The 72089-nt window shown below is 44.5% G+C and overlaps 1 pseudogene; it reads right to left on the bottom strand.

Annotated features, from left to right (window-relative positions):
• Positions 1-22790: 22790 nt before the first annotated feature.
• Positions 22791-46053, bottom strand: LOC133044336 (histone-lysine N-methyltransferase PRDM9-like; annotated as a pseudogene).
• Between the last annotated feature and the right edge of the window lie 26036 nt (positions 46054-72089).

Raw genomic sequence — 72089 nt, forward strand, 5'->3', positions numbered from 1 at the left:
GGCTCTTGGTTCATACTTCACGTACCCATGTAGTGTTGTATTTAAATCCAGTTTGAAACAGAGCTTTGTTTGAAGAACGTTTTGCCCACCAGCAGTGTTCTATTCTCACCAGCACCTCTTACCTTGGTGTGACATCTCAAAACTCAGAAACTCTTACATGTTGATATGAATATCAATTTCATCTTAGCAGAGTTTAAACAGAGAAGTGACAAAATCAGGGTGCCTATTTTATCAGGTTTCTCCAGGCAGAAAGTTGAAGCTTGATGTGGTTCAGTTGCTCAGCGTGTCCAACTGTTTGCAACCTCATAGACTGCAGCATGCTGGGCTTCCCTGTCCTTCACTGTCTACCAGAGTTTGCTCAAACTCATGTTCATTATGTTGGTGATGCTATCCAACCATCTCGTCCTCTGTCATCCCCTTCTCCTCCTGCCCTCAGTCTTTGAAATTGAAATTAGAAGGCAGAGTTCATACAGCTTATGGGCTCCTTGACTCAATTTTTTTTTTAACAAGAATTTTCTTATGTATTTTTTCAAGTGTGACCTTTCATTCATATAATAGCAAATAACAGAATTAGAAGAAACCAATTTGAAACAACGGATTGTTTCTACCCTGACAATCTGAACACAAAGGAACCAGTGGGAACCGCAAAGATCTGGGGGCGAAGCTTTTAAGAATATTTTAGGTTGGCAAATACTAACTAGTATGCTTTCCATTTCAACAATTTTAATTCTGATACAGAATATCCTTTTCTAGAAGGCTTCCAGTGTGGCTGCCTCCTGCTGGAAGCATGGGAGAGGGAATCAGGGCACTTTTTGTCTGTCTTTACAAAACACTGGACTCAACTCTAAGAAATCCCTGGATCTTCCCTGGATCCTGACCAACACATGGCCAAAGATACTGGTAACAGTTTTGTTTTGCCTGTTAAAGTGTTTAATGACAAAGATTCTTTCGGTTTCCTGATGTGGGTGACAGGCGGGGCCCAGTGATGATTTTTTCTTTAAGAAACTTACTTGCTAGTTCCCACCTGAGGGTGAGGCCCCTGTCCAATGATGAGAGACCTGTGCCTCCAGGTAGAGCAACTTTACGCTAGTTTAAACCTGACCAAGTTCTGTCTGCATAGTAGATTTAGACCTCTCTGTCTTGTCTGGGATTTTCCCTGGTGGCTTAGATGGTAAAGAATCTGCATGCAGTGCAGGAGAATTGGGTTCATCTCTGGATCGGGAAGATCCCCTGGAGAAGGGAATGACGACTTAATCCAGTATTCTTGCCTCCAGAATCCCATGGACAGAGGAGGCAGGAGGTCTACAATCCATGTGGTCAGAAACAGTCAGACATGTCTGAACGAAGAACACTTTGACTTTTCAATCCTGTCTGCACTGATTATGTTTAGACAGGACATCTTGCTTTCTGCAATGAGAATATTGACACCTGACCATGTTCTGTGTGCACGAGGACGTGGAGACCTGGGTGCGGACTGGGCCTGGCCTCCGTCCTGGAAAACTCCATGCCTGTGTCTGAATGTCAGTGCTCAGAGGTCTGGGGCCTGGAGCTGAGGTGGGCTTCTCTGGGTAATGTGCCCTCCTCTGAGTGGGGTTCCATGGCCCTCCCAGGGGTCAGTGCTGCAGTAGGGCTCTTAGTCTATCCTCCTGCCAGGGTCACCTGCACTGAGGCTCATGGAGACTCCTCAGGTGGGCTCCTTGGTAATTATTCCAGTTTTTCAGCGCATTCAGTTTGAGTAGGGAGGCAGGTTCACCTGGCTAATTGATTCCAGGGTACAAGGATCAGGCAAAAACCAACGGGCAGCAGGTGAGGTTGCTATGTGATCGCCTTCCCATCGGCCGTCCCTGCTCAGCCGACACCAGACCTGCCCCTCGTCTTCTAGCCCCGTGCATGGTGTATTTTCTCAACACCTCAGTGGGAAAACAAACAACAGAGCCTGCTGGAACCAATGCAGTGTGTTCAACATTATCGTGACAGCTGTCAAAACAGTATCAGACAGAACGAAAGGGCAGGAGAGGAGGACTTCTCTGGGACGAGAGGAGGTTCCAGGAACCCACTCGTTTCCACCTTTGGGGCCCAGCCATCAGGGACCTGGTGTCCTAACCAAGAGTCATGCGGCCCCAGATGCAGGGTTTGGAGACTGTGTGGGTCTCACCCCATCCACAGGGGCCGGATCCTGTGCCCAGAGACCCCGTGTCTGCTCTTCACCTCTGTGCGTCTTGCCCCTTGGCGATTCCCAATATCTGAATTGAGGGTGTTGCCCTGATTAACCTGTGGTCTCTCTCTTCTCTTCATCTTGAGACATTCACATGAGGTCAGGCACCTTTGAATGGGTTGCTGCTCTGTGTTCTGATGGGTGAAAACCTTTGGTGGTGTCATATTAACATCATAGTGTATCACAGACCTAATCTGTAGGGTCGCCACTGTCTGGGGTCCCCTAGATGGATTTTCTGTAATTTAATTTTTATTTTCTATTGGAGTCAGGTCGATTACCACTGTCTTATTAGTTTTAGCTGTACAGTAACTTAATTTGATTTTATATAGAGTGAATCTATTCTTTTTCCATTTTTTCCTCATATAGATTATTACAGTCTCTTTATTAGAGTTCCCTGTTCTTTTCACTAGGTCCTATTTGCTTATCAATTTGCTAGATCTTAGTGTGTATATTAATCCTAAACTCTTTATCCCTTCTTACTCTCTTTTGATACTCATAATTTGATTTTCGCAGGCTGTGAAGTCTGTTTTGTACATTAGTCATTGGTATGAATTTATAGATTGTGCCCGTAAGTGATATCTCATGATATTTTTCTTTCTGTGTCTGAGTTCCCTCACTTGGGGTGATGATTTCTTAGCACACCCATGCTGCTGACAGCATCCCTGTTTCACTCTGTTTTACGGTTGAGTGGTGTTCCAGTGTAGATGTACCGCCTTGTCTTCACTTTTCTTCCACAGGACCTTTTGGTGGATTCCGTGTCTTGCCTATTGAAATAGTCCTGCCCTGAAAATCAAGGTGCACGTGTCATTTTGAATGGTGATTTTCTGTGGACCGCGCTTCCCTTTATAGCTCAGTTCGTAAAGAATCCACCTGTAATGCAGCAGACCCCAGTTCGATTCCTGGGACAGGAAGATCCGCTGGAGAAGCGATGGGCTACCCACTCCAGTATTCTTGGGCTTCCTTTGTGGCTCAGCTGGTAAAGAATCTGCCTGCAATGTGGGAGACCTGGGCTTGATCCCTGGGTTGGGAAGATCCCCTGGAGAAGGGAAAGGCTACCCACTCCAGTGTTCTGGCCTAGAGAATTCCATGGACTGTATAGTCCATAGTGTTGCAAAGTGTTGAACATGACTGAGTGACTTTCACTTCCTATTCTCTGAACCTAGGCCCATGAGTTCGATTGCAGGGTCTATGTCTTGTATTTCTTGGAAGCTCCATGCTGTTTTCCATAGCGCGTTCACCATTTACATTCCCAAAAAGATTGTAGGAGGATTTCATTTTCTGTGTATTCTTTGCAGATGTTTTATTTTATTTATTTATTTAATCTTTATTCTTTGTAGATCATTTTGATGATGGCCACTGTGACCAGCGTGAGGTGATACCTTAGTGTAGATTTGATTGGCATTGATTTAATAATTATTGGTGTGGACTATCTATCCATGTGCTTTATTATTTTATACTTTGTGAGTACAATTTATCTCTTGAAACTGGCCTCTTGCAACTTGGCCCTGTTTGGAATTCTTTTCTGATGAAATACCCCGGGACATTTCTTGATAGCAGATGTCATTTAAAGCTCTGTCAAACTTGTGACTGTTTAGAGCCCTTCAACACCTGTTTTATGGCTTCCCTGCTCACTCAGTGGTAAAAGAATCCACCTGCAATGCAGGAGACTTTGAGGAGACCTGAGCTCCATCCCTGGGTTGGGAAGATTCGCTGAAGAAGGAAATGGCAAACCACTCCAGTATTCTTGCCTGGAGAATCCCATGGGCATCCTTTGTCCTGACAGGCTACAGTCCATGGGGTTGCAAAGAGTCGGACATTACTGAGCGACTAAGCCCAGCACACAGTACACTATTAAATTAATTGATGGTGAAGTTTGGTATAGCACAGACATGGGTGCAAGTTTTTGTCATGCTCATAGGATGAAGCCAGATGTTAGTAAAATGTCTTGTATACCTTCTGGTACTCCAATGTGAGATGCAGATATTGCCAGTTTTATTCATAAGGCTATTGTTATTAATATGGATGCTGTTGGATTAAATAATTTTGAGGCAGTGCATTGGCCTGAGAATAATAAATAATGACAGTTATCATGAGTCATATTGATGTGGTGGATTGTGTCAAGTATTTAGTTGATGCTTCTGTTGCTCCTGGGTTGAATTTATTTATTATGATGGGGATCATGCCTAATATATTTATTTCAAAGCCAAATCAGATAAGTAATCAATGGAGATAATTATAATGACAATAAATCCTGAGAAAATAGTTGATAGGATAATGATAAAGATGATGGGATTTATTAGTACAGAAAGGGTATAAATGAACATTTTTGGGGTACAGTCCCAATAGTTTAAATAGCTGACCTTACTTATAGAATGTGGTGTAATTTGGTAGCACAGTGAACTTTGGATTCTTAAGGGTATGTTCAACTCCTACAATTCTAGATAAGAGGATTTAAATCTCTATTATTTACTCTCTCAAAGTAACTCTAGTCTGACACATTTCTTATGCTTGTGGAAGAGTACTTGATAATAGGATGGATAAGGATATGTGTCATATGCATAGGGCTTAGTGTTAGGGATAGAAAATATTGGAGAGTAAATGTATTCATTGGTCATATTGAAATCAGGGGTCTAATGCTCAAATTGATAGGAAGGAGACTGTTAATAATAGTGATTTGGTTCAGTTCAGTTGCTCAGTCCCGTCCGACCCTTTGTGACCCCATGGACTGCAACATTCCAGGCCTCACTGTCCATCACCAACTCCTGGAGTCGACCCAAACCCATGTCCATTGAGTCGGTGATGCCATCTCACCATCTCATCCTCTGTCGTCCCCTTCTCCTCCCGCCTTCAATCTGACCCAGCATCAGGGTCTTTTCAAATAAGTCAAGTCTTCACATCAGGTGGTCAAAGTATTGGAGTTTCAGCTTTAGCATCAGTCCTTCCAATGAACATCCAGGGCTGATCTCCTTTAGGATGGACTGGTTGGATCTCCTTGCAGTCCAAGGGACTGTCAAGAGTCTTCTCCAATACCACGGTTCAAAACCATCCAAAACCATTCTTCGGCACTGAGCTTTCCTTATAGTCCAACTCTCACATGCATACATGACTACTGGAAAAACCATAGCTTTGACTAGACCAACCTTTGTTGACAAAGTAATGTCACTGCTTTTTAATACGCTGTCTAGGTGTGTCATAGTTTTTTTTTTTTCCCAAATAGTAAGCATCTTTTAATTTCATGGCTGCAGTCACCATCTGTAGTGATTTTGGAGCCCCCCCCCAAAAGTCTGTCACTGTTTCCATTGTTTCCCCATCTATTTACCATGAAGTGATGGGACCAGATGCCATGATTTTAGTTTTCTGAATGTTGAGTTTTAAGCCAACTTTTTCACTCTCCTCTTTCACTTTCATCAAGAGGCTCTTTAGTTCTACTTCACTTTCTGCCATGTGGGTGGTGTCATCTGCATGTCTGAGGTTATTGTTATTGCTCCTGGCAATCTCGATTCCAGCTTGTGCTTCCTCCAGCACAGGGTTTCTCATGAGGTACTGTGCATATAAGTTAAATAAGCAGGGTGATAATATACAGCCTTTACGTACTCCATTTCGTGTTTTGAACCAATCTGTTGTTCTATGTCCAGTTCTAACTGTTGCTTCCTGACCTGCATACAGGTTTCTCAGGAGGCTTGTCAAGTGGTCTGGTATTCCCATGTCTTTCAGAATTTTCCATAGTTTATTGTGATCCACACAGTCAAAGTCTTTGGCATAGTCAATAAAACAGAAATAGATGCTTTTCTGGAACTCTCTTGCTTTTTCGATGATCCAGTGGATGTTGGCAATTTGATCTCTGGTTCCTCTGTCTTTTCTAAAACCAGCTTGAACATCTCGATGTTCACAGTTCACATATTGCTGAAGCCTGGCGGACACCCCCCCCCCCCACCCCACAAATAAATTCTGTCACTGTTTCCATTATTTTCCCATCTATTTGCCATGAAGTGATGAAGCTAGTTGCCACGACCTTAGTTTTCTGATTGTTGAGTTTTAAGTACACTTTTTTCCAAAGAGGGTGTTTGCTTTTACCAGTACATTCACTTGGCAGAACTCTATTAGCCTTTGCCTTGCTTCATTCTGTACTCCAAAGCCAAATTTGCCTGTTACTCCAGGAGTTTCTTGACCTCCTTCTTTTGCATCCCAGTCTTGCAGGTCTTCATAGAACTGTTCAACTTCAGCTTCTTCAGCAATACTGGTCAGGGCACAGCTTTGGATTACTGTGATATTGAATGGTTTGCCTTGGAAATGAACAGAAATCCTTCTGTCATTTTTGAGACTGCATGCAAGTACTGCATTTCAGACTCTCTTTTTGACTATGATGGCTACTCCATTTCCTCTAAGGGATTCTTGCCCACAGTAGTAGATATAATGGCTTCAATAATATGTGAATTGTGAACATTGAGATGTTCAAGCTGGTTTTAGAAAAGGCAGAGGAACCAAAGATCAGATTTCCAACATCCATTGGATCATTGAAAAAGCAAAAGAGTTCCAATAAATATCTATTTCTGCTTTATTGACTATGCCAAAGCCTTTGACTGTGGATCACAATAAATTGTGGAAATTTCTGAAAGTGATGGGAATATCAGACCACCTGACCTGCCTCTTGAGAAACCTGCATGCAGGTAAGGAAGCAACTGTTAGAACTGGACATGGAACAAGAGACTGGTTCCAAATTCAAAAGGAGCATGTCAAGGCTGTGTATTGTCAGCCTGCTTGTTTAACTTATATGCAGAGTACATCTTGAGAAAAGCTGGGCTGAAGGAAGCACAAGCTGGAATCGAGATTGCTGGAAGCATTATCAATAACCTCAGAAATGCAGATGAAACCACCCTTATGGCAGAAAGTAAAGAAGAACTAAAGAGCCTCTTGAGAAAACTGAAAGAGGAGAGTGAAAAAGTTTGCTTTAAGCTCAATATTTAGAGAAGAAGTTAATGGCACCCCACTCCAGTAGTCTTACCTGGAAAACCCCTTGGTCGGAGGAGCCTGGTAGGCTGCAGTCCATGGGGTTGGGAAGAGTCGGACATGACTGAGTGACTTCACTTTCAGTTTTCACTTTCATTCATTGGAGAAGGAAATGGCAACCCTCTCCAGTGTTCTTGCCTGGAAAATCCCAGGGATGTTGGAGCCTGGTGGGCTTCCATCTATGGGGTTGCACAGAGTTGGACACGACTGAAGCAACTTAGCAGCAGCAGCAGCATCAGAAGCATTCAGAAAACTAGATCATGGCATCTGGTCCCATTACTTGCAGGCAAATAGATGGAGAAACAGTGGAAACAGTGGCTGACTTTATTTTCTTGTGCTCCAAAATCACTGCAAATGGTGATTGCAGCCATGAAATAAAATGACGCTTACTGCTTTTAAGAAAAGTTATGACCACCCTAGACAGCATGTTAAAAAGCAGAGACGTTACTTTGCCAACAAAGATGTGTCTCGTCAAGGGTACTGTTTTACCGGTAATCCTGCATGGATGTGAGAGTTGGACTATAATGAAAGCTGAGTACCGAAGAATTGACGCTTTTGAACTGTGGTGTTGGAGAAGACTCTTGAGAGTCACTTGGACTGCAAGGAGATCCAACCAGTCCATCCTAAACATAATCAGTCCTGAATGTTCATTGGATGGACTGATGTTGAAGCTGAAACTCCAATATTTTGGCCACCTGATGTGAAGAACTGACTCACTGGAAAAGACCCTGATGCTGGGAAAGATTGAAGGCAGGAGCAGAAGGGGACGACAGAGGATGAGATGGTTGGATGTCATCACCGACTCAGTGGACATGAATTTGAGTAAACTCCGGGAGTTGGTGATGGACAGGGAGGCCTATTGTGCTGGAGTCCATGTGGTTGCAAAGAGTTGGACATGACTGAGTGACTGAACTGACTGACTGATGTTTCTATCATACGCTGGAGCAGCAATTGCATCACACTCGAGTGACTCTGAGGAGATACCCCACGTCCAGGGGCAAAGGAGAAGCCCCAGAAAGATGGTACCAGGGGCATAGTCACATTCAGAATCAAACCCCACACCTGCCAGAGACACTCAGAGGCTCAAACGCACCCTGTGCACACTAGGACCTCAGCCACACAGAGACTGAGACAGAACTGTGTCTGGGTGTGTCCTGAGGAGATACGGGTCAGCAGTGGACTGCTGTAGGAACAGGGACTCTGGGTGCAGTAGACCTCGGTATGGCATAAGCCCTCTGGGAGAAGTTCACCGTCAACCCACCACAGAGCCGCCAGGACGTCCACAGGACTGGGGAAGCAGACTCTTGGAGGGCACAACAGAACCTAGTGCACACCAGGGCCCAGGAGAAAGGAGCAGTGACCCACAGGAGGCTGACCAAGACTTGCCTGTGGGTGTACAGGAGTCTCTACTGGAGGCGTGGGTTGGTGGTGGCCTGCTGCAGGGTGGGGACACTGACTGTAGCAGGGCCCGCATGGCATCTTTTGAAGGAGGTCGCCGTTATCTTCATCACCTCCACCATAGTTTGGCCTCAGGTCAAAAAACAGAGAGGGAACAGAGCCTCGCCCTTCAACAGGAAATTGGATTTCCATCAGAGGGCAGACAGATTGAAAACCACAGTCACAGAAAACTAACCAATCTGATCACATGGACCACAGCCTTGTCTAACTCAATGAAACTATGAACCATGCTGTGTAGAGCCAGCCAAGACGAACGGGTCATGGTGGAGATTTCTGACAAAACATGGGCCACTGGAGAAGGGAATGGCAAACCACTTCAGTATTCTTGCTTTGAGAACCCCATGAGCAGTATGAAAAGGCAAAAAGATAGGACACTGAAAGATAAGCTCCCCAGGTCGGTAGGTGCCCAATATGCTTCTAGAGATCAGTGGAGAACCTGGAATGTTAGTTCCATGAATCAAGGCAGATTAGAAGTGGTCAAACAGGAGATGGCAAGAGTGAACATTGATATTTCAGGAATCAGCGAAATAAAATGGACTAGAATGGGTGAATATAATTCAGATGACCATTATGTCTTTTGCGCAAGAATTCCTTAGAAGAAATGGAGTGGCCCTGATAGTCAACAAAAGAATCTGATGCAGTACTTAGATGCAATCTCAAAAACAACAGAATGATCTCTGTTCATTTCCAAGGTGAAACATTCAATATCACAGTAATCCAAGTCTATGCCCAGACCAATAAGGCTGAAGAAGCTGAAATTGAATGGTTCTATAAAGACCTACAAGACCTTCAAGAACTAACACCCAAAAAAGGTGTTTTTTTTTTTTTTTTTTTTTTATAATGGAGTGCAGTTTATTACACTGGTGGGCCCAAGGCAGAGTCTCCTCTTAGCCAACGGCCCCGACCAGCATTTGTGAAAATCTTTTATACCCCATGTGTACGTGTCCAAACCCACCACCCCAAATCCCTTGAGGCTTACAAAGGAAGGGTAAATACAATCATAATAACCCCAACATTCACGTGTTATGTGTTCAAACAGTTAATAATCAATAAGCCCACGGTTACATTCCAACCAGTTAAGAACCGATAAGCCTGTGATTACATTTCGATAGATACTTTCTGGAGGCAGGGGTGGTTAGGTCTGTTTTCTCTTCAAGATTCCCCTGCCCAGAGGAGGGTCTTATCCTTCCATTGTCGTTCCCACAGGCGCTAAGCACAGAGTTCAGAGTCCACTGGAGAGGTGGCCGCGCTCGATCAGCAGGGACAGGCCTGAGATGGAGTCCAGGCCCTATGAATTCCTTCTTCATTCCCCCCTCTTGATGCTCTTAGTTTCCATAATGAGCATCATTTATTGAGATGTATTGTACCTTAGCCCTCCTGCCACCCACATGAGAGAATGCTATCAACCTCTGGGTTACAAAATTCACAAGGCATTGTAGGAAGCAGGGCCCACAAAGCAGTATGATCAAGATTACTATAACAACCGTTCATTAGACATGGCTTTCACTTGATTTTGCATATCCTCCAAGGCAGTAGATACATCTTCAGACAGGTCAGGGATGTACACACCATTCGCCAAAGTCCCTCCTTGGGCTGCTGTGAGTAAGTCTAATGCCATCCTATTTTGAATTACTGCCTCCCTCATCTGAATCTGTTCTTCGTTCAAAGCTTGAATGGCTTTAGTACTGTCTAAGAGGGCCTGTTTAATGAAATTAGTCAAGGCCTCTACCTTAACCATGATATCCGTTGTCCCTACAGAGGGTATAAACAAGGCAGCAAGATAGTCATACCATTGGAACAGGGATCGTGTCCATCTTGCATGCAGATAAGGCAGGTTTACTGGAGGCTGGTGTAGGCTACGCTTAATTCTGCCATGGGCGAAAGCAAATCCTAATGTGCAACGCCCCACCCAGCTGACTGGTAACCATGGCCATAAGTTAAGCCCACAGAGCCACTGGGTCCCATTGGGGGCTACCCAGCGGACTCCAGGATTATATTTCCAGTCGGAACCGGGCCACTGAGCAGACTGATTGGGGTGATAAGTAACTTCCAAGATTTGTTTACTTTGTTCAGGGGACAAATAACAGTTCTTTTGGGTCTAGAGGATGGTCTCCAAATCCAACTTTCTGTTCTTTTTGTTCCCAGCAAATAGTAGCACGGGCAATCAACTGTCCTTTCTCAGGAGTCATCCAGAAATATTCATCCCAGACCTGGTAGTATTGCTCAAGGCACCGGGAGGCCTGTCCCCCTTTTGTAAGGGAGCCCTTTTCCTCTTTAATTCTCATATATGAGGTATAAGTATTTGTTATCTCCATAAGGCTGGTGTTCATGTTAAATGTAACCCTATGTCCCTGGCCATTGATGGCTTCTTCTAACACCAGAGGACAAAGAAAGGTTATGGTTGGTGAGAGAGAGGAAAGTTCCTTTCTGTTGTTAAAGTCCCCATAACGGAGTGACGATACCCACCAGGGGAGTCTGTCTATTACTGACAGGGGCATAGCCCCACATACCCAAGTTCAGAATTGCATTGGTGAGGAAGAGCAGCAGGAGTCATTTACCCAGCTCCATCCTGTAGAGGGCTCGTCTGGGACCTCGTTTTCTTCTTCCTCCTCAGAATGATCTTGGTTTCCCATGGGTCGGTGGGGTCCTTCTGGGTGGTGCACTCGGCGTCCTCCAGGTCAGCGTGGTATGCCTTCTTCACTCTGGTGTGATGGATCAAGGGACAATACCTGCAACTTTAACTGAGGCAAATTTGTTGACACCTGTTTTATTATGGGAGGAGGCGTCCCATACACAATTTCGTGTGGAGAATAGCCTTGGAACTGTGGGGTCATCCTGAGTCTGAGCAGAGCCATTGGAAGCAAGTCCACTCAGGAGCAGTCAGTCTCTCTGATCCACTTGGAGAGTCTCTTTAAGTGTCCGATTGGTTCATTCCACCATCTCAGAACTCTGGGCCTCCTCTTTGTAGATCTGTGCCTTCTTCTTCGACACCCGGTAACCTGCTTCCATCAACAGCTGGAGCAGTGCATTTGTCCCTTTCCAGCATTTTTCCTTGGTCTCAGGCAGCCAGCAGCAGATCATCCCCCTGTTGTAGGAGCTGACATCCATACTCTTCTGGATGGAATGAGTCCAGATCAGAAGCCAAGGCTTCCCCAAAGATGGCTGGGAAGTTTTTAAACCCTTGTAGGGGGGTCCAGATGAGCTGTTGTTTGGTGCTCCCCACTGGATCTTCCCATTCAAAGGCAAAGATGGGCTGTGACGCTGGGGCGAGGTGTATGCAGAAGAAGGCATCCTTGAGATCTAGGCAAGTGTAAACTTTAGTCCTCGGTGGGAGGAGGTTAAGTAAGGTATAGGGGTTTGGAACAGTGGGATGTAAAGTCACAGTAGCCTGGTTGACTAGCCTGAGATCTTGTACAGACCTATAGTCCTATCCTCCTTCCCTTTTGACTGGCAGGATTGGCGTATTCCAAGCCGACTGGCACTCTACTAGAATGCCTGCTTGTTTCAATCTATTGATGTGGGGCAATATGCCGGTTCAGGCCTCCATCCATAGCGGATATTGGCACCCTCTAATCGGGATGGTGCCTGGTTTGAGTTCCATTATCACTGGGGCATGATGTTTAGCCAGCCTGGTGGGGGGGGTGGGTTGTCTTCCACCCAGACCTCAGGGAATAATTGAGTTAGCTATCTCATGCTCTTCTGGCCCACCCGGTTCTGCCTCCAGAGGCTCATGCAACCCCCACTCATCTTGGGTTGGTATTGAGAGAGAGGGCAAATAAGTCATAGAGTCCGTCCAGAAGGTGGGCCTCTCCTCAGGCGAGAAAGTCACTTGTGCTCCTAGTTTGGAGAGCAAGTCTCTTCCCAACAGGGGTACTGGGCACTCAGGAATGTAGAGGAATTCATGAATCACTTGGTGCCCCCCCCATCTCACATTTTCTGGGCTAACAAAACGATTTAATCATCTCTTCTCCCGATACCCCAGTTACAGCGGTAGTCTTTGTGGACAGAGGTGCCACAGGTTTTGTTACTACCGACAGTTCTGCTCCTGTATCCACCACTAAGTCAATGTTTTGGTTCCCCACTTTTACGGTTACCATGGGCTCTGAGGGCCCTGATATCTCTGAGCCCTGGCAGCCCTAGTTAATTTCCAAGTGAGCAAGCCCCACAACTGAGGGAGCTTCCTCTTCCTTCCTTGCCTTAGGGCATTCATTCTTCCAGTGGCCAAAACCTTGGCGCCGGGCACACTGGTTTGGCTGTAACGGGCCCAGGGCCTCCCTTGAGACCGGCTGAAGGACTGTCGTGTCCTGGGGCAGATGAGGTTTTCTGGAGGGCCCGAGTTAGACTTTCCCAGAGCAGCAGCTTGCACTGTAAGTCTCTTGTCTGTTCTCTTTTGTTCCCTCCAGCTCTCTGGCAAAGCGCGGTCTCTGCTTAATTCCAACGTCTCCCTCCCCTTCTTGTCAGTACTCACCAGGAGAGGCAGGTATAGCTTGGGCAGATCGGTTGGAGCCGGATCCTGGAAGTGTTGGCCAGAGGCTTCTGTCACCGGGATCGGAGCCTGCCCAAACGGCGGCTCTACGAACTCCGGGAAAGCTGGGGGAAGAGCAGTGGCTGCTGCAGGAACTCAAAAGTTGTCCTTTTCATTAAAGGGGACTGGAATGCAAAAGTAGGAAATCAAGAAATACCTGGAGTAACGGGCAAATTTGGCCTTGGAGTACAGAATGAAGCAGGGCAAACCCTAATAGAGTTTTGCCAAAAGAATGCATTCATCATAGCAAACACCCTCTTCCAACAACACAAGAGAAGACTCTACACATGGACATCACCAGATGGTCAATACCGAAATCAGGTTGAATATATTCTATGTAGCCAAAGACGGAGAAGCTCTATACAGTCAGCAAAAAAAAAAAAAAAAGACTGGGAGCTGACTGTGGCTCAGACCATGAACACCGTATTGCCAAATTCAGACTTAAATAGAAGAAAATCGGAAAAACCACTAGACCATTCAGGTATGACCTAAATCAAAACACTTATGGCTATATAGTGGAAGTGACAAATAGATTCAAGGGATGATATCTGCTAGACAGACTGCCTGAAGAACTAAGGATGGAACTTTGTGACATTGTAGAGGAGGCAGTGATCAAGACCATCCCCAAGAAAAAGAAATACCAAAAAGGCAAAATGGATGTCTGAGGAGGCCTTACAAATAGCTCTGAAAAGAAGAGAAGTGAAAGGCAAAGAGAAAAAGAGAGATATATCCATTTGAATGCAGAGTTCCAAAGAAGAGCAAGGAGAGATAAGAAAGCCTTTCTCAGTGATCAGTGCAAAGAAATAGAGGAAAACAATAGAATGGGAAAGAGTAGAGAGCTCTTCAAGAAAATTAGAGATACCAAGGGAACATTTCATGCAAAGATGGGCACAATAAAGGACAGGAATGGTAGGGACTTAACAGAAGCAGAAGATATTAAGAAGAGATGGCAAGAATACACAGAAGAACTGTACAAAAAAGTTCTTCCCGACCCAGATAATCACGATGGTGTGATCACTCACCTAGAGCCAGACATCCTGGAATGTGAAATCAAGTGGGCCTTAGGAAGCATCACTATGAACAAAGCTAGTGAAGGTGATGAAATTCCAGTTGAGCTATTTCTAATCTTAAAAGATGATGCTGTGAACGTGCTGCGCTCAATGTTCCAGCCAATTTATAAAACTTATTAGTGGGCACAAGACTGGAAAGGTCAGTTTTCATCCCAATCCCAAAGAAAGACAATGCCAAAGAATGCTCAAACTACGGTACAACTGCACTCACCTCACATGCTGGCAAAGTAATGCCCAAAATTCTCCAAGTCAGGCTTCAACAGAGCATGAACCATGAACTTCCAGATGTTCAAGCTGGATTTAGAGAAGGCAGAGGAACCAGAGGTCAAATTGCCAACAACCACTCGATCATCGAAAAAGCAAGATAATTTCAGGAAAATATTTACTTCTGCTTTATTGACTATGCCAAAACTTTTGACTGTGTGGATTACAACAAAGTGTGGAAAATTCTTCAAGAGATGGGAATACCAGACCACCTGACCTGCCTCCTGAGAAATCTGTATGCAGGTCAGGAAGAAACAGTTATAACCAGACATGGAATAACAGACTGGTTCCAAATAGGAAAAGGAGTACGTCAAGGCTGTATATTGTCACCATGGTTATTTAACTTATATGCAGAGTACATCATGAGAAATGCTGGACTGGATGAAGCACAAGCTGGAATCGAGATTGCTGGGAGAAATATCAATAACCTCAGATATGCAGATGACACCACTCTTATGGCAGAAAGTGAAGAGGAACTAAAGAACCTGTTGATGAAAGTGAAAGAGGAGAGTGAAAAAGTTGGCTTAAAACTCAACATTCAGAAAACTAAAATCATGGCATCTGGTCCCATCACCTCATGCAAGTAGATGGGGAAACAATGGAAACAGTGGTTGACTTTATATTTTTGAGCTCCTAAATCACTGTAGATGGTGAGTGCAACTGTGAAATTCAAAGACTCCTGCTCCTTGGAAGAAAAGAAAGAAATGAAAAGAAGAAAAGAATACGTAGATGGCATATTAAAAAGCAGAGACATTACTTTGCTAACAAAGGTCCTTCTGGTCAAAACTATGGTTTTTCATGTATGTATGGGTGTGTGAGGTGGACTATAGAGTAGTCATGTATGGATGTAAGAATTGGACTATAAAGATAACTGAGAGCTGAAGAATTGATGCTTTTGAACTGTGGTGTTGGAGAAGACTCTTGAGAGTCCCTTGGACAGCACTGAGATCCAGCCAGTCCATCCTAAAGGAAATCAGTCCTGAATATCCCTTGGAAGGACTGATGCTAAAGCTGAACCTCCAATACTTTGGCCACCTGATGTGAGGAAGTGACTCATTGGAAAATACCCTGATGCTGGGAATGATTGAAGGCGGGAGGAGAAAGGGGCGACAGAGGATGAGAGGGTTAGACGGCATCATGGACTCCATGGACATGAGTTTGAGCAAACTCCAGGAGTTGGTGGTGGACACAGAGGCCTGGCCTGCTGCAGTCCATGGGGTCACAAAGAGTCAGACATGACTGAATGACTTAACTGATGGTTTGGGTAGAGGAATTCATATGGTTAAAGCTAGGCTGACAACAAAGATAGGTTCAAGGATAAGTACAGAAACTGAGGATGTGGCTGGTCATAGGGCTTCTTTAATAAGTAGTTTGACTGCATCGTATGGCTCTACAACATTTGGGCCTTTTCAGAATTGTGTATAGCCTAGAACTTTTCATTCTACTAGTGTCAAGAATGCTATAGCTAGGAGGATGGGCATAATAACTATTAGAATATTATGAACAGCTTGTTAAGGATAGGATTTAAATCTCTGATCATACAGGTTCAAGTTTTATGCAATTATCAGGTTCTGCCACCTTAAATAAGGCCCGTTTTGGGGTGGAAATTTTTACTTATCAATTAAGATAAAATTATTCATTATTTTAAGGCACTTATTTAAAGTTGGCCTTATTTTTCTTGTCCTTTCCTACTGGGAAAATTGTATAATAGATGGAAACCAACCTGAATGACTCTGTTCTGAACTCAGATCATGTAGAACTTTAATTGTTGAACAAAACAAACCTTTAATACTGGTCACACCATTCGGGTGTCCTGATCCAACGTCACGGTGGTAAACACTGTGTTAATATGATCTCTAAAATGGGACCGTGCTATTATTCCTAGGGTTACTTGCTCCATTGATCAATTTCTTGTATCAATAAGTGATAATTTGATTTGACTGGGAGGTGTTGGCTTTTAAAAGTCACTTGTAGGATATTTTGTTCTCTAAAGTCACCCCAATCAAAAATATTAGCTCATTAAAAGTTCTGTTATCCCTTAATGGTTTAATTTTATTTGAGGGGCTAATTAATTTAAGTTCCATAGGGTCTTTTCGTCTCATTGGTTTTTTCACCTGACTTCATGGGAAGGTCAGTTTCACTGATGAGAAGTAAGAGTAAAACCCTTGTGCGGCCATTTATACAAGTCCTTATGTAGAGAACCAATGATTAGGCTACATTTGCACAGTCAGGGCACCACAGCTGTTTAACGATTGTCACTGGGCATGCAGTGCCTCTAATACTAGTGATGCTAGAGAGGATGTTTTTGGTAAACAGGCAGGGTTTATGTTTGCTGAGTTCTTTTTTCTCTTTTCATCTTTGCTTGAGGGAATGCCTCTGTTGGGTTAACAGTGCAATTAATAATCTAATATTAGATTATTTTTATTTACTGTTCACCATCAAGGAGTAATACTGGTTACTGACACAAACTTGTGCAAGGAGTCTTAGGGAGTTTTATTGTTTCCCTCTTCAGGTTTACAAGACCAGAAGCATGGATATACTATGAAGACTTCTCTTCATTTTAGATTATTTTAGGTATGCTAGATACTGGCATTGATAATATGATAAGGAAAAACATGTAATAGATACTAGTTGTCGAGTGATGATAAAGGCATGTTCTACTGGTTGTCCTCCAATTCAAGCAAGTGTTAAGAGGTTCACTACCAGAATTCAGAACAGGCACTGGCTGAATGGTCAGAATGTCATGCTTTGTCATTTGCATGTATGAAGTAATGGCATTAATACTAAGATTAGGATAGAAAACATTCAGGCTAAAATTCTGCCTAGTTTGTTAGGGCTTGATCACAGGACTGCATATGTGAATACGAAGTATCATTCTGGCTTGATGTGTGAAGGTGTGTTGAGAGGTTTGCCAGGGTGTAGATATCTGGGTCTCCTAGTAGGTCAGGTGAAAATAGAACTAGTATTTTTAATGCCAGAACTAGTAGCAAGTCACCCAAGATGTCTTTAAATGTATAATATAGATGAAATGGGATCTTGTCTATATCAGATGAAATTCCTACTGAGTTATTTGATCCTGTTTCATGGAGAGATAGTAAGTGGACTATAGTAAGTGCTGCAATAAATGAGCTTGTTAAGAAGGGGGACCAACCATGTTACCAGTTGGTCATAATTAATTGTTATTACAGAAATTACTTGTGCAAATTTAAATTATGCTGATGAATAAGGTGATAAAGAAAGAAGAAATACAGTGTGATTAGCCCCTTTTGATCTGATACTAATATAGACATTGTTATTTGATTGAGGGAGGTGGTTTTTGGCAAAATATCCTCTCCTCAGATTCAGTGTAGAAGGGGGATGCTGACTTTTGGCTGGTTAAGTTTAAATAAGGGGTCACGCGGTGTATGATATCCTTGAATACATTTGAATAGTTGAACTTGAGGTTTTGTGTTACTGCTGGTTTTGAGTGCCAAGATGAAGCCTAGAATATTCAGGGCCAGGGCAGTTCTTTTGAGGTAGTAAGGTATGGTTATTTGTGGAACTGCTGTTGGGGGAATATTGTTGGAGATAATAAAGCCAGCAAAAATACTTCCAACTAGTAGGCATTTAGTTGATTAGGAGGGGGTTGTTCTTGTTAATGATATTCAGAGTAGAAAACTAAGGCCGTCCTAATAGCATGAAGAAGATAGTGAGGATGATGGAGACGGCTGTGAGTGAGGTGGCAGTTTGTGGAGGGGACCAGGCATTGGTATAAGGCATATTTGCAGTTTCAATATTTAGGTCGTTAGAGTAGAATCCAGTGAGGAAAGGCATTCCTGTTAATGCTAAGCTGCCAATGATAAAGGCAGTTGTAGTAAAAGGTGTAGCTTTAAATAGACCTCCTATTTTTTGAATATCTTATTCATCATCTAGGTTGTGAATCATCTGGATTACATAAATAGAATGGCTTTGAGAAAGACAAGAGCATTTTTTTTTTGCAGAAAGAGGAATGCTGGGTAGAGTTGGTTGATGCCAATTGTTACTATCATGAGGCCTAATTGACTGGAGGTGTAGAAGGCAATGATTTTTATTTTTTTTTTTTATATCCTTCTGGGTAATGGCACATATTGCTATAAATGTTGTGATAGCCCCTAGGCATAATGTAACTGATGGGGTACATTTATAGCTTTCTGTCAGAGGCTAGAGGTGGATGAGTAGGAACTTATCAGCTACTACTATTGTGCTTGAGTGGAGTAGGGCTGAGACTGATGTGGGCCCTCTATTGCTGAGGGTAATTATGGGTGTAGCCCAAGTTGGCAAATTTTCCCGTTGCAGCTAATACTAAAACTAATATAGGTAAATTGGAATTAAGCTGAGCAAGAGAGTTACAGAAAAACATTTATTTCTGCTTTATTGACTATACCAAAGCCTTTGACTGTGTGGATCACAATAAACTGTGAAAAATTCTGAAAGAGATGGGAATACCAAACGACCTGACCTGCCTGTTGAGAAACCTGTATGCAGGTCAGGAAGCAACTGTTAGAACTGGACTTGGAAGAGCAGACTGGTTCCAAATAGGAAAAGAAGTATGTCAAGGCTGTATATTGTCATCCTGCTTATTTAACTTATATGCAGAGTACATCATGAGAAATGCTGGGCTGGAGGAAGTAGAAACTGGATTCAAGATTACCGGGAGAAATATCAATAACCTCAGATATGCAGATGACACCACCCTTATGGCAGAAAGTGAAGTAGAACTAAAGAGCCTCTTGATGAAAGTGAAAGAGGAGAGTGAAAAAGTTGGCTTAAAACTCAACATTCAGAAAACGAAGATCATAGCATCTGGTCCCATCACTTCATGGCAAATAGATGGGGAAACAGTGTAAAAAGGGCTCCAAAATCACTGCAGATGGTGATTGTAGCCATGAAATTAAGAGATGCTTGCTCCTTGGAAGGAAAGTTATGAGCAACCAAGACAGCATTTTAAAAAGCAGTGACATTACTTTGCCAACAGAGGTCCGTCTCGACACGGCTATGGTTTTCTCAGTAGTCATGTATGGATGTGAGAGTTGGACTATAAAGAAAGCTGAGAGCTGAAGGACTGATGCTTTTGAACTGTGGTGTTGGAGGAGACTCTTGAGAGTTCCTTGGACTGCAAGTAGATCCAACCAGTCCATACTAAAGGAGATCAGTGCTGGATGTTCATTTGACGGACTGAAGTTGAAGCTGAAACTCCAATACTTTGGCCACATGATGCTAAGAGCTGACTCATTGGTAAAGACCCTGATGCTTGGAAGGATTGGGGGCAGAAGGAGAAGGGGACCACAAAGGATGAGATGGTTGAATGGCATCACCAACTCAATGGACATGGGTTTGGGTAAGCTCCGGGGGTTGGTGATGGACGAGGCGGCCTGGCGTGCTGAGGTTCATGGGGTCACAAAAAGTTGGACACGACTGAGCAACTGAACTGAGCTGAGGATAAAAATTTGTTGTAAGTGAGGATGTAAGACTATGGGCAATTATTAGGGCTGTGGCTCCTATACAACTTCAAGGTGTTCGGGTAAGGTAGCAAAGTGCTATGTAGCTGACAGAAGAGTAAGCAGTGAGTGATTTTAGGTCTGTCTGGCATAAGCAAATGGAGCTGGCTATAATCATGCCTCATAAGGACAATAGAATGAGTGGATACCCTATGAAGTCTGTTAGTGGGTTTCAAATTATTGTAATTCGTAATTTGTAGTATACCATGGCATCCAAAGTTTAGTAGTGCTGGCAGCATAGCCAGAACTCTGAAGCCTGCAATAGGGGCCTCTTCATGTGCTTTAGGTAGTCAACGGTGGAGGCCATAAAATGGTGTTTTTACTATAAAGGCAATTATGCATACTAACCATATGAAACCATTGGATCAAGAGTTGGATACCGATCGGGCTCAGCATTATAATAATTAAAGGTACTACTGTATTTTGAATGTAGACAAGTATTCCTAAGAGGGGGAGAGAACTTACTAGGGTATAAAATGAATAGAGACCTGCATTAAGGTGTTCTGCTTGATTTCCTCTTTGGGTAATGATAATGAGTGTTGAAACTAGTGTTGCTCCAAATAGAATATATAAAAGAATTAATATTATGGCAGTAAATGTTATAATTAAAGTAATTATAGTATGACTAGCAGTGATAATATATATTTATATATTTTTTCTGGTAGAGACTCTTTTAATACATGGTGTTGACGGTTAGTATAAGGGGTCATAACCATGTAGTTAAAATCAGTGGTGGTGTCCATAGGGAGTGGGAGAAAACTAATGAGAAATTGAGGCTGTTGTCATTGATTAAGGAGGAGTAGGCTTGTGAGTCTAATCAGTAGGCTATGCGTCGTTGTGTTAATTCAGATTAACCTGATGATCAGGTTAGTGGTATTGTTGCTGACCACAATCTTGGCCTTCTCTGCCCGCTGAAGCTGAATAAAAGAACATGGAGACAGAGTCTGGAGGAAATAGAAAGCTGGCTTCAATTCTCAGCCGGCAGAGAGGGGAACCCAGCAGGCTCATGCCTCAAGACCTGTGCCTGCCCCCCTTGAGGAGTCTAGGGGCTCATAGAAGGAAGGGCTCACAGTCAGGAGGAAGTGTGATAAATAAAGGGGACAGGACTTTGATTTCTTCCTCTTGCATTTATTCACAGTCGCATCAGTTCAGTTCAGTTGCTCAGTCATGTCTGACTGATGATGGGAAAGACTGAAGGCGGGAGGAGAAGGGGACGACAGAGGATGAGATGGTTGGATGGCCTCACCGACTCAATGGACATGGGTTTGAGTAAACTCCGGGAGTTGGTGATGGACAGGAAGGCCTGGTGTCCTGCAGTCCATGGGGTCGCGAAGAGTCGGACACGACAGAGCGACTGAACTGAACTGAAATCACTTCAGTAGATTCTTCCAAGTGTGTAGCCCAGAGTGTTCTGCCTGAGGGAGCTGAGATCACACAGGTAAAACGTGTAACAGCCCACAGGGTGTTCAGGACTGTGGAACTGACAGCCCTTCCTGGGCAGCCACGACCCTGAGCAGCGATGAGAGCCTCGCCCCTCGTGGTCCCAGGGAGAAGGAAGCTGATCGGCCTGCCGGCCGGTCCGAGCCACTACTGGGAGGTCCCTGTCTGCCCTGACCACTGGAGCGGCCCAGGGGGTCCACTCTCTCGGGCCCCACTGAGCCCCTGCCCCACACCCGTCTGGAGAGTCCTTCCAGGCAGTCGGGACGGGAATCTGTGGTGGGAACTCAGCAGAAAGCCGTGAGGGCAGCCGGGACCTTCCTTCACCGAGGACGTGAGATCGCCAGGTACACTGAGGCCACGCAGGTGGCGGGGAGGCCGTTTCAGATGGTGGTCTGTGCCGAGAAGGACACAGGACTCGGGGAGGCAGGGGCTGACGGGCGGCGAGCCCAGAGAGGCGCCTTCTTGGAGGAGGGGGGGATGCTCAGACTGAACTGCATCTGGGCCCGGAGCTCCAGCAGGGCCGGCCGGTGGGTGAGGAGGGCAAGGCCGGGGCTCGGCCACATGAGCGGTGCATCTGGCCTCTGGTAGAGTTTCTGCTCCCCACGGACTGGGGTTATTGTCTGTCTCCTCACGGCTGTCCCGTGCCTGGAACACGACCTGGCCAGAGGCAGGTGCTAAGCAAATATCTGTGAATGAGTGGCCGGTCCGAGTGTGGAGATGCGGAGGACAGGCGGCGTCAAGCTGCAGAGTGGGGGTTAAGTAGATTAGGAGGCCGAGAAGGGAGAGAGACATACAGGGTTTATGAGTCCGGACTCCCAGCCCCCTTGGGCTCGGCTCCGCCCAAGCCCGTCTGTTCCCCAGACACTCTGTTTTCTACGGTACATTCCATCTGGCCTTCATTCACCTGCGTGTCCTGCCCTGCATGACTTAAAAGCAGCTCCAAGTCTGTTCCTCCCACCTGTGCCTGAAGCCTCTTTATGCTTAAGCTGGGGAATCCCAAGGGTGCCCCCTGAGATGGGGCCCCTTCCCTGCCCGGGGACGGGTGCTCCTTGTCTGTGCCGTGGGCTCTGCTCTCTGCAGTTGTCTGCCTGTTCGGGTGTCTGCCTGACCCAGGGCCGGGAGTGTTCATGGGTCGGTGTGTCCCCGCTGATTGTAGCAATCTGCCAGGCTGAGTCCTGCTGGCCTGCATCGTGACACTGCCATTTACTGGTGACACGGGGCCCACCCTGGAGCACCGCTGACCACGTGTCCACTGATCTCAGCTGGACCTCGCTGTTGGGCCGGGAGCCAGATGTTCAGTGCTGCTGGTGCCTGTGGGCATGGCTGCCATCACAAGCCTTCTCCTTGGGGCTCAGCGGCTGAGCCGTCAGGGCGTGTGCAGAATGTCTGCAGACCGGCACAGGGGGTCAGCGCTGGGCCTCAGCCAGAGAGCGGAGGCTCTGACGTGGGGCCTGCCCTCCATTAGGACACTTTCCGGCCTCCTGGGCTCTGTTTTCTCCGACCTTCGAGGAATGGGCGGAGCTCCTGCGCTCATCCTGGCCCACCCGCTCCAGAGCTGCCCTCATAGACCTCCCCTGCATTGGGGTCTGACCAGTACATTCCTGGTCCCAGCACCAAGCCAGGGCGTCCCAGGGCCCCGCAGTTAAGGGGTCAGGGGAAGCAGAGCCGCTTTGTTTTGAGCTGGAGGGGGAGTCGTGTGGGTAGAGTTCTCATTTCCTCCAGCGACACTTGTGGCTTACGGCGCCCAGGGCTCCCAGCCAGCCTGTGGGCCACCGTGGGACCCCGTCTCCTGTCGGGCGCTCTTCTGACTTATTAGTCCATGTTCTGACTGCTCGGGACTTGGTGCTCCTGGGTTGAGTGTCTATTGTAATCGGCTAGGGTCTGGTTTTTTTTTTTTTTTTAATCAGTTTTTTTTTTTTTTTTGAAGTATAGCTGGTTTACAATGTGTTAATTTCTGCTCATAGCTCAGAGATACACTTATACACACTTCTTTTTAAAAATATTCTTTTATAGTTCATCATTGGATACTGAATATTGTTCTCTGCTATGCAGCAGGGCCTTCTTTAACCATTCTACTTACAAAAGCTACATCTTTTGACCCCAGCCTCCCACTCTGGTCCTCCACTGCCCCCTCCTCCTCAGAGAGCGCCAGTCTGTTCCCTCTGTCCCTGAGTCCATTTCTGTTTCATGTGTGTGTGTGCTCAGGTGTTCAGTTGTGTCTGATTCTTTGTGACCCCATGGACTGTAGCGCACCAGACTCTTCTGTCGATGGGATTCTCCAAGCAAGAATTCACCATTTGGTGAGTGCAGGCTTGTGGTCACTCTGACATGTCTCAGACCTCTCAGAGGCCATCCACTGGGTAAGTGCAGGCTTGTGGTCACTCTGGCCTGTCACAGACCTCTCAGAGGCTGTCCGCCCTGTGAGTGCAGGCTTCTGGTCACTCTGACCTGTCTCAGACCTCTCAGAGGCCATCCGCTGGGTGAATGCATGCTTGTGGTCACCCTGGTCTCTCACAGACCTATATCAGAGGCCATCCGCTGGGTGAGTGCAGACTCGTGGTCACTCTGACCTGTCACAGACCTATCAGAGGCTGTCCACTTGGTGAATACACGCTTGTGGTCACTCTTCTCTGTCACAGACCTATCAGAGGCCATCTGCTGGGTGAGTGCAGACTCGTGGTCACTGTGGTCAGTCAGAGACCTCTCAGAGGCTGTCTGCTGTGAGTACAGGCTCATGGTTGCTTTAGTCTGTCACAGACCTCTCAGAAGCCACCTGATGGGTGAATGTGGGCTCCTGGTCACTCTGGTCTGTCACAAACCTGTCAGAAGATGCCCATGGGTGAATTCATGCTTGTGTCACTCTGGTCTGTTACAGAACTGTCAGAAGCCATCCACTAGGTGAATGCATGCTTGTGGTCACTCTGGTCCATCACAGACCTCTCAGAGGCCATCCACTGGGTGAGTGCAGGCTCGTGTTCACTCTGGCTTGTCACTGACCTCTCAGAGGCTGTCTGCTGTGAGTACAGGCTCATGGTTGCTTTAGTCTGTCACGGACCTCTCAGAAGCCATCTGCAGGGTGAATGTGGGCTCCTGGTCACTCTGGTGCACAGTTTCCACAGGGCTGTCGAGAGGCACTGTGTGGCTGCCCCAGCTGCCGGCCACTTATTGCACTCTTGCTGCCCCCAAGCTACGTCTGGAGAAGGCTAATCCCAATGAGAAGCTACTTTCAGACTTCAGCTCACATCCCAGGAACTAGTCTTCCAGCCTAAGCAGGTCACTTGGGGTTTCCTGTGTTAGTGCTCACAGCTCACATCCCCTAGAGAGTGGGCCAGATCTGGGGGCACATGTCCTCTGCTGGTAAAACTGACATTAGACTGTGTTCCCAGGCATGGACCACAAGGAGTGATGGGAGAACGTCTGCCCTACCTGCATGGAGGCACTGTGCCCCCAGCCCCTGCCTTCTCCCCATTCAGGTATGGAATGTGGGAGAGCAGGAGGGGGAACCTGGGTCCCCAGTGAGACCCTCTCAGCAGAGCTGGGCCTGGGTCAGGCTTGGAGGGTGTGACCGAGAGTTTGCTGGACAGGACGCCACATTTAGAGGGCCTCCTACAGTGCAGGTTTCAGGGCTACATAGCAACTAAGTGCAGAGCATGGTGGCTGAGCTGACGGCTGTGGATCCTGCAGGCTGAACGCTGAGCCCTGAACGTTGGAAGGTTGTCTGGAGTCACAGGACCTGCTTGCTCTCTCTGCTGAGATGATCTCAATGGGGACCCAGGTTCCCCCTCCTACTGTGTAGAAGGTATCAAACTGAAGCCACTTCTCATGGTGAACCCTGAGGAAACTCAGGAAAGAAAAGAATACCTGCTTTCCAGCAGCCATCAGACTGCAGCCACTCCCCACTGTGATCCCCGAGGAAACTCAGGAAGGGGAAGTCAGGATGCTGGTCCCAGGTGGTAAGGTGTGTATCAAAGGGGATGATTTCAGCGAGATGGCTGGTGTGTCTTCCCACACATAGAAAAGTGCTAAGTTCCTTAACTTTAGATGCTGCCCCCTGGTTTTGAAGTCCTAAAAGATTTGTACTGAATAAAACAACTCTCAACACCTGTATTATAATATTATTATGTCTATACATATGAAGTAGAGACTTTCCAAAGAACAACAAGAGACAAATCTCAACATTCAGAACACTGGCACCAGTGGTGGGCACTCCCCAAAAGATGCAACTAATGGGGCAATTAGAACATTCATTACCCCTTTTCCCATAAGATTGTGGAATGGATGCTGTTACTGGGGAATTGTTACAGGGAAGAACAAAATCTGACTGATGTTGAATGTTTTACTCTAACCTTTGCTTCCTGTTGGTCTGTTTGCTACAGAGATCCTGTCCATACATAATGGCCTGCCTCAGGACACCCCGACCCTCTGCCTCTGTCCAGGACCTGTCCACCTGTGGATGGCTACCGGAGGGAGAACATAACACATCTCCTCCCGAGGCCGGCCATTCCAGGAGATGTTTGCCAGATTAATGGCCTTTTTACTGTATTTCCTCACCTCCCACCTCTGTGTTCTATAAAAGACACTGGCATCCAGAACCTGACAAGATGGTTTCTTCAAGATAATAGTCTGCTATCTTCTCAGTCTTCTGGCTTTCGAAGTAAGGTCATATTCCTTGCCTCAGCACCTCGCCTCTGATTTATTGGCCTGTGGTGAGGCATGCAAAGTGAGCTTGGACTTGGTAACAATCCCACATGTCTTGCAGTCAAAAAATCAAAACATAAAATGGAAGCAATATTGTAAGAGATTCAATAAAGACTCTGAAAATGGGCCATATAAAAAGATCTGAAACCAAAAAAAAAAAAAAAAAAAAAAAGATCTGAAACCAAAAACCAGAAGGAACTCAGTGGTTGTCTGAAATATTTAGAAAGGATTTAGTACCCCTCTTGCCCATATCCCCTGAAGCCACAGTAGACAGTTAGGCCCTGTCCATTCAGGACACTGTCTCCAGACCCCAGCTGGAGGTGCTCTGCCCCCAGTGCCCACCTGGGCCTCAGGAGTAGAAGAAACACAACCTAGGGGGTCTCCTCTCTGGTCTATGGGAGCCTCACACCAGCCACACTGTCTCCCTGCCCATAATAAATAAAGAGGGTTGTCAGCACCTGGATGAGTGATTCTGTGGGCACCTGGACTGCTTTGTCCTTGTGAGATTTGGTATGAAGACCACACAGAAGGGGAACCAGCCAAGAGGGATCCAGGGAGCAGTGAACCCCTCTTCACAGGGACCCTGTGAGGCCCAAGACTCGCTCTGCCCACCCTGTTCTGACTTTTGGGAACTGGTCTGTGTCATTCTCTGGGCAGGAGGTGGGAAGGACAACCCGGTCTCTCTTCCACCTCCTGAGACCCAGGTGGGCACCAGGAGAAGCAGCCCTCCACCTGGGGTCCAGAGAGCGTGTCCTGAATGCACAGGGCCTATCCGGTCAGTGAGGCCGGCCCTCGTCCACAGTGCACTGACCTGCTGCAGGGTCTCGGGTTCCCTGGCATCCAGCTCCCCCATCGCCAACCCCAGCTTGGTGTCTTGGGGCCCCTCATTGGCGGGCACCCAGCAGGTGAAAGCTGCATGCCCAGAGAGAAGGAGGAGAAGCCGGTGGGGCAGGGGTCCAGTATGGAGTGTCCAAGGCCCCTCTGCTCCCCCAGGAACACCCAGCCCCGCCTGCCGTGGGCTTTGTCCTCTTCAGTATGTGTCTTTGTGGCTGATGTTGCCAAACACCTTCCCCTGGAAGAGAAGGCTCCATGACCGTGGAAGGGGTGGAGGTGAGGAGGTGCTGTAGCCCTAAACCCAGAGAGCTTCAGAACTAACTTCCCTGAGCCCTGAACGTTCTGCCTGTTACATCTGTACCAACCGAGGCCAAGATCCAGGCAGATTCTCTGTGGAAACACTTTTCTGTCCAACAAGCGAGGTCTTGTTAACCCACAGCTGAACCCCGAGACGTGGGACGTGCTGTAACTGTGGAGACTGCAGGGAAGGTGTTTGAGAGGCTTCTTCCCGGGCGGCTCCCCGAGGCCCCTGGAGTTACTGGACCCAGAGGCGGAGCACTCGCACTTCTCTCCTCACTGCAGGCCAGACGGTGCCCCCAACCACACAGCCCTACTCCTCTGCCTCCTTGAGTTCAACAGAAACCCCCCAGTCACGAGGCCAAAGCGCAGTTTTCTTGATGAGCAGAGTAGAGGCCAGTGGGAAGGGGGGTGGAAGCTGAAAGCTTCTTTGTAGAAGAAAAACACGGACCTGTGTTCCCGTGTGTGGTGGCGGGATGCTGCAGTAATTGATGTTCCCCACACATACGGGTGGGTTTTAGTTTCTGTATTTTCAAAATTTCTTCTTTCTTAAACAGCTGCATATTATGAGAAAATTTTGCAATCAACCATGAGCACTTGCAAAATAAGATCTTTTGTTTTTTCTTTTCCTAAAATGTTGCAGTTTTCTATGGTGACAGATGAACCGCCTCTTATTTTTAATTGTTCATTTAATTGGCTGAGCTGGGTCTTAGCTGTGGCATGCAGGCCTTCAGTTGCAGCATGTGGGAAATAGTGCCCTGACCAGGGATTGAACGTGGCCCCCTTTGTTGGGAGCTGAGTCCTAGCCCCTGGATCAGCAGAGAATGCTGCGATCTCCTACTTAAAGCAAGGTTATTTATTTATTTTCGGCTGCTCGGTCTCCGCTGCTGTGCGGGCTTGTCTCTGGCTGTCGGGCGTGGGGGCTGCTCTCTCGTTTCTGCGCTGAACTTCTCCCTGTGGCGGCTGCCCTGGTTGGGAAGCAGAGACTCTAGGCTCTTGGGCTGCAGTAGTTGTGAACGGACTTAGTTGCTCCACGGCACGTGGGGTCTTCCCAGATCAGGGATTGAACCCGTGTCTCCTGCATTGGCAGGTGGATTCTTAACCACAGCACCACCAAGGGAGTCATTCCCCTCTCTGCTTCCAGCCAACATCCCATTTTAAAAAAAGGCTAAAAATAATCTGTTTAGTAAGTTTTCAGAAGTCGGAGCTCTGAGGTCAGCGTCTGTGGTGTCAGTCTCCCAAAGGCATCTTGGCTTCAGATACTGGCTGGGCTCATGAGTCCAGAAAGCAGGGCAGGTCTGGTGGCTGAAGACAGGCTTGGCCTCTGGAGCTCTGCCCTCACCGACTCACCCAGGGTCCCCGAGCCCCAGCAGCCAAGCAGAGCCGCGCGCAGGCGGGGCTGGTACAGCCTCGGGGCCGCCGTGGTCAGGGTGGAGTGTGCGGCGGAGGCAGCTGGCTGTCCGTCCCGTGACTGCTGGTGTCCTGTGTGACCGTGCAGGGCAGTCCCGGTGTCAGGTGGGGCCTGGCCGCTGTCCTGGGGACAGGATGGGACCTCAGAGAGCTCGCATCCCTACTCCCCATCTCCCAGCTCTGGTTCAGATCGTGGATTGTGGCTGCTGGCAGCTCCCTGGGCTGGGAAGCTGTGTAAAGCATCAACCCCCTTGCTCAAGGTCAGCTGAGACCCCCAGCTCTGGGGTCACACACCATCTGTGCCACCATCCAGGTCATCCCACTTCTGTGAGGGAGGGCCTGTGTGGGGCTTGGGTGATGGGGGATTTGGGGGTGTTGTGGGCTGGCCCCAGGAGTCAGCTTTTTGAGGGGAGGGGAGGGAGAAGTTTTGACCTGCTCAGGGTTCCAGGGGATTCCAGGCCCAGCTCTGGTCGGAGGTGCAGGTGAGAAGCCCCTGCAGGTTTATGGGTCCCCACCGTTTTCAGTTGAAGCCCCTCTGCCTGCACCACCCCTAACTCTCCCTCCCGTGGCCCCGGCCTGAAGCCACAGAAGATGGGGAGTTTACGTGGCTTCCCTTCCTGTAAGGAAACCAAGCCACAGACAAACACGTTCCTTTAAGAAAGCATGACAGAAACAGGAAAATAATAGTGGGTGGTTATCACTGACACGGTTCATGTAGAGACGCTTCACAGGCCTGGCACATGGAGGGAACTGAGGGCCATTGCCCCCAGTCCTAGACTTCACACCCTCCGGCCCCTGCCCCGTGGCCCACTCTCCCCTTGGTGTCTTCTGGTGGCTGGGCGGACTTCAGCCTCCTGAACCCCTTCTGGAAGGATCAGGCCAGGGCAGAGGTCATTCACAGAGGGGAGGGTGTGGTCAACCTTAAGAACCCCATTGCCCCCACTCTGTGTCGGAGCTCAGTTCTGGGTCTGAGCAAGCGTGGCTTCCTGGTGCTGTCCCCACCCTCACTCACCCAAGGTGGAGGGGCTTTGTGCCCACCTTGTCCCCTCGTGCAACCTGGTCACCCCGGGACCCGTGCTGTGTGTGCATCTGCCCTGCTCACAGCGCACCCCGGGGGCCCATCAGACTTCACTCATGAAAGGGAAGTGTAAGGATGAACTTTTCCATGGTTAAGAATTTCAAGGTCGCGACAGCGTTGCCCACAGCGAACGGGCACAGGTACGAGGCCCATGCAGAGAGAAGCCACGGTGTGGGCTTCAAGGACCCTGCGTGTGGGGGTGGGATGGGGGCCAGACAGGGAGTTCCCGCAAACGCGGCTCCAGGCTCTGTTCTCGGCAGGGTGACCACTGTGGGCACTGCCTGTCTGCGGAGGGGCCCTGGGGCTGCCCAGCCCAGCAGGAATGGCAGGGGTGGGAAGGGAGGTCACCCTCTCTTAGCACCCCTGACCTCACACCCCCTCATCAGGGCAGCCCAGTGCCTAAACAGCCCCTTCCTCGTCTAGCTCTGAAGACCTGGTAGGTGTGGGGGATGGAGGGATGCAGAAAACAAAATTCTGTAAAGCAATTATCCTTCTATTAAAAAACAAAAAAGATTAAAGAAAAAACCACAAAGGACAGCAACAGTGGGGCTTCCGTTCTCAGCCAGCCTCTCACAGATTCCGCCTGTGCTTACACATCAGACCAAAATGCTGGTGCTCCCACCCCGTATCACAGATGAGAATAGAGACACAGGGAGGTTGAGCATCTTGCCCCAGCTCACAGAGCTGCTGAGGGCAGGGCTGAGAACTGGACCCCTGTGGTCGACTCTGGTGTCCAGATGCTGTGATGACCCCGAGGGAGCAGGAGAGACCAGACGCCCCATGCTGAGCCAGGCGTGCATGCATACACACACACGTGCAGGTGGCCTTCACCTTTGATGCTACAGAAGTCAGAGGGAACCAGAGGGCCACCAGGAGAGGCCAAAGGAGAGTCATGATCTATAAGGAGGAGAGGCCACAGTTCCCAGGAGGCCGGGGAATTATCTTCTCTGGTGAGTCTGTCACAAACCCTAGATTCCTGTCCCTGGACCCAGGAACTGACTGTCCAGTGACCTAATTGACTTGGCTCCAGAATTATGCCTTCCCAGGGGTTCAGCTATGACTGGACTCCACTACTGTCAGTGATAAGGGGGGAATGAGTACATAGTCTGGGCTTCAGATTTGTTTGGAGACAAAATTTCTTAGAAGAGGAGTACTAAAAAACCACGAAGGCAATTGGCATGAACATCTCCAGAACACTTAAGAAACCCTCTGCAGTTTATCTACCTCCTCTCCTGTCATGAAGTTGGAAGGTCTATTTAACAAGTAATTCTGTGCTTATCACACTCTTTGTTTAAAATATTTATTATATTTTTATTTATTCGGCTGTGCTGTGTCTTAGTTGCAGCCTGTGGGAGCTAGTTCCCCAATCAGGTATTGAACGTGGGTCTCTGTATTGGAGTCTTGGCAACTGGACCACATGGGAAGTCTCTCGTGATACTCCTGGGGATAGTAACGGGTCACAGACATCCTCTGAGGCCCCCTTAGAGCTGAAGCATGGGGTGACTGCAGTAATCCTCCTGTGGCTAAGGTGTGGTTTGTTGGTCACGACTCACTCACACTCCCCACAAACATAGGGCTTCTCCCCTGTGTGTGTCCTCTGGTGTCTGATAAGGACAGATTTCTGACTGAAGCTTCGCCCACACTCCCCGCAAACATAGGGCTTCTCCCCTGTGTGTGTCCTCTTGTCTGAGATGAGGTGGGGCTTCCGACTGAAGCTTCGCCCACACTCTCTGCAAACATAGGGCTTCTCCCCTGTGTGTGTCCTCTGATGTCTGACGAAATCTGACTTCTGACTGAAGCTTCGCCCACACTCCCCGCAAACATAGGGCTTCTCCCCTGTGTGTGTCCTCTGGTGTGTGCTGAGACTTGACCTGTCCTTGGAGCCTTGCCCACACTCTCCGTACGTGAACCTCATAATCCCTGAGACCCCTGCCCCCGTGAGCAATGGGCCTGTGTCCTCTGGATTCAGTTTCTGGCTTGTGCTGGGCTCGTCTTTCATTCTTTCATGCACCCCAGAATCCCCCATTTGTCCTCCGGGTGAGTAGGAAGAGGCCCTTGAAATCCTCTTCAGCCTTATGCTTTTCGCCAATTTTGGGGGCCTGTCCTTGGCATCCTGACCCTCAGGTTTGTCGCTCGGGCTGTGTGGATCTGAATATCGCTGATTTTGATTGCCTGGGCAGGGATCCTCTGGCTGGAGGAGGTCTCTTTCAGATGGTCTCAGGAGGGTCTGAAACGGGTGACTGCGCTGGGTGTGTTGGCTGAGGAATTTCTGACTGGAGAAGGCCAGAGAGCAGGAGGCACATGGGTGGATCTTGGGCTTTGGTTCTGCTGAAAGAGGAAGCTTTTGGTCAGGTAGCTGGTTTGCCATGGTCAGGCCTAAGTGTTGACAGTGCACTATTTGTCTCCCATCGAGTGTGTCTTTATTGTCCACTTTTCCATTCCACTCTTATTCTCTACATCTACAGAAATCCAGGAAGCGGGTGTCAAGGGCCTTTTCTACATATCACCCAGATAGGGACCTTCCAGCATCATCAGAGGCAGTGTCTCTCCTGATAGAGGTGGATCTGCAGGGACTTTCCCTGCATGTAAGTATTTGAAATGTCACGTCACAGTGGCCACAGGTATTTACCCTACTGAGGGATAAGACTTGATGACTTAGGTGAAATCTCCTGAGAGGCTCCCTGTGAGGGGAAAGGGTCTATTAAGTTAGGGGCGCCTGGCCTGGAGCTCTCTGCATATTGGAGGCAGCACAGTGAGTGGTTACAGCAGGTGTGAGTAAAGCTGAATTTGAAGCTCCTTGTTCAAAGAGCAGCCTTTGTGCCAATCTCTGCAGGAAGTGGGTTTGAGACTGGATGAGACCAAGCGGTCCAGGTCCCACTGACCACAGGTCTATGACTCCTGCTGCCCCAACTGGTTCACAAATTGCTTCTCTCTCAGTTTCCCATAAATCATAAAATAAAGGCATATCCTTTCTCCAACCTCACCAGTATCCGTACCTGATTTATTTCATTCAGTCTTAGTCCATTTAACGTGCACTAGGAAGCCCTATTTAAAAATACATCTCCAGCCAGACTTTTCACACTCTCACTCCCAAGCATGTTCAGCCAGCCCACTCTCCCCTCATGTGTGGCAATGAACTGACCTCTGAGGGGACTCCCCGCTGCTGTCTCTTCCCAAAAGTGAATCAAAGCATCATCTTAGCACAGAGAACATGATGCTTGCAGCTGAAAGCCTCGTGGTTGTTCTGTGTCACCCAGGAAGGCCCCTGGGGCCTGCATGTGGACACAGGCCCTGAGGCTTCCGTGTCCTGTCCAGCCTCCTTCCTCTCCCTCTGTCCTTCCTCCCGAGACCCCTGGCATGGCCTCTCTTCCCGGCCCTGGGTTCGAGGCACTGGCTGCTCCCCTGCCTGGAATCCTTCCCCGCCGGTGTTATCTCTGAACAGATCCTGCCGCACCGTCCTGCGCCACAGCCCACCTTCTGCTCTCGCTGACCTGAGGCACATTTCCTGCGCTGGTTTTCCTCAGCACCAACCCCTGCCTGGTATGAAGCACCTGCTGCCCCAGGGCAGTGGTTCTGTCTGTTTCGGTGCATGGAGCCCCGTCTGGCACAGAATGTGAACTCACATGACAACAAACTGGACCAGTAACTGAATGCACATCACTGTACATGTGTGCACCTCAGTGTTCATCACAGCACTGTTTATAATAGCCAAGACATGGAAGCAACCTAGATGCCCATCAGCAGATGTATGGATAAGGAAGGTGTGGCACATATACACCATGGAATATTAGTCAGCCATTAAAAAGAATTCATCTGAATCAGTTCTAATGAGATGGATGAAACTGGAGCCCATTATACAGAGTGAAGTAAGCCAGAAAGATAAAGACCAATACAGTATACTAACGCATATATATGGAATTTAGAAAGATGGTAATGATAACCCTATATGCAAAACAGAAAAAGAGACACAGATATACAGAACAGAATTTTGGACTCTGTGGGAGAAGTCGAGGGTGGGATGTTTCAAGAGAACAGCATCGAAACATGTATATTATCTATGGTGAAACAGATCACCAGCCCAGGTTTGATGCATGAGACAAGTGCTCAGGCCGGGTGCACTGGGAAGACGCAGAAGGATTGGGTAGAGAGGGAGGTGGGAGAGGGGATCGGGATGGGGAATACATGTAAATCCATGGCTAATTCATTTCAATGTATGACAAAAACCACTACAATATTGCAAAGTAATTAGCCTCCAACTAATACAAATAAATGAAATAAATTAATTAATTAATTAAAAAAATACTGCTGACTAAGTAATTCCATTTAGTTTCTTTAAATTAGCAGATGTCATTCATAAATTTCCTAGTGTGACTCTTAAAATGTCTTTTTCCTATAAATATTTTAAAATGAAATATCAAGGGAGCCAAGATGGCGGAGGAGTAGGACGGGGAGACCACACTCTCTCCTACAAATTCATCAAAAGCATAACTGAATGCAGAGCAAACTTCACAAAACAACTTCTGATTGATAGCTGAGGTCATCAGGCGCCCACAAAAGCAGCCCATTGTCTTCTAAATGAGGTAGGACAAAAGATAAAAGATAAAAAGTGAGACAAAAGAGCTAAGGATGGAGATCCGTCCCGGGGAGGGAGTCTTAATAGAGAACGTTTCCAGACACCGGGAAACCCTCGCACTGGCGGGCCTGGGGGAAGTGTTTGAATATTAGAGGGCAACCTGACTGGAAGGGAAACAATTAATAAAACCCACAGATTATGAGCCGAAAAGCAACTCCCAGCAGAAAAGTACCCCAGACACCCGCATCCGCCACCAGCTAGTGGGGGCGGAACGGAGAGGAGTGGGTGGCATTGCTTGGGGTAGGGTCCAGGCCTGAGTGCCCAGAGGACAATTGGAGGGAGCTTTTGTGTGTTGCCAACTTGAACTGTGGGAGAGCAAAACAGAGAGAGAAAATTAACCAGCCCGAACACACTGCCGGCTGTTCGCAGAACAAAGGGACCGAGAAAGTCCAGAGAAGAGCTCGCAGGCTGCAGACCGGCCCAGCCCCGCCGGAGGCAGGAGGCAGTGGGGAGGGGAAGGGGGCAGGCTCGGCCCCAAGGACCGTATCCCCTGCCGCACTGCAAACAGGCCTCCAGTTTCTAATCAAAGACCTCCTGAGATTCTGGATGGTCGACATCCGCTGGGAGGGTTGCGGCGAGACACAGGGCGCAGGCACCCGACCGGCACAGGTGGGGTTGGGGACGCGGAGGGCAGAAGGCGCACGCACCCGACTGGCGCCGGCGGAAACTGAGACTGGGACCGCGGCAGGGAGTGGGCACGCCGCACCCGGGGAGAGTGCGCCTGTCAAGCCCCTGGCTGCCTGGACCGCCCTGACGGGGAAGGCACAAAGAGCAGGCGTAGCTTTTTGTTCCGTGCTTTTGTGGAACACCCGAGGGCTGGAACCGCGCGCTCCATATAGAGCAGCCGGGAGCCTGAGCAGTGCAGATGGAGAAAGCTGCACCAGCCCCTCCCCGCAGCGCCAGCCCCTCCCTGCAGCGCCAGCCCCTCCCCGCAGCGCGATGGAACTAGCTACCTAAATAAGAGTCCACCTCCGCCCGCCTGTGTCAGGGCGGAAATGAGGCTCTGAAGAGACCGGCAAACAGAAGCCAAATAAACAAAGGGAACCGCTTCAGAAGGGACCGGTGCAACAGATTAAAACCCCTGTAGATAACACTGACTACACCGGAAGGGGCCTGTAGATATCGAGAAGTGTAAGCTGGAACGAGGAGCTATCTGAAACTGAGCCGAACCCACACTGACCGCAACAGCTCCAGAGAAATTCCTAGATATATTTTTACTGCTTTTTTTTTTTTTTTTTTAAGTAAGAAAAAAATTTTTTCTTTAATTTTTTATTTTTTCTCTTTTATTTTCCTTTAAAATTCCCTATTACTCCCCCATTACTCCTTAACTTTCATTTTCATAGATTTTTACGATTTTTTTAATTAGGGAAAATTTCTTCTTCTTCTTTTTTTTTTTCCTTTTTCTCTTCTATTTTCTATTTTTCTTTTTCTCTTATTTCTTTTAAAGTCCTCTAGTACTCCTCTACTACTCCTTAATTTTCATTTTCAATACACTATAACCTTACAAAAAAAAAAAAAAAGAAGAAGGGAAACCCTATTTTTAAACCGAAATTTATATGTATATTTCTAAAATGTTTTTTTGTGTTTTGGTTTTTGTTTTTAATATAGCATTTTTAAGAGTCTAACCTCTACTCTAGATTTTTAATTTTTGTTTTTCAGTATATGATATAAATTGTGAACATTTAAGAATCCAATACTCAGTTCCCATTTTTATTCGGGAGTGTGTTGATTATTCTCTCCCAATCTTGACTCTCTGTTTTCTACCTCAGAACACCTCTATTTCCTCCTTTCCCCTTCTCTTCCCAATCCAATTCGGTGAATCTTTGTGGGTGTCTGGGATAAGGAGAACACTCTGGGAACAGACAATGGTATAGATCTGTCTCTCTCCTCTTGAGTCCCCCTTTTTCTCCTCCTGCTCATTTCTATCTCCCTCCTCCCTCTCCTCTTCTTCATGTAACTCTGTGAACCTCTCTGGGTGTCCCTAACGGGGGAGAATATTTTCGCCATTAACCTAGAAGTTTTAATATCAGTGCTGTATAGTTGGAGAAGTCCTGAGACTACAGGAAGAATAAAACTGAAATCCAGAGGCACGAGACTTAAGCCCAAAACCTGAGAACACCAGAAAACTCCTGACTACATGGAACTTTAAGTAATAAGTGACCATCCAAAAGCCTCCATACCTACACTGAAACCAACCACCACCCAAGAGCCAATAAGTTTTAGAGCAAGACATACCACTCAAATTCTCCAGCAACGCAGGAACATAGCCCTGAACATCAACATACAGGCTGCCCAAGGTCACACCTAACACATAGACCCATCTCAAAACTTATTACTGGGCACTCCATTGCTCTCCAAAGAGAAGAAATCAAGATCCACGCACCAGAACACAGACGCAAGCTTCCCTAACCAGGAAACCTCGACAAGCCAATCGTCTAACCCCACCCACTGGGTGAAACCTCCACAATAAAAAGGAACCACAAACCTCCAGAATACAGAAAGCCCACTCCATATACAGCAATCTAAACAAGATGAAAAGGCAAAGAAATACCCAACAGGTAAAGAAACATGAAAAATGCCCACCAAGTCAAACAAAAGAGGAGGAGATAGGGAATCTACCTGAAAAAGAATCTAGACTAATGATAATAAAAATGATCCAAAATCTTGAAAACAAAATGGAGTTACAGATAAATAGCCTGGAGACAAAGATTGAAAAGATGCAAGAAATGTTTAATAAAGACCTAGAAGAAATTAAAAAGAGTCAATTAAAAATGAATAATACAATGAATGAGATCAAAAACACTCTGGAGGGAGCCAAGAGTAGAATAACGCAGACAGAAGATAGGATAAGTGAGGTAGAAGATAAAATGGTGGAAATAAATGAAGCAGAGAGGAAAAAAGAAAAAAGGATCAAAAGAAATGAGGACAACCTCAGGGACCTCTGGGACAATGTGAAATGCCCCAACATTCAAATCATAGGAGTCCCAGAAGAGAAGACAAAAAGAAAGGCCATGAGAAAATACTCGAGGAGATAATAGTTGAAAACGTCCCTAAAGTGGGGAAGGAAATTGCCACCCAAGTCCAAGAAAACCAGAGAGTCCCGAACAGGATAAACACAAGGTGAAACACCCCAAGACACATATTAATCAAATTAACAAAGATCAAACACAAAGAACAAATATTAAAAGCAGCAAGGGAAAAACAACAAATAACACACAAAGGGATTCCCATAAGGATAACAGCTGATCTATCAATAGAAACCCTCCAGGCCAGAAGGGAATGGCAGGATATACTGAAAGTAATGAAAGAGAATAACCTACAACCTAGATTACTGTACCCAGCAAGGATCTCATTCAGATATGAAGGAGAATTCAAAAGCTTTACAGACAAGCAAAAGATGAGAGAATTCAGCACCACCAAACCAGCTCTTCAACAAATGCTAAAGGATCTTCTCTAGACAGGAAATGCAGAAAGGTTGTATAAACGTGAACCCAAAACAACAAAGTAAATGGCAACGGGACCACACCTATCAATAATTACCTTAAATGTAAATGGATTGAATGCCCCAACCAAAAGACAAAGATTGGCTGAATGGATACAAAAACAAGACCCCTATATATGCTGTCTACAAGAGACCCACCTCAAAACAAGAGACACATACAGACTAAAAGTGAAGGGCTGGAAAAAAATATTTCACACAAACCGAGACCAAAAGAAAGCAGGAGTTGCAATACTCATATCAGATAAAATAGACTTTCAAATAAAGGATGTGAAAAGAGACAAAGAAGGACACTACATAATGATCAAAGGATCAATCCAAGAAGAAGATATAACAATTATAAATATATATGCACCCAACATAGGAGCACCACAATATGTGCGGCAAATGCTAACGAGTATGAAAGAGGAAATTAATAGTAACACAACAATAGTGGGAGACTTTAATACCCCACTCACAACTATGGATAGATCAACTAAACAAAAAATTAACAAGGAAACACAAACCTTAAATGACACAATGGACCAGCTAGACCTAATTGATATCTATAGGACATTTCACCCCAAAACAATCAACTTCACCTTTTTCTCAAGTGCACATGGAAGCTTCTCCAGAATAGATCACATCCTGGGCCATAAATCTGGTCTTGGAAAATTCAAAAAAATTGACCTCATTCCAGTCATCTTTTCTGACCACAGTGCAGTAAGATTAGATCTCAATTACAGGAAAAAAATTGTTAAAAATTCAAACATATGGAGGCTAAATAACACACTTCTGAATAACCAACAAATCATAGAAGAAATCAAAAAGGAAATAAAAATATGTATAGAAACGATTGAAAATGAAAACACAACAACCCAAAACCTATGGGACACTGTAAAAGCAGTGATAAGGGGAAGGTTCATAGCATTACAGGCTTACATCAAGAAACAAGAAAAAAGCCAAATAAATAACCTAACTCTACACCTAAAGCAATTAGAGAAGGAAGAAATGAAGAACCCCAGGGTTAGCAGAAGGAAAGAAATCTTAAAAATTAGGGCAGAAATAAATGCAAAAGAAACTAAAGAGATCATAGCAAAAATCAACAAAGCTAAAGCTGGTTTTTTGAAAAAATAAACAAAATTGACAAACCATTAGCAAGACTCATTAAGAAACAAAGGGAGAAGAACCAAATTAACAAAATTAGAAATGAAAATGGAGAGATCACAACAGACAACACTGAAATACAAAGGATCATAAGAGACTACTACCAGCAGCTCTATGCAAATAAAAGGGACAACTTGGATGAAATGGACAAATTCTTAGAAAAGTATAACTTTCCAAAACTGAACCAGGAAGAAATAGAATATCTTAACAGATACATCACAAGCAAGGAAATCAAAACTGTAATAAAAAAATCTTTCAGCAAACAAAAGCCCAGGACCAGATGGCTTCACAGCTGAATTCTACCAAAAATTTAGAGAAGAGCTAACACCTATCTTACTCAAACTCTTCCAGAAAATTGCAGATGAAGGTAAGCTTCCAAACTCATTCTATGAGGCCACCATCACCCTAATTCCAAAACCAGACAAAGATGCCACAAAAAAAGAAAACTACAGGCCAATATCACTGATGAACATAGATGCAAAAATCCTTAACAAAATTCTAGCAAACAGAATCCAACAACATATTAAAAAAATCATACACCATGACCAAGTGGGCTTTATCCCAGGAATGCAAGGATTCTTTAATATCCGCAAATCAATCAATGTAATACACCACATTAACAAATTGAAAGATAAAAACCATATGATTATCTCAATACATGTAGAGAAAGCCTTTGACAAAATTCAACACTCATTTATGATTAAAACTCTCCAGAAAGCAGGAATAGAAGGAACATACCTCAACATAATAAAAGCTATATATGACAAACCCACAGCAAGCATCACCCTCAATGGTGAAAAACTGAAAGCATTTCCCCTGAAATCAGGAATAAGACAAGGGTGCCCACTCTCACAACTACTATTCAACAATGTGTTGGAAGTTTTGGCCACAGCAATCAGAGCAGAAAAAGTAGTAAAACGAATCCAGATAGGAAATGAAGAAGCGAAACTCTCACTGTTTGCAGATGACATGATTCTCTACACAGAAAACCCTAAAGACTCTACCAGAAAATTACTAGAGCTAATCAATGAATACAGTAAAGTTGCAGGATATAAAATTAACACACAGAAATCCCTTGCATTCCTATATACTAACAATGAAAAAACAGAAAGAGAAATTAAGGAAACAATACCATTCACCATTGCAACAAAAAGAATAAAATACTTAGGAGTATATCTACCCAAAGAAACAAAAGACCTATACATAGAAAACCATAAAACACTAATGAAAGAAATCAAAGAGGACACAAACAGATGGAGAAACATACCGTGTTCATGGATTGGAAGAATCAATATTGTCAAAATGGCTATTCTACCCAAAGCAATCTATAGATTCAATGCAATCCCTCTCAAGCTACCAACGGTATTTTTCACAGAACTAGAACAAATAATTTCACAATTTGTATGGAAATACAAAAAACCTCGAATAGCCAAAGTAATCTTGAGAAAGAAGAATGGAACTGGAGGAATCAACCTGCCTGACTTCAGACTCTACTACAAAGCCACAGTCATCAAGACAGTATGGTACTGGCACAAAGACAGACATATAGATCAATGGAACAGAATAGAAAGCCCAGAGATAAATCCACGAACCTATGGACAACTTATCTTTGACAAAGGAGGCAAGGATATACAATGGAAAAAAGACAACCTCTTTAACAAGTGGTACTGGGAAAACTGGTCAAACACTTGTAAAAGAATGAAACTAGAACACTTTCTAACACCATACACAAAAATAAACTCAAAATGGATTAAGATCTAAATGTAAGTCCAGAAACTATAAAACTCCTAGAGGAGAACATAGGCAAAACACTCTCCGACATAAATCACAGCAAGATCCTCTATGACCCACCTCCCAGAATATTGGAAATAAAAGCAAAACTAAACAAATGGGACCTAATGAAACTTAAAAGCTTTTGCACTACAAAGGAAACTATAAGTAAGGTGAAAAGACAGCCCTCAGATTGGGAGAAAATAATAGCAAATGAAGAAACAGACAAAGGATTAATCTCAAAAATATACAAGCAACTCCTGCAGCTCAATTCCAGAAAAATAAATGACCCAATCAAAAAATGGGCCAAAGAACTAAACAGACATTTCTCCAAAGAAGACATACAGATGGCTAACAAACACATGAAAAGATGCTCAACATCACTCATTATTAGAGAAATGCAAATCAAAACCACAATGAGGTACCATTACCCGCCAGTCAGGATGGCTGCTATCCAAATGTCTACAAGCAATAAATGCTGGAGAGGGTGTGGAGGAAAGGGAACCCTCTTACACTGTTGGTGGAATGCAAACTAGTACAGCCGCTATGGAAAACAGTGTGAAGATTTCTTAAAAAACTGGAAATAGAACTGCCATATGACCCAGCAATCCCACTTCTGGGCATACACACTGAGGAAACCAGATCTGAAAGAGACACGTGCACCCCAATGTTCATCGCAGCACTGTTTATAATAGCCAGGACATGGAAGCAACCTAGATGCCCATCAGCAGATGAATGGATAAGGAAGCTGTGGTACATATCCACCATGGAATATTACTCAGCCGTTAAAAAGAATTCATCTGAATCAGTTCTAATGAGATGGATGAAACTGGAGCCCATTATACAGAGTGAAGTAAGCCAGAATGATAAAGAACATTACAGCACACTAACACATATATATGGAATTTAGAAAGATGGTAATGATAACCCTATATGCAAAACAGAAAAAGAGACACAGAAGTACAGAACAGACTTTTGAACTCTGTGGGAGAATGTGAGGGTGGGATGTTTCGAAAGAACAGCATGTATATTATCTATGGTGAAACAGATCACCAGCCCAGGTGGGATGCATGAGACAAGTGCTCGGGCCTGGTGCACTGGGAAGACCCAGAGGAATCGGGTGGAGAGGAAGGTGGGAGGGGGGATTGGGATGGGGAATACGTGTAACTCTATGGCTGATTCATATCAATGTATGACAAAACCCACTGAAATGTTGTGAAGTAACTAGCCTCCAACTAATAAGAAAAAAAGAAAAAAGAAAGAAAGAAAGAAAACAAGCACCAATTAAAAAAAAAAAAAAAGAAAAGTAAATAAATTAAAAAAGTCTATATTTTAGTAAAAAAAAAAAAAAAAGAAATGGGAGGAAATAAGGAAGAAAGAGGTAAAGGGCAGAGAGCTTGTAGGTGCTAGAAAACTTGCTTTTTGCTTCTAAGGCTTTCAGCAGAAGGTCATGATACATATTTTTTGCATGAAATATTAATAATTAGAACTAATATTTTAACATAATAATTTTTCCTAACAATCATATGAAAAGAATCAAATTCTGAGGCATATTAATTGCAACTCAACTGACTCTGGACTGGACTGTCCTCTGCTTTGAAATCGGACCACGGAGGCTCCCAGGATGCGGTGGGGTACTGGAAGAGGGCTGACACTCACCTCTCCCGGTCGCGAGCTCACTCTTCCCCCTGCTGTTCCACTTGATGCCAAGGTCCTGAGCATACTCGTCCCCGTACCAGACCAGCAGCTCACAGCCCGGCCTGACCACCTGGCAGGTTCGGTAGAAGATCTGCCTGTGATACTGGAAGGCCACCAGGTTCTGCTACTCGTCGTCCCGGGCACAGTTCACATACCTGGGGGCGAGGCCGGGAAGGGGAAAGAAACCTCAGGTGATGAGTGCCCTCCACTCTCCCACCATGCCCAGCTCCTTGCCTTCCGCCTCTGAGGCCACCCCTCATGTGGACCTTCTGTTCACACCTTCGACCAGGCTATGTGAATTCCCATGCTTTTCTCTCCTTACATAATTAGCCATTTTCTGGAGCCCTGTTCCAGACTCATTTCCACCTGGACTGTCCGTGAGGCTGGTGACATCCAGCTCCTCTAAACTCTGAATTAAGTTCTCTTTCATCCACAGGACTTGGTGCTCCTTGGCTAACACGCAGCCCTCAGCACTCACCCCAGCATGCCATCTCTCCCGAGCGTTCTCCCATCTCCCCACATGTATCCAGGGTCCTATTCGCTTGCCCAGCCCCTCCCACGGAAACCTGGAGAGAGCTCTGATATAGATTGAGACAAGGAATGGTAATAGTTTGTTCACTGTCTGCCTGCTCTGATGAAAGGAGAGGCCCTCAGGGAATGGCCCTGCTCAGGGCCATCCTGCCCTCCATTCCTTCTGAGGCCTCAGGGCCCACTTCTCACTGGAACCAGGCCTGAGGAGGTTTTTGCCCACAGAGAGTCAAGGTCTCCTGTGTTAGGTTATCCTGGCGCTGTGCAGTTACTCAAAGAGAGAAGAAATAAGGTTACTGTTCCTAAAAATAATTGGCCAATGTCTGTTTGCAGTATGTTCTCCAAAAGGACATGGGTTGTGTGATCTGCTTCAGTAACGAAGTTCACTGTCTAAACCGAAACATAAAGTGCGCGGTAAGTGTCCGTTGAGTGAGTTAAAAGGTCCCTGGTGAATCTAGACTCCTCAAGTTGTTTTCAAGTCCACCAGTTTTGTTCAGCATATAGACTTGTATCTTGATGGAACATGCCATATTTTTATTTCCTTCTTTCTAGTGTCTTTTGAAATGAAAGAGCATGATATGGAGGGAAAAGAGGAAGGAAGATGTGAAAGCTGTTGAGGGAGCCGGGTTGAGAAGGAAAGGGGCATGGGATTGAGGGAGTCTCAATGTCTACACACTGCAGACTCACTGCACTCACCTCATCCAGTTGGCCCAAGACGTGTCCTTTCCATCCACATACTCGTAGCAGTTCCTCCCTTTGGTGATCTGAGTGTCAGAGAAAGAGTTACAAGCTTTCCTCTTTCTTTTATTTGTTTTTTGGTAGGAAGATATAGAAGAGCTATTTCCCTCTGTAGTCATTGGTGCTTTTCAGCCTGCATGGATTCATCTGCCAGTCGGACCACACGGTAAGCCCCTTACTCATCATTCCAAGTCTGATTCCTTGGCTCATTGAAGGCAAGGGCTCCACAAGGGAGGAGTCACTTCTGTGTGTCTCTACACTGTGTTCCCACCTCTCTTCTGACCTTTAGATAGAGGTCCTGTGTGTGTGTACACTGTGGTCCCACCTCTCCTCTGACCTTTAGATAGAGGTCCTGAGTGTCTGTACACTGTGGTTCCACCTCTCCTCTAACCTTTAGTTAGAGGTCCTGAGTGTCTGTACACTGTGGTTCCACCTCTCCTCTAACCTTTAGATAGAGGTTCTGAGTGTCTGTACACTGTGGTCCCACCTCTCCTCTGACCTTTAGATGGAAGTCCTGTGTTCACGCCCAGGGCACACAGTACACAGGGCTGACTGTGTCATTGCCGACCGTGTTATCACCATCTGCGTCCTCGCATGTAGACATGAAGTAGCCCCCACCACATACAAGTGATTAGACCCCAGAGGACAGGGAAATGTGTGCCTCTTACCTGCCAGGCGTATCCACTCTTGGCGGCCTCTTCATCGCCTGTGATTTGGCCCTCATAGGGGCCAAAGTGCAGGCCCAGCGGCAGATCGGACGCCTCGTTCCACACTCCAAGCCCAGCGTCAGGGATGCGCGACATTCTGATGCTTAACCCAGGGGGCAGCATGAGGGTTGAGCGGTTGGCATGCCCCTTTTCCACTGCACAGTCCTTTACAAAGTTTGGGGGCCCATGGGCAGCACAGCTGTCAATGAAGAAGTTCTGACACTCCTCACAATCTGGACGTGAGAACAGGGAATGAGAGGAGGTATCGTGATGTTGCTGGTTGTAACGACCTTCAGAACGAACTGGGGCATTCATGGCATTCGGCCTCGATCCTGCACCCCAAGTCATAGAGGAAGGGAATGCCCGCGGGACCAAATGGTGAGGTGAGGTTAGTGGACCAAGGCCTCATAGCCCCTTCTCCCTGAGTGGGCCAGTGGGGTCACTCACAGAGGTAGTCGTCATCCTGGGGCTCGCTGACCTCTTGGTACACGTGGCCCTTTCTTTCCCATAGACTGTACCTCCTCACTCCAGTCTCCTTTCCTCTGAGTTCTAAGATGGAGAACAGAAGCTAAGCAAGGCTGGTGGGGTCTGGGGAGTTAGTCCCTGTTTTATTGGAAAATGTGAGATCTCCTACCTGTCCATCTATACACTTTGTTAAAACTTTCTTACATGTATTTTTCAAACTTTTACTTTTGTAATTTTATGCTTTAATGTTACATTATTTATTTCTTGGCCACACTGCATGGCTTGTGGGATCTTAGTTTCCCGAACAGGAATGGAACCCACACCTCCTGCAGTGGAAGCATGGAGCCTTAACCACTTCACCACCAGGAAGTCCCTCCTCTATACTTTGATTCTTCTCCCTTTAACTACTGGTTCAGGAGACTGAGGCTCCACTGACCACAGATGCCCAGTTCAGTGATAGCTTTCTGCACTTCCCATTAGTAGGTTTAAGTTCCCAAGCTTCTTACTTAGGAAATAGTTCACGGACACATCTACTCAGAAAATTCATGTTAAAGGCACATGACATGTAAGGGCACATGAGCAGAGGTCTGGGTATAAACACTAACAAAGCACGGTTCCCATCATCATAGCTGGATTTATTGAACTACTTGTAGGTGTCAGACTTTTGCATTTAATGTAAGATTTTCAAACACCGTATGAGTTATGTATCCTTATCTTCACTTTACAGATAACAATCAGTACATCAGAAAATGTATAAGATTTTCCCCAGGCCCCAGTGCTAACTTCATGTCTCAGATCAGTCCAGGTTAAACCCCCGCCTACCCAAAGTCCATGCCACACACCTAGGCCATACTTATTAGTTTTTCTACAGGTATTAGAGGAACTCCCCAAAATTTCTCTTACCGACTTTTTGTCTGGGGTGCTGTCCAGGGGTCCTTGCTTTTCTGTGATGGGGCACTGGTTTCTGAGCCTGCTTGGAGCCACTTGTCTTCAGCAATTTTGCCACTCCCGGCAATTCCTTCAAACTAGATTCCTTACTTAATGGTGTCCTGGACATTCTCTTCCATGTGAATAAGAGACAACATGCAGTTCTTTAGTTCTTTAGGACTTTATGAAGTGTTTTCACATTCATGACTTTAGTTAATACTTTAACAGTTCTTGGAAATATCTGATTTGGGGGGTGGGGGTGGTCTGAACATTGGAGTGTAACATAAGGACCTAGATGGATAGTGAATCAAAACTAGAATTCATATCTTAAGGTTCTTCCCCTGCAACTTTCAGCATAAAAGTGAGAGCAAGGCAGGGAGAATAGCTGGAGGTCAGGGAAAAAGGAGGGTAAGGGCTGGTAGAGAGATCTGCGGGGTTTATATTAATTAGTGGCCCTCTGATGGACAAGGAAATATGAAAAATTACAGAGGGGACAAACCACATCTGGAAAATTAGGTGACAAATCACTGAGATTAAGAGGAGAAAAGACGATCCGCAGAAACCCTTTTAGACAATAAAGAAAATGAGATGAAAAATGCAGGTTGCCATGTCCTAGATACAATGTTTGGAATTAAAGTAGCTGGTCTCATCAGTTCTCCTTGAACAAGGCTGTATGACTAGCTGGTTCTCCTCAGTTTCCTGATCCATTAATTGGTATACAGGCTAATTCCTAATATTATAGTGGACATGAAATTTAATAACCTTCACCAAATTGTTTTGTGAGCTATTTAATACAGTAAGAACATGAGCATACATCTGTGGTATCAATTTATTACCTAAACTGCCAGTATATTTCAAGTCTAGCTCACAGACACTATCTTCAGCATCCTTTGACCTTTCTACTCCTAGATGAATGCTTAAATGTGGAGTCACTCATTCACAAAACATTCAGGGGGCCCTCAGGGGCTTTGAGCTGGGCCTGGACTTCTGAGAATGAATGGGTGTGGGCTAGGCTCTCAAAGCTCACAACACAGGGGCAGGCTAAACAAATGATTCCAAACAGGAGAGTTGCCTATTAGAGCTCAGAGGAAGAGCTGTTCCTCCCTCCCGCAAGAATGAGCATTTGAAATGATGCCCAGATGGTGAGTTTCTACTCAAAATTGGGTAATCTATGTGACGTCCTTCTGTTATTTTCTTATTTGTTGCTTTTCAGTCATAAACCTGAGACTTCTCAGGGTTGCGAGTTGCTTCCTCTTATTGGAGTGGGAGGCTCTGAGGTAGGGATCCTGTCTCCTTCTTCATCTTGGACTGTCCACTCTACAAACTGCTCAGCATGTCTTTAAGCTTCTTTAACTTGGACTGTCCACTCTACAAACTGCCCAACATGTCCTTAGCTTCCCTTAGTCAGATGTCTTAGCATATCCCTGCCTAGCACAGCACAAAAGAACTGAGGTTGAAAACATCTCTCAGATGAATGATATAAAGATGTATGAATAAGCTTCATAGAACCATGGAAGTTTTAATCAGTTTGTAAGGAGTTTAGAGAATGTGCATTGGTTTAGATTGCACAACCAGTGATACTGTGATCTCAGGCCTATAATCAAGTGTTTTTTACCTCATTTTTTGAATCTATAATGGTGATAGCTATATACCTACTTATAGGTACTGTAGGATTGATTTAAGGTTTAAGTAAGTTTATTCACATAAAATGCTTAAAGTCTGAAATATTATGAAAATAATGTAACAACAGAACCGCCTACTACTGTTGTAGTTCTTACTAACTGTAAAGGTGGTGATGGTATCAGACAGTGTGCTAAAGATCCAGGGCAGGAAGGCAGCCGTCTCCAGGATCTCTGTGTTTTCTCCTGTTCTCACCTGTGACTGGATCCATGAGGAGGATATTTTGGCAACAGGATTTGGGAAATACTCACCTTCTTGTGTTTACTATGTTCCACTCTGAAGGCCATTGAAGAAGGTTTACCTAAAGAATGATGAGAATCAGTGTTTTGATTGGTAAATGTTTCCAAACTCTGGGTATTCTAATTAAGGATACATAATTCTAAGCCAGAAAGTGACAAAGACAATGATTACCAAAGAAGGAATAGAAGATGATTTCTGTATCATCAACTCCCATGGTTCCACTGGGAGCATAACATAATTATCTTAAAAAAAAAAAAAAATGAAACTTCATCTGTTCCTCATCTGATGTTCATAAAGTATCTAATAAATTTCCTAGTCTTTCATGACAAAAGTACTCAACACTGTAGAAATAGGAGGAAGTGACTGCAATACAATAAAGGTCATATATTGAAAGTTTATCTCTAACATCATAGTCATCAGTGAAAAAGATCAAGAAAAAATGGCAAGGATGCCCGTTATCAACATTTCTGTTAACCATAATATTAGAACTCCTAGCCAGGGCTTTAGGTTAGAAATGGAAACAAAAGGCTTCCCTTTGGAAAGAAAGAAGTTAAATTATGTCTGTTCACAGGGCCATGGTTTTATGTGCAGAAAAATCTTTAAATCCACACACACCTAAAACTTCCACAGAATATTGCACGGTACAAAACCAACATTCAGATATCTTTCCATGCATGAAGAATGACCATTCCACAAACGAAAATAAGAAAACAATCCTATTTATTTTTTATGTTTCTAAAGCTATATTCAAGAGCTAAATTAAAAAAAAAAATATTTCTTTTTATTTATTTGTTTGTGCCAAGTCTTTGTTGCGGCATGAGGGATCTAGTTCCCTGACTAGGGACTGAACCCAAGTTCTCTGCATAGGCAGCATAGAGTCTTAGCGACTGGACAAACAATCTTATTTATACTAGCATTGAAAAGAATGAAGTAATTAGATATAAACTTAAGGAGATGAGAGACTTATATGTTGAAAACTACAAAATATTGCTGAAAGGAATCTGACATAAATAAATAGATAGGTGTCTCATGTTTATGGATTTGGAGGCTTAATATTATTAAGCTGTTCATACCACCCAAAGCAATTTAAAGATTCAGTGCAATTCCTATTAAAATCCCAATGGAATTTTTTTCAGATATAGAAAATCCATCCAACAGTTAACACGGAATCTCAGAGCACCCGAATTAGGCAAAGCAATCTTAGAAAGAACAGCAAAGCTGGAGGCCTCTGATTTTAGAACATACTACAAAGGTACCAGAACCAAATGAGTGTAGATTTGGCAAAAAATGTGTGCTTAGTCACTCAGTCTTCTTGACTTTTTGTGACCTTTTGGACTGTAGCCCACCAGGCTCCTCTGTCCAGGGGAATTCTCAGGCAAAAATACTGGACAAGGTTGCCATTTCCTTCTCCGGGGATCTTCTTAACCCATAGATTGAACCCGCATCTCCTGTGTCTCCTGCACTGAAGGCAGATTCTTCACCTGCTGAGCCACTGAGGAAGCTGGCTGGCATAAAGACAGATATGTCAATCAATGGAACAGAATAGACAGCCAGAAATAAACTCTTGGATACATGGTGTAATGATCTTCATCTAGGGTGTCAGGAAAATGGGGAAAGTTTAATCCCTGTAATGAATGGTGCTGGGGAAACAAAATAACCATATTCAAAATAATGAACATCTTACATCTTGAAGAAAAATCAATTCAGAATGGATTAAAGACCTAAATGCAAGACTTGATAAGACTCTTAGAAGACAACAAGGGTGAAGCTTCAGGACACTGAAATAGCAATGATTTCTTAGATATGGTACCAAGTGCACAAGTATCAGTAACAAAGTACAAATAGACAAATGAGATTAATCTTAAAACCTCTGTGCAGCAAAGGACACTGAACAGAGTTGAAAAGGTCACCTACAGGATGGTAGAAAATATTTGTAATCTATGCATCTGATAAGGGGTTACTAAGCATACACCAGTATGAAGCCTACCTATAAGCCCTGAAGAGAACCTGATTGACCATGATGGCACCTTGATATCAAATTTCCATGCTCCAGCATTGTAAGAAAACAAATTTCTGTGGTTTAAGGAATGCAGTCTGTTTTGTTATGGCAGTCTGAGCTGACTAACAGTGAGAGAAGGAATTGAATAGACATTTCTCCAGAGAAAATACACAAATGGCCAACAAACATATGAAAAGATGCTCAATATTACTAATCAATAGCGAAATACAAAGTGAAACCTTCTGTGATGGGCAATATGTATAAGAAGACAATAGCAAGCTTGGTAAGGATATGGAGAAATCGGAACCCTTATAGACTATTGTTGGCAATGTAAAATGTTGCAAGCTTTCTAGAAAACAGTATGGAGTTTCCACAGAAAATTAGAACTGCTGTATGATCTAGCAATCCCACTCAAGAGTGTATTTCCATAAAGAATTGAAAGCAAGATATTGAATAAATAGTGGGCACATGTATGGTCACTGCCGCATTATTCCCAATGGGCAAGATGTGTAAGCAATCTAAATGTTCATTGGTGGATAAAAGATAAGATTATATATAAGATATATGTTATAGCTATTATATACACATGCACACAACGGAATGTTTTGAAGCCTTAAAAAAGAATTCTGTCACATGCTACATTATGGATGGGCCTTGATGATATTTTACTAAGTGAAATGAACCAATCAAAAAAGAGAAATATTGCCCGATTCCACTTCTATGAGGTATCTAAATTAATCAAATCCATGGAAACAGAAAATAAAATCGTGGTTGCCAAGGGCTGTGAGGAGGAAGGATTGGAGAATTGTTACTCAGTGGGTTAGGGCTTCAGTCACACAAGATGTAACATTTCTACAGATTTGTTGTACATCATTGTGTATATATATCCCCGGTGGCTCAGCAGTAAAAAACCCACCTGCAATGCAGGAGGTGCAACAGATGCATGCCCAGTTCCTGGGTTGGGAAGATCACCTGGAGCAGGAGATGGCAACCCACTCCAGGATTCTTGCCTAGAGAATCCCATGGACAGAGGAGCCTGGTGGGCTACAGTCTGTGGGTACACAGAGTCAGACATGACTGAGCGATTAGCACTGTGGCCACTAACACTAACGTGCACAGTTAGCAACAGTGTGCCATACACTCAGAAATTGTTAAAAAGGTAAATAAAGACGTGCAGGCGTATGGTGAACCGAGGCGTATGTATTCCCTATGAAGAATCTCTCCTTATGTCAAAACCTTTGCAGACAACCAAATGTTTGTTTTTCATGTCCCTTTCAGTAGTTTTAATAACCTAATGGAACAGAGAGACTTCCCTGGTGCACAGTGGATGAGAATCTGCCTGCCAATGCAGAGGACACAGGTTGGATGGCTGGTCCAGGAAGATTCCACTTTCTTCGGGGCAGCTAAGCCTGTGTGTCACAAACTACAGAGCCTGCATGTGCTTTGCAACAAGAAGACACTCACCTCAACCAGAGAAAGCCCATGGACAGCAATGAAGACCCAGTGCAGCCAAAACTAAATAAATAATTTTTTAAAATCTGGGAGAACAGAAATTCATAGATGGAGAATCATAGAACTATCTAAATTGTTTCCTCCAGTCTAGGCAGATTAACTCTTCTAAACTGTTGAGCAGCAGAAGAGGAAGTGAGCTGCTCACCTCTATTTTATAATAAGTGTACTTCATTTTATTTACCTGATGCCATCTCTGGTCAGTGAAATGTGGGAAATATCATGGAGAATAAATAGTTCTCTCAAACCCTTTCCCAGAATCAAAATAAAGAATTAGTTTAACCTTAGGGTAAGAAGATCACAGGTTTTGGTTTATATACATAACATAAATAATATATCTTGACATAATATGTTAATCATTTCCTCTTTGAAGAGATTTAATCCAATAACCAATGAGATTAGTATTAAATCTGTTTGGTGAATTTATTTCTAAGGTTTCTTTAACTGCCTTTCACTAAGAATGTTTAGCAAAAATAATTCTTGGTAAAAAGAATGATAAATTTTAACCATAAAATTTTTGAGAATTACACTGGAAAACCTAAACATTCATCTTCATTCAGGCTAATGTCAATATTCAGCCACAACCACTTCGGAATGCTGAAAATTATGTTTTCCTTACTACTGGCTGAGATGTAGTTGAGACCTAAGCCCAGGCTGGTTTCAGGAAGACACCTCCAAATCCTCGTGGCCTCTCACCTTGCTGCCTTGGTGTCCATTCTTCATCAGAATCCTCAGGGTCATCTACCTGGGGCTTGATGACCTGCCTGCGGTGATGCATGAAATCCGGTCGAGTGGCTCTGAAACCTGGAAAGAAGCAAAATATTTGTTCTAAGAAGGAGAAACAAAGCATAGAAGCAATGGGAAGTGTCACAAACTCAAGGAAATCTGTAGGATGGGCTGGGGGAATCTAGAACAAGGCAAGAGGTGAGCTCTGCACTGCAGGGTCAACCTCCCTTTGGTACAAAACTCTAAACATTTCCTTAGTCTCCACACAAAAGGGAACTGTGAGCAGATGAAGCCACCTAAGAGCCGGCAAGTGAACACTGAGGGTGAAGACCTGTTTCATGTTTCCCAGGCTCACAGGCACCCAGCAATTCCTGTTACCTATAGCAATCAGCGCTTCATAGTTTCTTTTCATATTCCTATATCGGATTTTTTCCCATTCTCCCATCTCTTCCCATTCTTCCTTGGAGAAGTATACGGAGATGTCTTTGAAAGCATCTTTGGCCTAAGGAAAATAATAGATTTCATCAGTGATTTACTAATCTAAGTCAGACCTTAGAGCTGGGCCTTCTCCTCCACCTTTTGTGCAGGGAGTAGCCTGAAGCTGCTGGATGGTCTGTGTGAGACAGGGATGAAGACTTTCCTTCCCGACTGTGTCCTGCTTAACTGAACAAACACTGAGCATTTTCCTAACTCTCCCTGGACACAGAGCAGTTGAGAAGCTAGTGTCCTGTTTTGTCCCACTACACCCCACCATCTCAGACAGGACCAGGCATTCCCATCCTGTGTACAGTCACAGGGAAGTTAACTCAGCTGGCCAGGCAAGCAGTCTGTGGTGCTTCAGGGACCAGCGCCATGTCCTTCCTATAGAGCTGGCTTAGAGCCCAGCTTTGCTGCCTCCACCTCTCACCGTGGGCTTCCACTCTGTTCTCCCGGCATCTCCCTCAGTGCTCTCCTCTGGAGACTTGTTCGGCCTCATGGCCATTGGAGTGCTCAAGGCCAAGGTGCCTGTGGAAGAAGAAGGTGCTGAGATAGCCCAGACCAGTGTCCAGAGCCTGGTCTGTCTTCCTTGGGTGGAGTGTCCAGGGCAGGAAGGTGAGGGGAAAGTCGGGGTGAGGGTATTGGTGGGATGGATGGATCCTGACTAGATATGACAGATCAGCCTAATGTGAACTAGATTTGGTTTCTTTGGTTCCCTACAATTCAGCCCCTCTGAGGGAAGGCACTGGGATGGATGTGTCTGGGGTGACGGATGGATTCTTGATGAGACCCAGAAACCCCTAACTGCTGGACTGGGGTCAGGCTGAAATCAGGGCTCTGTTCCAGTGCAGCAGAGGGAATGTTTCTCCAAGAAGGGTTTTGAGGATCTCCTCCTGGGGACTCAGAAAAATCTGGGTATAACTTAGGTTCTACATCTAAGGGACAAGTCGCTTGGCTTGAGGAGATCTGGGTCCCACGGGCTGAAGTAACTGGGGTCCTCAAACAGACGGGACTGGGGATCTTTTGGCTGATGTAGAATGCACAGGGTGAGGAAACTTGGGATCTGTTAGGCTGAGGAAATCGGGGGTTTCTTATTAAGGGACTTTAAGTCTCTGACAGGCAGGACAGTTAGGGTCTTGAGGAGGAAGAGTTTTAAGAGATCCCAGGCGGAGGGATTCAGGGTCTCCGAGGTTGAGGAAATTTGGTCTCTCTGAGGGTGTTATTTTTAGGGTGCCTCAGGCTGAGGGGAACTCGGGTTAATCTAGGTATTTGAGGGTCGCAGCACTAGGGGATTCGGTGTTTCTGTGGGTGAAGGGACTTGTAATCCCTGAAGCTGACGAGAGGCAAGTCCCCTTCAGATTAGGACTCAGGTTACTCAAAGTTGACAGGATTTCGGGCCTCCCACCCTGGAATTTGAAGCCATCAGGCTAAGGGTTTATGAGGGCTGCGCAGGGTGCGTTCCCGTCAGCCTCCCCGCTGTCCTGCCGCGCTGCCCACCCTGTCCCCAGGAGAGCTAGAGGTTCAGCGACGTCCAGTCCTTCGTCGCTGAGGTGAAGTGAAGGGCCAGCAGCCTGCCTGTACCCTGTCAGGCACAAGCGACCAATCGGCGTTGTGACTGAGGCAGTCTGGCCAATAGGCGCCCGGAGGGTGGGGAGCGCGATGGAGGCCCCGCCCCACCACTCGGGGATTGGCTGCTCTGTGGGCGTGTCTGTCAAGCCTCCAGCGCGCGGGCGCATCTTGGCTGATTTCTTAGTTTACAGGCATGGCCTCTTAGGCCTGCATCCTCAAGTGGGCGGGTTGTCCTCAGGCTGAATGTTTCTTTCCAGTGCCCTCAACTGGTATATCGGCTCCACCAGACTGTAACCGTGCTCCCAGAGTGTATCCTAGGCCCACCTGTGCCCTACCTTATCAAATCCAGTTTTGGCAAGAACTCTGAGGTGGTGAGTACTGCATTATTCAAGGGAAACGGTGTAATTAGCTACATTCTGATGAGACACAAGATAAACACCGTGTGGTCAAAGATATAAACACAACACGCGGAATAAGGATGTTAGAAAAAACTTGGAGGATTTTTAACCTGAAAGTGGAAGTGGCACTGATGAGCCATCTGTGTATTTAATGTACCTTCAGAAATGAGGTATAAGTAAAACCTCAAAGCCCTGCAAGTATTTTCTGTAAGCCGAGGCATCGATATGGAGTACTGTGGATCCGCTGAGCTGAGTTTGCCTCACACCTACTGGCTTCACAAGATAAAATAGGGACACTGTTCCTGGCCCTTAGGTAGCTTTGCTCACAGAAAAATAATGTGATTTCCATGTATTGGAAGCAAAGCGACTGGCTGTAGAATTAGTATCAAGTGGTGGTTGGGAGTCTGGATGGAGAAATGTTACCAGAAAAGTGAGTTTACCTCTTGGTGGGTGTAGAACCAGAAGGTAAAACCCAGCCAAAGCTCATGGAAAGGAAAAGTGTATTACTTGCAGAACTATGGAGAACACCATGGAGCTTTCCAGTGCAGGGTCTTTGTAAACCACAAATTTGCGTAAGCTTTAATCTATGAGTACAGGCATGTTCTGGCTTCTGTGGTGATTCAGATGGTAAACAATCTCTGCATAGCAGAAGACCCGGGTTCAACCCCTAAGTGAGGAAGATTCCAAGAGGAGGGCGGAGCAGACCACTCCAGTGTTCTTGCCTGGAGAATCCCATGGACAGAGGAGGCTGGTGGTTCATGGGGTTGCAAAGAGTCAGACATGAGTGAGTGACTAACACTTTAACTCTACAGGCATGTTCATTAAGGGTCTTGGCCTGTGGGAGACTCCAAGCTTCAGTTGATTGAAGTCTTGAGAGTCAGAACCAGTCACCATCAGCATGCCTTACATTCCAGCTGGTCTGGTATACATATAGCTATCTATTCTTGATACAGATGTAGATACCTATTCTTCTTCATAGTCTTTTACCTTATCAGTTCAATTCAGTCACTCAGTCATGTCTCACTGTTTGCATCCCCATGGACTGTAGCACACCAGGCCTCCCTGTCTATCGGTAACTCCCGGAGTTTACCCAAACTCGTGTCCACTGAGTCGGCGATGCCATCCAACCTTCTCATCCTCTGTCATCCCCTTCTCCTCCTGCCCTTAATCTTTCTCAGCATCAGGGTCTTTTCAAATGAGGCAGTTCTTCATATCAGGTGGCCAAAGCATTGGAGTTTCAGCTTCAACATCAGTCTTTTCAATGAACACTCAGCTCTGATCTCGTTTAGAATGGACTGATTGGATCCCCTTGCAGTCCAAGGGACTCTCGAGTCTTCTCCAACACCACAGTTCAAGAGCATCCATGCTTCCGCACTCAGCTTTCTTCACAGTCCAACTCTCCCATCCATACATGACCACTGGAAAAACCATAGCCTTGACTAGACAGACCTTTGTTAGCAAAGTAACATCTCAGCTTTTTAAAATACTGTCTAGGTTGGCAATAACGTTTCTTCCAAGGAGTAAGTGTCTTTTAATTTCATGGCTGCAGTCACCATCTGCAGTGATTTTGGAGCCCCCCAAAATAGTGTCAGCCACTGTTTCCCCATCTATTTTCCATGAAGTGATGGGTCCAGATGCCATGATCTTTATTTTCTGAATGTTGAGCTTTAAGCCAACATTTTCACTCTCGTCTTTCACTTTCATCAGAAGGCTCTTTAGTTCTTCTTCACTTTCTGCCATAAGGGTTGTGCCATCTGCATTGCTGATATTTCTCTCGGCAATCTTGAATTTAGCTTGTGGTTCATCCAGCGTGGTATTTCTCATGATGTACTCTGCATAGAAGTTAAATAAGCAGGGTGACAATATATAGCTTTGATATGCTCCTTTCCCGATTTGGAACCAGTCTGCTGTTCCATGTCTGGTTCTGACTGTTGCTTCTTGACCTGCATACAGATTTCTCAAGAGGCGGGTCAGGTGGTCTGGTATTCCCGTCTTTGGGAATTTTCCACAGTTTATTGTGAACCCACACAGTCAAAGGCTTTGGCATAGTCTATAAAGCAGAGATAGATTTTTTTCTGGAACTCTCTTGGTTTTTCGATGATCCAGTGGATGTTGGCAATTTGATCTCTGGTTTCTCTGCCTTTTCTAAAACCAGCTTGAAGATCTGGATGTTCACAGTTCATGTATTGGTCAAGCCTGGCTTGGAGAATTTTGAGCATCATTTTGCTAGTGTATGAGATGAGTGCAATTGTGCAGTAGTTTGAGCATTCTTTGGCATTGCCTTTCTTTGGGATTGGAATGAAAACTGACCTTTTCCAGTCCTGTGGCCACTGCTGAGTTTTCCAAATTTGCTGACAGATTGAGTGCAGCACTTTCACAGCATCATCTTTTAGGATCTGAAATAGCTCAACTGGAATTCCATCTCCTCTACCAGCTTTGTTTGCAGTGATGTCTCCTAAGGCCCACTTGACTTCACATTCCAGGATGTCCGGCTCTAGATGAGTGATCACACCATCATGACTGTCTGGTCATGAAGATCTTTTTTGTACAGTTCTTCTGTGTTTTCTTGCCACCCCTTCTTAATATCTTCTGCTTCTGTTAGGTCCATACCATTTCTGTCCTTTACTGAGCCCATCTTTGCATGAAATGTTCTCATAAGCGTGTTTTAAGGTTGCTATTGCAGGGAATGGCCACAAGGTGTCAGGACTTTTTCATGCCCAGTTGTGATTCCCTTGAAAGGGAAAACTTTCAAGTTTTAACTCCAGACTGTAGTTCAATATGGAATGTAGCTGAAGCAACACCCAGAAACTTATGTGTTCTTTCTGAACATTCTTATTTATTTATTTTAATGTTTTTTTTAATTTACTGGCAGTGCCATGTGGCATGTGGGATTTTTAGTTCCCCGACCAAGTGTCGAACCCTTGCCCCCTGCATTAGAAGCACAGAATCTTAACCACTGGACTGCAGGGAAGTCCCCCTAGGCATTATTTTTTTTAAGTAACCTTTATTTCATATTGTAGTAACATTGATATACCATGTGTTGTTGGTGGCAGGTGAACCGAATGTATTTTCTATTTTGTTGTTGTCCAGTTGCAGAGTCAGATCTTTTTGTAGGAGCGTTCCTTTTTCTACAGGCCCTGTTATACTGGTAAGACATCTATTTGTATATGCATAAGTGTACATAAATGTAAATATCTAGGTACATCGATATGTAAATGTCCAGATAGAGATATAAATGTCTACGTATGTAGATATACAAATGTCTATATGCATAGAAATATACATTCTAAGTACATAGATGTATAAATACCTAGGTTCATAGAGACATAAATATCTATACACATAGACATATAAATACATATGTACATATAGACATAACTATCTATGTATATACAGATATAAATATCTATTATAGATACACATAGGCATAGATATCTATATACATAGACATGTAAATATCTGTATACACAGAGGATGGTTACACAGTGGACAATGAAGGAGACCACCTTATAGACAACATAAGTGATACAGATAGTGGCATTTATAAGAGCATACTAGGGGAGAGAAACATAAACAATTCCAAACAAAGAGAACACAGCTAAACAAGATGCATGTGACTAGTTTTAATCTGAGGGCACTAAACCAACAAGTCCACATGGGGTCAGTAGATGATGGCAAAGTCTGGAAGGGTGAGATAGTGAAAACTAGTTAAATGTTTCATCTTTGTTTACAAAGTATAGCTTATAAATTTTTGAATTCATATTCGTTACCTCCTAAAGTATGTATCATCCTATATATCCTCATATGCCCACATCCAAACTGTTTCAAATAAAATCAATCATAACTCCAACTTGTTGCAACTCTATTTAGTCATCTGTTGCAATTTCATGAAAAAGGCACATTGTGATTCTTTTGTATAGAGCAGTAATGGTTAGGATTTCTATCTATTTTTTTTTTTTTTTTTAGGGTCCTTAGAGATCATTTAAAATTTCAACACTTCTCCCTGCTTCACCTTGTTCTGATTCAATTGACATTGGAAAAGTTATGGAAAGAGTGTTTAATATAATCTGAACTGACCAGGTATCTATTGTTTGGTGTACATAAAGATCTGAGAAGTAGACTTCGATGGATGTAAAAATTAATATTGTGGATACAGAACATAATTAGAAATTGCGAGAGTCATTTGACCAGAGAGCAATCACAATGGATCCACTTCATCTCCCACACCCATGAGGACAAGTTCATCTTGGTAATAATATCAGCAACTGAAGAGTTAAAGTGTTATCACTGTGAAAAATGATTATGAAAAGAAATCTATGGAATGTTTTCATAGATAGGATGCAACTTTCCAAGAGGCTTTAAATTTCAGGTGAATGTTTTATTATTTGAAATCTTGAGTGGATTACAGACTCTGTAAGTTTCACAGACTGTTCAAAGTTACATGCTCTTCCATCCTGGACTGAATCCATTAACTTTTGGTTCATGCACTTGTGACACACTTCATCAGCTTAGAGACAATCTGTGTTGGAGAGTGTTCTAAACCAATGTGTGCATACCAGCTGCTGGTCTGACAAGAAACATTCACTCTCATGTTGTTGTAGTTGCTGCTCAGTGGCTAAGTTGTGTCTGACTCTTTGTGACCCCATGGACTGCAGCACGCCAGGAATCCCTGCCCATCACCAACTCCCGAAGCTTGCTCAAATTCATGACAGTTGAGTCAGTGATGCCATCCAACCATCTCTTCCTCTGTCATCCCCTTCTCCATTTGCCTTCAGTCTTTCCCAGCATCAGGGTCTTTTCCAGTGGGTCGGCTCTTCACATCAGGGGGCCAAAGGATTGGAGCTTTGGTTTCAGCGTCAGTCCTTCCTATGAATGTTCAGGACTGATTTCCTTTAGGATTGACTGGTTTGATCTCCTCGCAGACCCAGGGACTCTCAAGAGTCTTCTCTAGCACCACAGTTCAAAAGCATTAGTTCTTCAGTGCTCTGCCTTCTTTGTGGTCCTACTCTCACATCTGTACATGACTACTGCAAAAACCAGTAGCGTTTACTCTCACATATGGGATATCAAATTTGTTTTTACATATTGCCTGCTATATTGAGGCTCTTGGTTCATACTTCATGTACCCATGTAGTGTTGTATTTCAATCCAGTTTCAAACAGAGCTTTATTTGAAGAACATTTTGCCCACCAGCAGCGTTCTATTCTCACCAGCACCTCTTACCTTGCTGTGACATCTCAAAACTCAGAAACTCTTCTATGTTATATGAATATCAATTTCCTTTTAGGAGAGTTTAAACAGAGAAGTGACAAAATCAGGGTGCCTATTTTATCAGGTTTCTCCAGGCAGAAAATTGAAGCTTGATGTTTTTCAGTTGCTCAGTCGTGTCCAACTCTTTGCAACCCCATAGACTGCAGCATGCTGGGCTTCCCTGTCCTTCACCATCTACCAGAGATTGCTCAAACTCATGTTCATTATCTTGGTGATGCTATCCAACCATCTCGTCCTCTGTCATCTCCTTCTCCTCCTGCCCTCAGTCTTTGAAATTTAAATTGTTAGAAGGCAGAGTTCATAGAGCTTATGGACTCCTTGACTCAATTTTTCTTTACAAGAATTTTCTTATGTATTTTTTCAAGTGTGACCATTCATTTATATAATAGCAAATAACAGAATTAAAAGAAACCAATTTGAAACAATGGATTGTTTCTACCCTGACAATCTGAACACAAAGGAACCAGTGGGAACCGCAAAACCTGGAGGCCAAGCTTTTAAGAATATTTTAGGTTGGCAAATACTAACTAGTATGCTTTCCATTTCAACAATTCTTATTCTGATCAAGAACATCCTTTTCTAGAAGGCTTCTAGTGTGGCTGCCTCCTGCTAGAAGCATGGGAGAAGGAATCAGGGCACTTTCTGTCTGTCTTTACAAGACACTGGACTCAACTCTAAGAAATCCCAGGATCTTCCCTGGATCCTGACCAACACATGGCCAAAGATACTGGTAACAGTTTTGTTTTGCCTGTTAAAGTGTTTAATGTCAAAGATTCTTTCGGTTTCCTGATGTGGGTGACATGTGGGGCCCAGTGAGGATTTTTTCTTTCAGAAATTTACTTGTCAGTTCCCACCTGAGGGTGAGGCCCCTGTTCAATGATGAGAGACCTGTGCCTCCAGGGAGAGCAAGTTTACGCTAGTTTAAACCTGACCAAATTCTGTCTGCATGGTAGATTTAGACCTCTCTGTCTTGTCTGGGATTTTCCCTGGTGGCTTAGATGGTAAAGAATCTGCATGCAGTGCAGGAGAATTGGGTTCATCTCTGGATCGGGAAGATCCCCTGGAGAAGGGAATGATGACTAAATCCAGTATTCTTTCCTGCAGAATCCCATGGACAGAGGAGGCTGGAGGTCTACAATCCATGTGGTCAGAAACAGTCAGACATGTCTGAACGAAGAACACTTTGACTTTTCAATCCTGTCTGCACTGATTATGTTTAGACAGGACATCTTGCTTTCTGCAGTGAGAATATTAACACCTGACCATGTTCTGTGTGCATGAGGACGTGGAGACCTGGGTGCGGACTGGGCCTGGCCTCCGTCCTGGAAAACTCTGCGCCTGTGTCTGAATGTCAGTGCTCAGAGGTCTGGGGCCTGGAGCTGAGGTGGGCTTCTCTGGGTAATGTGCCCTCCTCTGAGTGGGGTTCCATGGCCCTCCTGGGGGTCAGTGCTGCAGTAGGGCTCTTAGTCTATCCTCCTGCCAGGGTCACCTGCACTGAGGCTCATGGAGACTCCTCAGGTGGGCTCCTTGGTAATTATTCCAGTTTTTCAGCGCATTCAGTTTGAGTAGGGAGGCAGGTTCACCTGGCTAATTGATTCCAGGGTACAGGGATCAGGCAAAAAACCAACGGGCAGCAGGTGAGGTTGCTACGTGATCGGCTTCCCGTTGGCCGTCCCTGCTTAGCAGACACCAGACCTGCCCCCCGTCTTATAACCCCATGCCTGGTGTATTTTCTCAACACCTCAGTGGGAAACAAAGAACGGAGCCTGCTGGAACCAAGGTAGTGTGTTCAGCATTATCGTGACAACTGTAAAAACAGTATCAGACAGAACCGAAGGGCAGGAGAGGAGGACTTCTCTGGGATGAGAGAAGTTTCTAGGAACCCACTCGTTTCTGCCTTTAGGGCCCAGCCATCAGGGACCTGGTGTCCTAACCAAGAGTCACGCAGCCCCAGAAGCAGGGTTTGTTAACCGTGTGGGTCTCACCCCATCCACACGGGTCCGGATCCTGTACCCAGAGACCCCGTGTCTGCTCTTCACCTCTGTGTGTCTTTCCCCTTGGAGATCCCCAACATCTGAATGGAGGATGTTGCCCTGATTAACCTGTGGTCTTTCTTCTCTTCATCTTGGGACATTCACATGAGGTCAGGCACCTTTGAATGGGTTGCTGCTCTGTGTTCTGCTGGGTGAAAACCTTTGGCGGTGTCATATTAACATCATAGTGTATCACAGACCTAATCTGTAGGGTCGCCACTGTCTGGGGTCCCCTAGATGAATTTTCTGTAATTTAATTTTTATTATCTATTGGAGTCAGGTTGATTTCCATTGTTTTATTAGTTTTAGCTGTACAGGAACTTAATTTGATTTAACATTGAAGTGAATCTATTCTTTTTCCATGTTTTCCCTCATATAGATTATTACAGTCTCTCTAGTAGAGTTCCCTGTTGTTTTCACTAGGTCCTATTTGCTTATCAATTTGTTAGATCTTAGTGTGTATGTAAATCCTAAACTCGTTATCCGTTCTTTCTTTCTTTTGATGCTCATAATTTGATTTTCACAGGCTGTGAAGTCCGTTCTGTACATTAGGTCATTGGTATTAATTTATAGATTGTGCCCATAAGTGATATCTCATGATATTTTTCTTTCTGTCTCTGAGTTCCCTCACCTGGTGTGATGATTTCTTAGTACACCCATGCTGCTGAAATCATCTTTGTTTCATTCTGTTTTATGGTTGAGTGGTGTTCCAGTGTAGATGTACCGCCTTGTCTTCAGTTTTCTTCCACTGGACCTTTTGGTGGATTCCATGTCTTGCCTATTGAAAGAGTGCTGCCCTGAAAATCAATGTGCACGTGTCATTTTGAATGGTGATTTTCTGTGGACCGCACTTCCCTGATAGCTCAGTTGGTAAAGAATCCACCTGCAATGCAAAAGACCCCAGTTCGATTCCTGGGACAGGAAGATCCGCTGGAGAAGGGATGGACTGCCCACTCCAGTATTCTTGGGCTTCCTTTGTGGCTCAGCTGGTAAAGAATCTGCCTGCAATGTGGGAGACTTGGGCTTGATCCCTGGGTTGGGAAGATCCCCTGGTGAAGGGAGAGGCTACTCATTCCAGTGTTCTGGCCTAGAGAATCCCATGGACTGTATAGTCCATAGTGTTGCAAAGTGTTGAACACGACTGAGTGACTTTCACTTAACATTCTCTGGACCTAGGCCCATGAGTGGGATTGCAGGGTCATATGATACCTCTATGCCTTGTATTTCTTGGAAGCCCCATGCTGTTTTCCATAGCGCCTTCACCATTTACATTCCCAAAAAGATTGCGGGAGGATTTCATTTTCTGTATATTCTCTGCAGATGTTTTATTTTATTTATTTATTTAATCTTTATTCTTTGTAGATCATTTTGATGATGGCCACTGTGACCAGCGTGAGGTGATACCTTATTGCAGTTTTGATTGGCATTGATTTAATAATTATTGATGTGTACTATCTATCCATGTGCTTTATTATTTTATACTTTGTGAGTACAATTTATCTCTTGAAACTGGCCTCTTGCAACTTGGCCCTGTTTGGAATTCTTTTCTGATGAAATACCCCAGGACTTTTCTTGAGGGCAGATGTCATTTAAAGCCCTGTCAAACCTGTGACTATTTAGAGCCCTTCAGCACCTGTTTTATGGCTTCCCTGCTCACTCAGTGGTAAAAGAATCCACCTGCAATGCAGGAGACTTTCAGGAGAACTGGGCTGGATCCCTGGGTTGGGAAGATTCCCTGAAGAAGGAAATGGCAAACCACTCTATTATTCTTGCCTGGAGAATCCCATGGACATCCTTTATCCTGGCAGGCTACAGTCCATGGGGTTGCAAAGAGTTGGACAGGATTGAGCAATTAAACAACAAAAACCGCACCAGGTTTGACATGTAAATATTGATCTGTACCGGCTAATTACTCCCCCCACCCCCTGCCACCTTTCCATTTTGGTAAGGGTAAGTTTCTGAGTCTGTGAATCTGTTTGCATTTTGTAATGACGCTCATGTGTATCCATTTTTAGATTCCACAGAAGTGATACTCTCTATTATCTTTCCCTTTCTCAATTATTTCACTTAGTTTGATTACCTCTAGTTTCTTCCCTGTAACTGGAAATGGCATTATTTCATCCTTCTTCATGTCTGAGCCATATTGCATAGTGTATTTGTACCTCATTTTCTGTATCCGTTCGTCTGTCCTTGTACATTTAAGTTGCTCCCCTGTCTTGGCTGTTGTACATAGTGCTGCCATGATTTTTGGAGTGCCGGCGTCTTTTAAAATTTTGCTTTTTTTCTGGATCTACTTCTAGGTATTGGATTTCTGGGTCACTGGGTGCTTCTGTGCTTAGTTTTTAAAAGGACCTCCATAATGTTCTACCTAATGGGTGTACTAATTTACAGTCCCACCAACAGTGTTGGAGGCTTTCTTTCTTTCTACACCCTTTGCAGAATTTATTGTTGTAGGTTTTTGATGTGGCCATTCTGACCAATGTGAGGTGATACCTCATGGTATATTTGATTTGCCTTTCTCAAAGAACTAGTGATGCTGAGCATCTTTTCATGTCCTTTTATCACTGTCCCTATGACCTCTTTATAGAAACATGCATTTAGACCTTTGGCTGATTTTTTTTGTTGAGTTTTTTTTTTTTTTTTAATTGAGCCGTCTTAATAATTTGTATGTGTTGAAGAGAAAGTTCTTGTGAAATCAACCCTGAATATTCACTGGAAGGACTGAAGCTCCAATCTTTTGGACAACTGATGCAAAGAGTTGACTCATTGGAAAAGATCCTGATGCTGGGAAAGATTGAGGACAGGAGGAGAAGCGGGCAGCAGAGGATGAGATGGTTGGATGGCTTTACCCACTCAACAGACATGAGTTTGAGCAAACTCCCAGAGATAGTCAGGGACAGAGAGGCCTGGCGTGCTGCAGTCCATGGGGTCACAAAGAGTCAGACAAGACTTAGCAACTGAACAACTACAAAACCCTGAATCCTCCTGAATGTAAACTGCCTAGCAATTCAGCTGGCATTTTATATTCAGTTGTACAGTATGAAAAGACAAAACGATATGACACTGAAAAATGAATTCCCCTGGTTGGTAGGTGCCCAATATGCTATCAGAAAAGAGTGAAGAAATAAATCCAGAAGGAATGAAAAGGCTAAGTCAAAAAGGAAACAGTTGTGGGTGTGTATGGTGGTATAAGTAAAGTCTGATGCTGTAAAGAGCAATATTGCATAGGAACGTGGAATGTTAGGTCTATGAATCCAGGTGAATTAGAAGTGGTCAAGAAGAAGATAGCAAGAGTGAACATTGACATTTGAGGAATAAGTGAACTAAGATGTGTGGGTTAGGGTTAGGGTTAGAATGTGCTCCACTGGAGAAGGGAACGGCAAACCGCTTCAGTATTCTTGCCTTGAGAACCCCATAAACAGTGTGAAAAGGCAAAAAGATAAGACACTGAAAGATGAACTCCCCAGGTGGGTAGGTGCCCAATATGTTACTGGAGATCAGTGGAGAAATAACTCCAGAAAGAATGAAGGGATGGAGCCAAAGCAAAAACAACACTGAGTTGTGGATGTGTCTGATGATAGAAGCAAGGTTCGATGCTCTAAAGAGCAATATTGCATAGGAACCTGGGAATGTTAAGTCCATGAATCAAGTCAAATTGGAAGTGGTCAAACAGGAAATGACAAGAGTGAACATCGACATTCTAGGAATCAGCAAACTAAGGTGGACTGGAATGGGTGAATTGAACACAGATGACCATTATATCTACTACTGTGGGCAGGAATCCCTTAGAAGAAGTGGAGGTGCCATCATAGTCAACAAATGAGTCTGAGATGCAGTAATTGGATGCAATCTCAAAAACAACAGAATGATCCCTGTTAGTTTCCAAGGCAAACCATTCAATGTCACAGTCATCCAAGTCTATGGCCCAACCAGTAATTGCTGAAGAAGCTGAAGTTGAACAGTTCTGTGAAGACTTACAAGACCTTGTAGAACTAACACCACCCCCACCAAAAAAAAAAAAAAAAAACATGTCGTTTTCATTAAAGGGGACTGGAATACAAAAGTAGGAAATAAAGAAACACCTGGAGTAACAGGCAAATTTGGCCTTGGAGTACAGAATGAAGCAGGGCAAAGGCTAATAGAGTTCTGCCAAGAAAATGAACTGGTCATAGCAAACACCCTCTTCCAAACAACACAAGAGAAAACTCTACACATGGACATCAACAGATGGATGACACCGAATTCAGGTTGATTATATTCTTTGCAGCCAAAGATGGAGAAGCTCTATACAGTCAGCAAAATCAAGACCAGGAGCCAACTATGGCTCAGATCATGAACTCCTTATTTCCAAATTCAGAGTGAAATGGAAGAAAATAGGGAAAACCATTAGATCATTCATGTATGACCTAAATCAAATCCCTTATGACTATACAGTGGAAGAGAGAAATAGATTTATGGGACTAGATCTGATAGAGTGCCTGATGAACTATGAATGGAGTTTCATGGCATTGTAGAGGAGACAGAAATCAAGACCATCCCCCAAAATACAGAAAATAAAAAGAAATACAAAAAATCAAAATGGCTGTCTGAGGAGGCCTTACAAACAGCTGTGAAAAGAGGGAAGTGAAAAGCAAAGGAGAAAAGGACAGATATCCCTATGTGAATGCAGAGTTCCAAAGAAGAGCAAGGAGAGCTAAGAAGGCCTTCTTCAGTGATCAGTGCAAAAAAATGGAGGAAAACAATAGAATGGGAAAGACTGGAGATCTCTTCAAGAAAATCAGAAATACCAAGGGAACATTTTATGCAAAGATGGGCTCAATAAAGGACAGAAATGGTAGGGACCTAACAGAAGCAGAAGTTATTAAGAAGAGGTGGCAAGAATACACAGAAGAACTGTGCCAAAAAGATTTTCATGACTTAGATAATCATGATAGTTTGATCACTCACCTAGAACCAGAAATCCTGGAATTGAAATCAAGTGGGCATTAGGAAGCATCACTACGAACAAAGCTAGTGGAGGTGATGGAATTGCAGTTGAGCTATTTCAAATCCTAAAAGATGATGCTGTGAAAGTCCTGTACTCAATATGCCAGCAAATTTGGAAAACTCAGTAGTGGCCACAGGACTGGAAAGGTTAGTTTTCATTCCAATCCCAAAGAAAGGCAATGCCAAAGAATGCTCAAACTACCCCACAATTGCACTCATCTCACATGCTAGTAAAGTGATGCTTAAAATTCTCCAAGCCAGGCTTCAGCAAGACGTGAACTGTGAACTTCCAGATGTTCAAGCTGGATTTAGAAAAGGCAGAGGAACCAGGGATCCAATTGCCAAAGTCCGCTGGATCATCAAAAAAGCAAGAGAGTTCCAGAGAAAGATCTCTTTCTGTTTTACTGAGTATGCCAAAGCCTTTGACTGTGTGGGTCACAATAAACTGTGGAAAATTCTGAAAGAGATGGGAGTACCAGGTCACCTGACCTGTCCGTTGAGAAACCTGTATGCAGGTCAGGAAGCAAGAGTTAAAACTGGACATAGAACAACAGACTGGTTCCAAATAGAAAAAGGAGTACATCAAGGCTGTGTATTATCACCCTGCTTTTTTAAGTTATATGCAGAGTACATCATAAGAAACGCTGGGCTGGAGGAAGAACAAGCTGGAATCAAGATTGCCGGGAGTAATATCAATAACCTCAGATATGCAGATGACACCATCCTTATGGCAGGTAGTGAAGAAGAACTAAAGAGGCTCTTGATGAAAGTGAAAGAGGAGAGTGAAAATATTGGCTTAAAGCTTAACATTCAGAAAACTAATATCATGGCATCCAGTCCCATCACTTCATGTTAAATAGATGGGGAAAGAGTGAAAAGAGTGGTTGACTTTATTTTTCTGGGCTCCAAAATCACTGAAGATGGTGATTGCAGCCATGAAATTAAAAGACACTTGCTCCTTGGAAGGAACGTTATGAGCAATCTAGACAGCATATTCAAAAGCAGAGACATTACTTTGCCAACAAAGGTCTGTCTAGTCAAGTGTATTCTTTTCCCAGTGGTCATGCATGGATGTGAGTATTGGACTATAAAGCAAACTGAGCACAGAAGAATTGATGCTTTTGAACTGTGGTGTTGGAGAAGACGCTTGAGAGTCCCTTGGACCACAAGGAGATCCAACCAGTCCATCCTAATAGAGATGAGTCCTGGATGTTCATTGGAAGGACTGATGTTGAAGCTGAAACTCCAATGCTTTGGCCACCTGATGCAAAGAGCTGACTTATTTGAAAAGACCCTGATGATGGAGGGATTGAGGGTAGGAGGATAAGGGGACAACAGAGGATGAGATGGTTGGATGGCATCACTGACTTGATGGACGTGGGTTTGGGTGGACTCCGGGAGTTGGTGATGGACTGGGAGGTGTGGTGTGCTGCAGTTCATGGGATCGCAAAGAGTCAGGCATGACTGAGCGACTGAACTGAACTGAATTAGTGTTAGAAAAATTGTTTGGTATAGGTGCCCTGGGATCACATCTGATTTTCGTCCTAGAGAAGTCACAGCTCATGAGCATCTTCTGTGGAAATTAACATTTGTTTAACTATCCCTATATGTAAAACAACCCAATCATCTACTTCCAAATACCCTGGCTTTAACTCTGATGTTGGAATTATATAGGAGTCAAAATTCAAGTCTTCATCAACTGTATCTTCATAGCTTCAATATCTTTGGTGACTGATAGTTTATAGCATAAGGCATGGAGTGTTAATTTTGTCTATTATGTATAAAACTTATAGGGATGGAAAGGCAATCAAGATGAAAATAATAGCTGGTAAGATTGTTCGGATAGTCTACTTCTTGTGTGTCTATAGTGCCAGTGTGTGTGAGTTTTGTTGTCAGAATAAGTGAGATAATGTAAACTACTAGTGAGCTGATTAAGAAAACAATTACTAATGTGTTATCATGAAGTATAACAATTCTTCGATGATGGCTGGTGTTGCATCTTGAAAGTCTAGTTGTAGAGGATATGCCATTGATATATACAGATTTTTCACCTACAACTTAACTTCAACAAAGTGATACAATATTTCGCTAATATCTCCTAAATAGAGAAAGAAATCATGGTTATGATTTTGACTTGAAATCAGTTGTTGTGGGTTTGATTCCTTCCTTATTTATTTTAAAATGATGTGCATAGGTTCTTTGAGTGTGTGATAAGGTTGGTCTACTTTTGAGACCTCGTCTTGATGCAAATGCTTGTCAGGTAATAAGAATTATTGGTATTCCTGTGGTCAAAGAAATGAATGGGCCTATAGATGAAATAGTATTTCATACTGTGTATGCATCTGGGTAGTCAGAATATTGTTGTGGTATTCCAAACAGGCCTAGAAAGTGGTTTTGAAAAAGGTTATGTTAACATGTACAAATACATTTATGAAGTGAGTTTTTGGTCATGTAAAGTTGCGTATAGCCTGAGAATAATGAGATTCAGTGCAGAAAGCCCCCTATAATAGCAAATCTCCCACTGAAAGTACATAATGCAACTATGTAACTACATAGTATATATCATGAAGAAAATATCTGAAGGTGAATTAGCCAGGAAAATTCCTGTTAACCCTCTGACTGTGAAAAGAAATACAAAACCTAGGACTCACATTGTAGCTGGGGATCATGTAATGTTACTGTCATGAGGCATTGCTAATCAACTGAACATTTTTACTCTTGTTGGCCTGGTAATATTTATAGTGGCTGATGTAAAATAGGCTTGTGTGTCAACATACATCCTTACTGTGAATATATAATGTTCTCATACAATAAATCCTAAGAATCTAGTTGACACTATAGCTCAGACCATTCCCATGCACCTGAAAGTTTCTTTTCCCCTAAGTAATAGGTTACAATATGTGAAATCATCCTAAATCCTGGCAAAATCAAAAGATATACTTCAGAGTGTCGGAAAAATCAGATCAATGTTGATACAGTATTGGGTCCTCTCCTCCTTCAGAATCAAAGAAAGCTGTATTTAGATTTCAGTCTGTTAATAACATAGTAAAAATACCAGCTGCCAATACAGGTAGTGATAGTAATATGGCTGTGATTAGGACTAATCACATGAATAACAGTGTTTGATATTGGGATATGGCAGGGGTTTATATTAATAGTTGTAGTAATAAAATTGATAACACCTAAGGTAGAAGAAACACCTGTTAGGTGTAGAGAACAAATAGTAAAGTCTACTTAAGCTCCAGCATGAGCTAGATTTCTGGCTAAAGGTGTAGACATCTCAGCCTGTGCTAGTGCCTGCTTTAGCTATTGGTGATGCAAGCAGTAAGAGGAAAACAGGGAGGGAGAAGTCAAAAGCTTATTTATTCAGGGAAAACTATGTCATTCGCTCCACCTATTAGGGAAACTAATCAGTTACCAAAGCCTCCAATCATAATAGGGAGTACTATTATGAAAATTATTACAAATGCATGAGCTGTTACAATTACATTGTAAATTTGGTCATCTCCAAGTCGAGTTCCAGGTTGGCCCAACCCAACACAGATTAAGAACCTTGGGGCTGTGCCTACTGTTGCCAGCCAAAATCTTGGCCTTCTTTGCCCACTGACGCTAAAAGAAAAATATGGAGACCGGGTTTGGAGGAAACAGAAAGGTGGCTTTTATTCTTATCTGGCAGAGAGGAGAAATGCAGTAGGCTTATGCCTCGAGAGCTGTGCCCTGCCCCCGAGATGAATCTAGGGGCTTATAGAAGGCAAGAGCTCACAGTCAGGAATCAGTGATGAGGAGCAAAGGGAATAGGATCTTGATTTCTTCCTTTTGCATTGTTTCAAAGACAGTAGGAGACTGATGTCAATAACCCAGTAATTGAGTCTAGCATTCGGTGATTCTGTGGCCTTCTTTGTGATACGTAACTACAAGGGGAAGAGTGTTCTGAGGGTAAACAGCAGATAGGGGATATATTTAGCACAGAGTCAAAGGAAAATAGGTGCCAAGTGTAGCTTCTGCAGAGTTAGGGACAGAAAAGCAAACTTAGTCACAGACATTCAGTGTGAGGAGCAGTTACAGGAAAAAGAAAAGTTAGGAATGTTCAGGCCTGCTCACTCTTCTCTTTATCTTCTTTGTTGTCAGAAAAGAAAGGAGAAAAACTCATTCCTCCTTTTTCCCTTTCACTGCAACACTGCTTTCCTGGCTCAAGCACCAAATAGTACGTATATAGTACTGATATCTTTATGGTTAGTTGAAAATAATAGGCAGTTAATGAACATAGGAAGAATGGCTGAGTAAGCTTTAGACTGTAAATCTAAAGACAGGAGTTTAATCCACTTTTTCTTTTTAATAAGTCCTGTGATGAATATTTCACATTGAATTGCAAATTCAAAGAAGCCGGTTCAATTTGCTATAACTTATACCGCTTTTTTTTTTTTTTTCTATTTTCCTTTTGCAATAGAAGTAGGTTGAAGTCAGTTGACCAGGGTATTTAGCTGTCAACTAAAAGTTCATGGGGTTATAGCCCACCAATCTAGAGAGGGTTTAGCTTGAAGTGGCTGGTTTGCATTCAATTGATGTAAGATATAATCTTGCAAATCTTATGAACAGGAATTAAGTAAATTATACTTGCTTAGTGAAGTATAAGGAACATTCCTGTAGTACTGGAATTTTCCTGTAGTTGATACAATAACGAATCTGCTTGCAATGCAGGAGACTTGGGTTGCATCTGTGAGTTGGGAAGATCGTCTGGAGAAGGGAATGGCAATCCACTCCAGGATTCTTGCCTGGAGAATCCCATGGACAGAGGAGCTTGGTGGGCTACAGCCTATGGGATCGCAAAGAGTCGGACATGACTGAGCGACTAAGCCCACAGCACACAGGGCATTGAAGGCTCTTGGTCTAGTTAACCTAAATTCCTATTTCCGCACTGGGAGAATTGGTGTTATGGGTAGAATTGTTGTGGCTATTACAGTTATTGTGGATAAGAGTGTTATTTGTTTCATAGTGTAGAATCGTCATGTTTCCTCTCTTATTTGTGGAGAGGAATAAGGTTAATGCCGTGGAGTGTGTGAGTCATATGTTGAAGTACAGTACTGCCATGATTGCTATTACTGTTGGTAAAAGGATGCTTTTTTTGGTTGTTGTTATTTTTTCAATAATTATTCATTTGGGTCTGAATCCTAATAGTGGTGGAAGGCCTCCTATTGATAATAAAATGATGAGGATAAGGGTTGTCATGATTGGTATCTTGTTGCATGTATGTGATAGTGATAATGTGGTGGTGGTGGAG

Source organism: Dama dama, chromosome 23 (genome assembly GCF_033118175.1).
Source record: "Dama dama isolate Ldn47 chromosome 23, ASM3311817v1, whole genome shotgun sequence".
Classification (NCBI taxonomy): Eukaryota; Metazoa; Chordata; class Mammalia; order Artiodactyla; family Cervidae; genus Dama; species Dama dama.